Here is a 70,882-nt window from a genome sequence, read left to right as displayed (position 1 = left end):
CCTCTGGGCCATCCAGTCCCACCGCCCCTGAAGACAGAAGCTCGCCTGAGGCCCCTGAGTTTACTCTGGGCACCTTATTCATCCAAGCTACTCAATACTGCCCCCAGCCATATAGAAGTTGACAACTTCTAGCGACTTTTAGGACAGCCAATAGCTACTTTCCGCCTGTGAGTGCTTTGGGCCAATGGCAGCACCCGCTGCTCGTTGAGAAGAGTAAGAACGATACGTGCTTCAACGTTAGTCTCCAATAACACCAGAAAAGTCGCTAGATTTGTCACTAGTTGCATTTTTTGAAAATGTGTCGCTAGAGGGATCTGAATACTCGCTAAATATAGTGACAAAGTTGCTAAGTTGGCAACACTGCGGCCCAGTCCTCGCACAGCAGTCCCTCCCAGCTGCAGTCAGAGCAGGAGATGTTCATCCCTTTGCATCCAGACTGCAAATGAATCACACATGCGGGAAGCCGCCGCCGGCTGATCCTGCCCTGGCTTACATTCAGGGCAGGATGTAAATGTAAAATGTTCTTTGTCTAAAATAAATCACTGCATTTGGCTCACACAGCCGGTCACTTCCTCCTCACCTTGTCCACTGTGTGTGTGCCTCTCTGTGACATAAGCTAAACATCTAGCTGCCTAAGTAAGAGCGCATCATGTCTCAGTCTAAACTGTACACTCAAAAATACAGAAAGGAGTGGGAATCTAACCCTGAATTCAAAGGCTGGTTACAGCCGTTTATTGGAGATGATACACGGGCAAGTATGCCTGTATTGTTAGGCTGGCTGATTTCTACGCCAAAATTGACTCTGCATGAGGCCACCATGGCATTAGCTATTGCTGAACACTGTTCCATGCTGGCATGTGATCACATTGGAGAAGCATGTAGAGCTGCTACCCACTTCAAAGTGCACAGAAATGATTAATGGTGTTCTAGCACCATACTTTCTAAAAAACTTGGTCGCAGATGTGGGTGACCAGCGTTTCAGCCTCCTCTTCCATGAGTCCACGGATGTAAGTGTTTCTAAGTACCTGGGGGTTGTGATAAGGTACATCTCCCTCACTAAGGACTTGAGAGGGAGACTGCCAGACAACATCGAAGCATTGCAGTACATGTCAGTTTTCAATGTGGAGGATTTAAAGCACAATAAGATCCCTGGAGAAATAGAAAAAAATAGCCAAGCTCCTTGGCTACTCCCCTGCAGAGATAGACAAGATTGTCCAGCAATGGCGTGCCATCCATCTTAGTAAATGGAATGAGACAAAAAACACACTGGGCTTCTGGATTGAGATTTGAAAGTTCATGGATGCAGCTGATATCAACCCGTTTCAAGAATTTGCCGAGGCTGCTGTGTCTGTGTTGTCCTTGCCACACTCGAATGCTGAAGTCGAGAGAGTATTCATCCAGATGAGTGTGGTAAAAAGCAAACTTAGAAATGGGATGTCCTTGCAGACCCTTAACTCCATCCTGTACATTCAATATGGACTGAAGCTGTCTGGTGAGGCTTGCTATGAGCACCAGCTGCCTGATAATGTTTTGCAGATTTTTGGCACATCAGCTGCTTACTCATTTAAGTCAACTCCCTCAGTTGCTGAACCTGCCATAGAGAGCCTTGATCAAAATGACAATGACCCACTCTTTCTATGCGCCAGCACAGCCTGTGTGTGTGGAGGGGGATCAGGGGGGGGAAATCTATCCTGAATTAGGGCCAGACTAGTTACCATAATTTTCTCACATTGCCATTGACAGTTTTTTCTATTGTCTCTTTTTGGTCCATTTAGATTGTTAATGTAGATTGTATTCAAAAAAAAATGTATGGTTAAAAATGTTCATGTTTTACTGTGACTTAATGTTGGCTCCTAAGTGGACCATAAGGTTAAAAACCAAACCAAATGAAGAAAACTAATCAACAAAAAATAAAAATCTAAGTATCTCCGCCAGAGTGTCTCTTTTGGGTCACTTTTGCTGGTCCCAAGCCCGGAAGAAAGGAGGAGGGTTGGAATTGTGACATAAAAAAATCCAAGAATTGACAGAAGAAAGCTAATTTGTAGTTCTAAACATATTTAGGCTGTTTTTTACTCACTTTTTGTCTCTCCCACGGCGTTATTCCTCTCTCCTACAGCGTCCGTCACAATTACATGAACATGGCCAATTATGCAAATTTTGTGATGACGTCACTTAGCCAATGGCTGTCCTAAAAGTCGCTACTTTTCTTACTGAGGAGTTGGCAACACTGCTGGGCCGCCTGTGAGTGCTTAGGGACGGGGGTTGGGCCCACAGCAGCACCCGCTGCTCGTTGAGGAGAGTAAGAACGATACGTGCTTTCACGTCAGTCTCCAACAACACCAGAAAAAGTCACAAGATTTGTCGCTAGTCCCTTTTTGAAAATGCGTTGCTAGAGGGGTCTGAATACTCGCTAAATATAGCGGCAAAGTTGGCAACACTGCGGCACAGTCCTCGCGCAGCAGTCCCTCCCAGCTGCAGTCAGGGCAGGAGATAATCACCCCTCCGCGTCTAGACTGCAAATGAATCGCAAGCCGCCACTGGCTGATCCTGCCCTGGCTTACATTTGAATAAAAAAACATTTATCCTGAATTAGGGCCAGACTAGTTACCATAATTTTCTCACATTGCCATTGACAGTTTTTTTTTTGGGGGGGGGTGGATCAGCTTAATATTGCGGAAAGAATGTTGCTTCCAATGTAATTGTCTGCATCATTTCCAATCCCCCATATTTTTGGGGGTAAATATATATATCCATTCACGTATGCATACATATACACATATATACATACACATACCTACATAGACATACATACTTTTTTTAAAGAGTATACCTTTATTATTCCCCGCAAACCCTACCACCGATCCCCCAATTGGAGTAAACTGATAAACATTTCTGTTTTTACCTTCAATTTATACATCTTATACACATTTTACAGACACAGTCTACTTTATAATAGTTCTCTCTTGTTTGTTCTTAGTCCTTCCTCTATTTCTGTTGTCCATCCAGTTTGATTTCCACTTGTAACTGTGCTATTTCACAATAGCTCCGCACCTATACACATTTCACAGATCCCGTATGCCCTACATAGTTTATCTTGTTATTAGTCCCACCCTTCAGCTCCACTCAACCTTTCCCATCTATCTTCCAACATCATCCATTTCGGATTTTTATTTGCCATATATTTTTCAACTGTGCTGTGATGCTTCACAAAAGATTTGAATCTTCCTATTCTCATAGCTTCCACGGATTGTAAATTAAAAATAAACATTTTTGCTAAAATAATTATTATATTGATTGATTGACTATGGCTTTTCAAATCCCCCAGTATTGCTATCTGTAGCGTTAGTTCTACGCAAATGTTGCAATTCTTCAACCATTCCTGGACCTGTGACCAAAAACGAGCTACATGCGGACAATACCAAAATAAATGGTCTAATGACTCTGCCTCCTCACAGCAGAATCTGCAGAGCTGGGAAGATTGTATCCCCCATATATATAACATTCTATTAGTTGCAAGAATTTTGTACAATAATTTAAATTGAAAAATTCGAAGTTTTGAATCCGGCGTTGTTTTGCGTATCAATTCATAAACCATGTGCCATGGAATGGGTACATCGAAAATCTCTTCCCAACTATTTTGCAATTTATATGGCACAGCTGTCAGTTTTTTGGTCCTTAAATTAAATTGGTATATGTTTTTATTTATCACACTTTTCTTTAACCATTTATGTTCTTTAATATAAGGCCGACATACAAGTTCCTTACTTTTATCCCCTTCTACCTGCCTCTTCCATTTTTGTGGTAATGCTGCAATTAATTGGTTGTAATTTTGGGTAGAGCAGACATTTCCATATGTCTGTGTTAGCTGCATGTGTGACATTACTCCACCAGTCCTATTTATGATATCATTCACAAAAATTATACCTTTTTTAAACATTTCTTCGATAAATACAGTTTTTTTTATCAATTACTATATTTGAATTTAACCACAAGATTTGTTGTACTATTTGTTCCGTCCTTTCAGGTGGATTAAACTGAAATTGCAAGACTGCAAATGAATCGCAAGCCGCCACTGGCTGATCCTGCCCTGGCTTACATTTGAATAAAAAAACATTTATCCTGAATTAGGGCCAGACTAGTTACCATAATTTTCTCACATTGCCATTGACAGTTTTTTCTATTGTCTCTTTTTGGTCGATTTGGTTTGTTAATGTAGATTGTATGTAATAAATGTTATGGTTAAAAATGTTCATGTTTTACTGTGACTTAATATAGGCTCCTAAGTAGACCAATAAGGTTAAAAACCATACCAAATTAAGAAAACTAAACTAAACAACAAAAAATAAAAATCTAAGTAACTCCGCCAGAGTATCTCTTTTGGGTCAGTTTTGCTGGTCCCAAGCCCGCATAAAGGAGGGTTGGAATTGTGACAAAAAAAAAAAAAAAAAAAGAATCGACAGAAGAAAGTTTATTTGTAGTTCTAAACATATTTAGGGTGTTTTTTACTCACTTTTTGTCTCTCCCACGACATTATTCCTCTCTTTTACAGCGTCCATCACAATTACATGCACTTACGCAAATTAGGTGATGACGTCACTTAGCGAATTCTAGCGACTTTTAGGGCAGCCAATAGCTACTTTCCTTACTGAGGAGTTGGCAACACTGCTCTGAACTTTAGAGCTGTTACTGGTTGATGGTTTTTAGCTGCTGTTTGGTCGGTAAGACACGTGCGTTTTACTCTGAATTGAGAGCTGTTAGTAGACAGTATTTAGCGGCAGGCAGGTCGATGCAACACGTGTTTTACTCTAAACAGAGCACTGCTCTCTTGTAATTTGTGCATATTTGTGTTGATGCAACTTAAATTAACTTTTTCTTGTCATCAAGGATGCAGGCTGTACGCGTGAAGTACAGGGATTGTCAGACGCACATTTGTTATGAGGGGCAACTGACCTTCAAATCCTTTTTGGATTGTGGCGAGTGAAAAGTTTCAAATTTCACACAATATCCTATGGAACAACATACTTATACTGACACACTTTAAATAGACTTACTTTATATTTACTGTCAAACTGATTGGTGATTTCCTTGCTGATAATGAATACAAAAGCAAACTTGCAGCTCCCCAAATCACAGATCAGTCAAAGATTGGTGTATGTTTTAGGGAGTAGTCAAATTATGCTCAATTCATCATATTATTCACTATATCACATCACTATTATTTTGAAAGGCTGTTTTTCCATTGAAAGCCTATCCACCATACAAAGACTTAGGACCCAGTTCACGATCTCTATGGCTTCCTCTACATGTGTCCAGTCTTTAGGCATTGTTTCAGGCTTTTACTCTGAAAAATGAGGGAGATACACCACTTTCAATGAGTGGACAGTGGAAATTTCAGACATGAGCCAAGCGCTTGATCGGGAGCGCGCCTTTCTTGTTTCTCCTTTTCTATTGACGAAGCTTTTGTCCGGTTGAAATATTATTGATTATTTATGACAAAAACAACCTGAGGCATGATTTTAAACATCGTTTGATACATTTCTACGAACTTTTATTGTACTTTTTTTTTTTTTGCTTTTCGTCTGGATGTTGTGAGCGCTCATTGTGCCTTTGGATTACTGACCTAAACGCAGCAACAAAACTGTGGTTGTTGGACATAAAGAGGGACATTATCGAACAAAACAAAAATGTATTGTCTAACATGGAGACCTGGGAGTGCCACCAGATGAAGATCATCCAAGGTAAGTGATTCATTTAATCGCTATTTCTGACTTTTGTGAGCCCTCTCCTTGGCTGGAAAATGGCTGTATGGTTTTCTGTGACTAGGCGCTTACCTAACATAATCACATGGTATGCTTTCGCCGTAAAGCCTTTTTGAAATCGGATACTGTGGTTGGATTTACAAGAAGTTTACCTTTAAAATGGTGTATAATACTTGTATGTTTGAGGAATTTTAATTATGGGATTTCTGTTGTTTTGAATTTGGAGCCCTGCAATTTCACTCGCTGTTGTCGAGGTGGGACGCTACCGCCCCACTGGTGCCAGACAGGTTAACAATGTTCGTATATCACTAGCTACTGTAGGTGTACAAAATTCACAAAGTTTATTTGACCACTGACAATCCTGTAAAACCGTAGCTAACATCTATATCAACTCAAAGTTGGAATTCTTTACTATTTAATTGTCTTTTCTTTCGTTTTTTGATGGCATGCGTTTAAAGTGTATAGTTGAATGCATTGTATGATATGTGACAACCTGATGGTCATTGGGGGCAAACGTGTCTGTCTATGTAAACTGAATTTAACTGCATATGAAATAATAATCACCCTAACCCTACCCATAACCCCCCACTGCTGTCCTTCTCCTAGCAGACCTATCAAGCAAACGTAAGTTCCTTTATATGTATCTAATACGGTGATGCTGTCACTTGTCATTGCACTCATCAGTCATGATAAAAGTTTTTTTTCTTGCCTCCTAAGATGGAAAATCTCTGGCCTCATCTCCCTGTCATGCACGTGTTAAAGGCACTGTACAGGTACTGTACCTTTCTGCGCTGTGTTCTGGTGAGGTGTAGGTGGAAGACAAGTCTCTGGACACAATTCTGACGGTTGTCTCTCTCTTAGTGACTGCATGGGATGGATACAAATACAAAACAAAGGTTGATGCTGCTGTCTGGACTCCCATACACAAGTATATCAAATCAAATGTATTTATATAGCCCTTCTTACATCAGCTGATATATCAAAGTGCTGTACAGAAACCCAGCCTAAAACCCCAAACAGCAAGCAATGCAGGTGTCGAGGCACGTGTATTAGCCTCTCTTCATCACGCTCTGAGCTAACTCACGTCAACAACAAAAAATGCATTGTACAAAATGTACATGTTCATATTTTCAAAAGACTCACATTTCATTTTATAAATGTTGTACAGAAATAATTTGCTAGTAAATGCTAAATACTTCTTAAGAGTGCACTATTGTACCATTATACCGGAGGTACACTAATGAGGCAACAACGCCAATTTTGACATGCCCAAACAAGTAACAAAATGAACAACAGCTAAGTTAACTAATTAGCACATTAAACATGAAATATCAAATCGTCACATTTCACAACATACCTGCATGGAATGGATACAAAACCAAAGCAACGGTTGATGCTGCCGTCTGGTCTGCCATACACAAGTATATTTGCCTGATAAAAGACAAAAGAGCGCAGAATTCCTGTCAGAACACTCACGCTGTCTGCACCTGAGACCATCTCCCGCAAAGGTAACGGTGGCCGGGCAAGCCTTGCAAAGTTGCTATCAAAGTTGCACTCGAACATTATCCCCATTAACACTAATATATATTCCTAAAAACTGTAGCGCAACACTAAATCAATGACGATATAATTTTCGATTGTCTTTTGTGGACATTTGCGAACATGTGCATTCATAAGACCGGAGCGTACATAACACATACCTCTCCTCATCACGCTCTGAGCAAACCGAGGAGTAAAAGCATGGCTCCCGTTGATGACCTCACAGCATAAACACAATTTAGAAAAGAAATACAATACAATAGTTCACTCTTGAAAATAGTGTAACACAACTCAAAATAACCTTAAAACAATAAATTATAATAAATATGAGGGATTTTCGGTGAAATACATCAAGTATATGTTATACCTGTAATACATACGTAACATTTGCTTCGGCAGAGGTGTTGTTTTTTCTGGAGTTAAAATTATTTTCCTCTCAAGTAGTGAAATTAAAAAAAATTTGAGTAATTATTAGCATTTGCCGCTAGAGTGGGAGCAAAAATATAGATTAAATTATATTGGAGTAAAAGAGCATGACCATGCCCACTAATGTTGGTTAATTTTAGATTTTGCCGCCATTGTCCATTTGCAAGTGTCTCGTGAATGGACAGAGTGGACAGATCGAGAGCGTGGATCTGCCGAACATCAGAAGTCATTCACAGAACCACAGAATTTCTTAATTTCTATACTTAATTAGAATTCCAGGTAAATTCACTGTTATTGGTTAACTTTGTGTGCAAATTAAAACTGTTGAGCAACATTGCAGCTAGCTAACATTGTAGTGTAGGCATACTGTTACTGTACGATTTGCATAGTCAGATGCTAATGTGAGCATCTAGCTAGAGCTAATTAGCTAGCTGGCTACAGTAACATTAAGTTATACCACTTTTAGTGGTTTATGGACAGTATATAAACTAAGTAACTCTGCCAGAGTGTCTCTTTTGGGTCACTTTTGCTGGTCCCAAGCCCGGATAAAGGAGGGTTGGAATTGTGACATAAAAAAAAACAAGAATCGACAGAAGTTCATTTGTAGTTCTAAACATGTTTAGGGTGTTTTTTATTCACTTTTTGTCTCTCCCACGACATTATTCCTCTCTCCTACAGTGTCCATCACAATTACATGCACATGGCAAATTAGGTGATGCCGTCACTTAGCGACTTTTAGGACAGCCAATAGCTACTTTCCTTACTGAGGAGTTGGCAACATTTCTCTGAACTTGAGCTGTTACTGGTTGATGGTTTTTAGCTGCAGTTTGGTCGGTGCAACACCTGCGATTTACTCTGAACTTTAGAGCTAGACAATTTTTAGCTGCTGTTTGGTCGGTGCAACACCTGCGTTTTACTCTGAATTGAGAGCTGTTAGTAGACAGTATTTAGCGGCAGGCAGGTCGATGCAACACGTGTTTTACTCTCCAAAGCCCAACTCTGGTGGTATAAAAGCCCAGTTAAGTTCTGCACTGTTAGGGTCAGACCTGTTGAATGAGCAATTCTTCATTTATGGGCGCATCTGTAGTTTTAAGGATAAAAATGAATATGAAGATATTTTAACCTGCTCACTCAAACTGAATCATACTTTACTTTAGGAGCATTATTACAATGCAGAAGATGGGAGTGGATATCTAGCATGGAGACTGAAATTTGTTCAAAGGGAAGCATCAGAGGGACGACAGAAGACCATGCGCCAGTCACTGACGTGTAAGTGATTTTCATTGTGGTTAGTCTCATTCATGACACATGACCAGAGAATAATTGTATGTGAACATCTGTATAAGCAAGTTTTTTCTTAAACTCTTACTCTTTTAGTATTTCTTAGTATTAATTCTGTTTCTGAGTCAAATAAATCCTACTTTTCATCTGGTGACATAACTGCATGCATTTCCATCCTTACAGATTTTACCGAGCCTTGTTTTTTTTTTTATCTCTTATGACATAATATTGTATACAGCAGACAAACCCAGTAATCTGTAAAAGTTTCACCATGTTACAGGTGGTCCAAAAGCTGATAGAGACCCCTTCAGAGAGGACAACAGAAAGCCTGTGTTGTGAGGCCATTGCACTGATGAAGCATACAGCTGATGAAGCAATTGTAAAGGAGAAGATGAAGCAGACCTATCGTCAAAAGATGGTTCTTGACCCAGTGACGTCCTCTGAAATATTCACAGCGTTTCCAAGATTCCAGGGCATAGCAGGAATGGTATGTGGATCTTCGACTGCCTTGCCTTAACTGTCAGGACAATTGTTTTCTGTTCTACAACAGTCTGATTAGGACTGTGATATATTACATGACGATAGTGCTACACCATAATGTTTACTGTTCTGTCTTGACCGATTCCATCTTGTCTGCAGATTGAGCAAGATTTTTGTCTGATGTTTGGTGATGCAACCTCTGCAAAGTTCCTGGAGAAGTGGCCTACTCTCTACAAGCAGGAAGTCATTGACCAAAGCCATGGCCTCACACAGACAGGCGACCTGCAAGACCTGGTTCAAAATGGTATGCTGGAATAAAATGATTATACTAATGGAAGGGAGCATTGTTTTTGATAGCAAAATGGAATGATGTAACTTTCAGTGAAAATGTGTACTTTCAGGATGAGACAGTGACATGTCCTCCATTTTTGGTCCTTGTCCACTTTCTGCCACCGTCACCTCATGACCGCAAGAGACAACGAAAAATCTCAGCCAGACACGCCATTGACCACATTGTGAAGTTCATCAAGGTGCGGTTACTGTTCTGTCCCCATTACTAATCCTAATAACTTTTAAGATGATGGACAAATCATGTTAAGATCATGTGTAGCTGTAATTTACATTTTCATAAACTGTTTGTGAACCATGATTGATTTAAATAGCAAACTAATGAAGTTCTTGTGTCTGGAGAGCGTCATGGAAAACCTTCAACACTATCTGCTTGCTGTGGGGACCCAGAGGAGTGGGATTCACAAGTACTTCATTGTGATTGACAAACATGCAATACCTTGTAAGTCACCAGACTCTCTTGCCTGTTTTGATGAGCTTTCCAAAAGCTCCTTTTGTCTTTGGTACCTCGTACAACCAGGATCTGGTAAATGTGTACAACTTCTTGCAAACCACAATTTATGAAATTGATGTTGATACCACTAAGGTTAATCCTAGGGTTGCAGAGGTGAGGTCTCGGATGCTGTATTGAGTTACTAAAAGTTTTGAAGTTGCAAAGGGATTAAAACGCAGCGTAGGAAGTAACCTTTTTCATTTCACACAAACTTTTTCATATCATTCATCTAAAATGTTATGTTCGCTTGCAAAAGCCCCCAGGCAAATGCTAATTCCTTGACAAAACACCTGAAGTTGGTCCACGGACTTTGTCCAGGAAAGACACTTGGTCTTAAATGCGGTCAGGCTGGTTGTTCACATGTTTATGTTGAACCTTGTTCTGATCTGGGTGAAGGCCCCTCTACAGCTGAATATGGAGCAGTAAGTCATTTTGATGACTTGCCATCAACAAGTTCCCCTTCTGACTCAGTCCTTGTCAATAAGAGTCTTGTAGACAGCTGCACTGCAACCATAGCTGAACTGAAAGTGGCAGGTGTAGGTGAAACCACCATTAACTCTGGTCATTTCCATGGAAGAGATAGTTGATGATGTTCATATTCACGCTAAAGAATCTGTGAAGACATGTCTGTCTATACAGGAGCCTATTAAAAGTGACATTAAGTGTACAATTGATCAGTGTTTTGAAAAAAATTGAAAATCCTTCTGGTGTATTAAATTCTGAAAGTAAAAGATGGCAGTATTTTACAGAAATGTGGGGAAGGGTAGACCCAGTTGAATACGTTCTTGGTACTAGATTTGATACACGACGCAATCGGACTACTGGAGGCTATGATCAAATTGTTGTTACTGATACATTTGTTTATATCCCAATTTTGAGAACATGACAGTTTATTTACAAACACCCTGAATATAAAGGAGATGATGCAGACTGATTCCAGTTCAAGAGAACTTTTTGACTTATGTGATGGAGATCTGTTCAAGAGCCATGCTCCATTTTCAAAACAGAAGCAATTCAGATACAGCTTCTCTATGATTTTAAAACTGCAAATCCTCTTGGATCAAAACGTTGAATACATCAATTAGGAGCAATCTATTTCACCTTACGGAATTGTTCTCCAAAGTTCAGCTCATTTCTGCTTAATATTCATTTGGTTGCTTTGTCATGCCCAAGACGTTAAAACATGCGGCTTTTCTAAAATACTTGATCCAGTTGTGCAGGATATTAAATTACTTGAGAGGGATGGAATTATGGTCCCCTTGTATGATCAACCAGTGTATGGAACTATTGTCCAAGTGACAACCTTGGTCTTCACTGTTTATTTGGCTTTGTTGAATCATTCAGTACCAGATATTGTTGCTGCTTTTGTCTTGCTGAGAAAGAGGACTTTCAGACTGAATTTGAGAAAGATTCACCCGAGATAGTTATGCGAACTCGAGCACTTCATGCAGAACACCGCCCCAAAACAGGAGACAAATCCCAGTCTTCCCTCTGATGGGTGTTAAACGTTCTCGCATTCTAAACTCCTTGCAGTCTCTCTCTAAGTCTCTCTAAGTCTCTCTAGGTCTCTCTCTCTCTCCTCTGACATCAAGAGTGGAGTAGATGGAGATAAAGACATATTTTGATCTTTAAATCAATATCCTAGAAACAGTTGGTTGACCGTTACTATGGTATCACTGGGGTGGTAAAGACTCAATTTACCATCAGACTAGAGGGAAGAGGGGATACAACTCAGACTAGAGGGAAGAGGGGATACAACTCAGACTAGAGGGAAGAGGGGATACATCTCAGACTAGAGGGAAGCGGGGATACATCTCAAACTAGAGGGAAGAGGGGATACAACTCAGACTAGAGGGTAGAGGGGATACAACTCAGACTAGAGGGAAGAGGGGATACATCTCAGACTAGAGGGAAGAGGGGATACAACTCAGACTAGAGGGTAGAGGGGATACAACTCAGACTAGAGGGTAGAGGGGATACAACTCAGACTAGAGGGAAGAGGGGATACATCTCAAACTAGAGGGAAGAGGGGATACAACTCAGACTAGAGGGAAGAGGGGATACAACTCAGACTAGAGGGTAGAGGGGATACAACTCAGACTAGAGGGAAGAGGGGATACAACTCAGACTAGAGGAGACAGGTTGAAGGGAATAAAATAGTTATCTATCCTCTCACTCTCCATGTCTGTCGGTCTCTTTCTCGGTGTGTGTGTGTGTATGTGTACAGATGTACTCTGCTAGGGTCTTGGGTGGGCTGTAGCTGACCATGGTTCTGAAAGACAAACCAACGTGCACGGCTGTTACGCACGCCTCTATGAAAAGGGAACGCAACACCCTGCTACAACTCAACTCCCCGTGAACCGAAAGAGGTATGGACTGTAGGTGCAAGTAAGGATGACAAAGGCAGAGAGAGGTGTATCGTTTACAAGGAATTTATTCCTTCACACGGTAATTTTGGGGAGAAGGGTCTGGACGGAACCAAAGCAAAGAAAGTAAATATCAAAGCCCCCTCTCCTACCTACCCACTACTTACCTAACTAACACCACCTGGTGCGCTAACCAAAATACAGGGGATGGTCCGCCCAGGTCTTACCTAGTGTGCCTAGACAGTGAATATACTACAGGTATATGTATGCCCACGGGCCTCTTGCCTAAGCACTCCCTAGGTGCCTTCCCCTTCCCCCCTGGGAACAAATGAAACAGAATTATCTAAACAATTTCAATAATCAAAACACTGCGTTCTATTGACACAAAATACATAACCACTCAACCAATACAGGACACACTAATCATCTCCCTCTGAGAACAACCAACACAGTATATCAGCCTCCTCTCTCAGCCATCAGCCTCCTCTCTCAGCCATCAGCCTCCTCTCTCAGCCATCAGCCTCCTCTCTCAGCCATCAGCCTCCTCTCTCAGCCATCAGCCTCCTCTCTCAGCAAATGATCTCTCTCTCTCTGCATTCTTTTGAATAGAACACTGGCTTTTATATAGCTTCAGAAGGAGTCTAATCGGATACAGCTGTAACTTGACGAGGGGGCGGGGTCAGCTCCAATCATCAATGGGGCTGATCAATCAGCTGCTTGGGGAGAATTCAGGAAGCCATCTCCTGAAACACACACACTCAAATACACAGACTACAACACAGAAACTGGGGAACGTAACAACGGCGCACATAGGACCTATCACAAGCACGACTTGGATGGACAATGGATTTAACTTATAGGCCCAATGTTGTTGACTGATTGTGCTCTAGTTAATCCATTAGGAATTTCTGAACACCATCAATTTCTAAAATATTTGAGAACACATGCAATTGTCATAGCCTACATATTATAATTAGAATAATGCAGGCTAGTGTGGTGGAGAAATCAGAATTAAAATCAAATACGTTTTTATTGGTCACATACACGTGATTAGCAGATGTTTCGGGCGGCAGCGTAGCCTAGTGGTTGGACTAGTAACCGAAAGGTTGCAAGATCGAACCCCTGAGCTGCCAAGGTAAAAATCTGTCGTTCTGCCCCTGAACAAGGCAGTTAACCCACTGTTCCTAGGCCGTCATTGAAAATAAGAATTTATTCTAAACTGACTTGCCTAGTTAAATTAAAATAAAATAAAATATGGGCCTGTCACCTGGGGCCCAGAGAGGGGAAAGTCAGGCTTGTTCCTTGCAATGGACCACCCACACAGACAGTGTGGTGAAGAAGGCACAACAGAGCCTCTTCAACCTCAGGAGGCTAAATAAATGTGGCTTGACATCTAAAACCCTCAGAAACTTTTACAGATGCACAATTGAAAGCATCCTGTCGGGCTGTATCACCGCCTGGTACGGCAACTGCTCCGCCCGCAACCGCAAGGCTCTCCAAGATGGTGGTGCGGTCTGCCCAACGCATTACCGGGGACAAATTACCTGCCCTCCAGGACACCTACCGCACCCGATGTCACAGGAAGACCAAAAAGATCATCAAGGACATCAACCACTCGAGCCACTGCCTGTTCACAACGCTATCATCCAGAAGGCGAGGTCAGTACAGGTGCATCAAAGCTGGGACCGAGAGACTGAAAAACAGCTTCTACCTCCAGGCCATCAGACTGTTAAACACCCATCATTAGCACATTAGAGGTTGCTGCCTATAGGCATAGACTAGAAATCACTGGCCACTTTAAAGGAATGGAACACTAGTCACTTTAATAATGTTTACATATCTGGCATTACTCATCTCATATGTATACACTGTATTCTATACTATTCTACTGTATCTTAGTCCGTCCCACTCTGACATCTTTTGTCTATATGTATATAGTCTTAATTCATTCCTACTTAGATGTGTGTATATGTTGTGTAATTTGTTAGATATTACTGCACTATCAGAGCTAGAAGCACAAGCATTTCGCTACACCCGTAGTAACATTTTTATTTTTAACTAGGCAGGTCAGTTAAGAACAAATTCTTATTTTCAATGACAGCCTAGGAACAGTGGGTTAACTGCCTTGTTCAGGGGCAGAACGACAGATTTTGTACCTTGTCAGCTCGGGGATTCGATCTTGCAACCTTTCGGTTACTAGTCCAACGCTCAAACCACTAGGCTACCTGCCGCCCCATGTAGCCTAGTGGGAGGAAGTGCAGCTGCCAACACCAGACTCCGAATGGAGACATTAGCTAAATAACATAGATAATTAAGATGTCTTATCTGCAGAATATGCTTATATGATTGAACTGTTGAAACTCTTGTTATTAGAATGTCACCTTTCAGAGTCTGGTGTTGGCAGCTGCACTTCCTCCCTCATATGGGCCTCAAGCCATCTGGGGTCCAGAGAGAGGAGAAGTCAGGCTTGTCTATCACATGTCCCTGATGCTATGCAGAATATCAGAAATGGAATATGGCAAAGGAGGTCAGAAGGAAACATTGTTTCCATATGTGAATGTGTCTTTACCTTTTGCAACCCATGTAATGGGATGGCGTGAGTAATGGCAACCAATCACTTGTCTCCACAATGTCTGTGCGTCAGTCACCCCCTCCTAGCAAGGTGACACTAAGTAACAACAAATGTCATTTTAAGTTCTTAGTACTGAACAAAACAACAAGTTCCTTATATTTGGGGCCTAAAGTCTGACACAGGATGTGTGGGGTTAGTGTCTGGAACCATTGTACATCATCTCTGAGGTCACACCTATCCTGAGAGAGTATATAACCCAGAGGCTCACTCCACTCAGTGAGCACTCACTGCATTCATGTGTGTTTGGTGTGACATGCTACCTTACTAATAAGTTGTGAATAAAGGCATATCGTGATTGGTGATTGACCTTCTTTCTCCCCCATTATTGATTAGAATTTTCACAACTAGTCACTCTTTTTGTCAATACTATTATATTTTTCATAACACCGTTTTGGGTGAGTATCTTAGTAAAATATTTCATTTAGAGAGAAATGAGTGATGTAGCTCATAATTTCCCCAACAAATGGACCTCAGATTGTCGTGATTTGACAGCTACGATATTTTCTTTAATCTACTTTCTCCCTCATCGGTTCGCTCTGCGTTCTATTAGCCAGTCGGATTTTATTGCGGAAGCGATTACTTTTCTCTCGCAGCTAGCAGGCAGGCATTATTTGCTTAAAACAAATACTTTCGCAAATATTTATACAGTACAAAACATCGTCAACTCAATAACATCGACTTGAGAAGCGAAAACAATTGATTGACTTCATAACAAGAAGACTGCGAAAACTGTCTAAACGGGTGTGTGTGACGCGTCTCTTCCTACATTCAGATCCTATCGTGTTGACGATCAAGGATTGCTTTCACAGTCGCTAACTACGGGTTTTGACACTTTGCCTGCTAGTCAGGTAATGTTGCATTTCTTGTCTTATTATTCATATATATTGATTGTTGCAAATATTACATGTTAATGTTATGTCAATCACTAGCTGGTTAGTTTAAGTTACAATTTCGCCAGGTGGCTACATGCGATTTGGATGACAGCTGTTGTTGTGTAACGTTAGACACTAACGTTAGAAAACACTAGCTATGTGTGACAACAATGTATCTTCATCAACATGCGATATAGAACCCATATTTAACAACGTAGTGTGTGGCCTGTTGCAGTCATATTGTTTCATGACCCACCCATTTCATGTCAGCCAAACACAAGTCGTTTCTCAGTAGCATTAGACGATCAATGATTAAATCGTCCTTAAATCAGGTATGGTAGATTTACTTTGATCGTCCAGGTTCGTGATTGCCCCCTTCCTCTTTCCACTGATAGCTAGTTAGTGAGTGAGTGTTTGCACAGCGTAACATATTCAGGAAATGCTAGCTAGAGCAACAGACGGACATGAAAATAAAATCTTAACATCTTATCTTGTCTCTCTGTGTTTCTCTCTGTCTTTTTTATTTTATTTCACCTTTATTTAGCCAGGTAGGCTAGTTGAAAACAAGTTCTCATTTGCAACTGCGACCTGGCCAAGATAAAGAATAGCAATTCGACACATACAACAACACAGAGCTACACATGGAATAAACAAAACATAGTCAATAATACAGTAGAAAAAACAAAAATCTATATACAGTGAGTGCAAATGAAGTAAGATAAGGGAGTTAAGGCAATAAATAGGCCATAGTGGCGAAGTAATTACAATATAGCAATTAAACACTGGAATGGTAGATGTGCAGAAGATGAATGTGCAAGTAGAGATACTGGGGTGCAAAGGAGCAAGATAAATAATGTCTCTGTCTGTCTGTGTCTCTCTGTCTGTCTGTGTCTCTCACTCCCTTTATCTACCCCCTCTGTTTCTGTCCCCCTTTCTCCCACCCTCCCCTTCTCCCCTCTAGTCGGGATGAAGCCTGGAGTAGGGGCATGTCAGGACCCCTGTCAGGGTGGTCCGGGGGTGGGTGACAGGGGGGACGACACCCTGGTGTCTCTGCCCCCTAAAGACACCCCCGGCTCCCCCACAGGGTCACCCTCAGAGTTGGGAAGCCCTGGCCCCCGCCAGGTCGCGACCTTTGACCTGCTCAAGATGGTGGTGTCTTACAAGAGGATGGCGCTGTTTCTGGAGCCGCTCACTGATACGTTGGAGCTGGCCCGCTACCTACTGGGGTGAGAGGATACATTTACACACTGATCCAAGATCGGTTTTTAGTTTCTCCAATGGTGATAACGGATAGGACTTGGGAGAGTAGACTGATTCACGCTACCTACTGGGCTAGTGAAGGGAGTAGGATGAGGTTTCCTATGGGCCTAGACACTGACCTGTCAGATTTGAGTTTCTTCACCCTAATGGTTCCAGGGAGGGTATGCTGATCCTAGATCTGGGCTGTGAAGCTGGCACTCTACCTACTGGGCTAATGAAGCCCTGATCCTAGATCTGGACTGTGAAGCTGGCACTCTACCTACTGGGCTAATGAAGCTCTGATCCTAGATCTGGGCTGTGGAGTTGGCATGCTACTTACTGGGTTAATGAAGGGAGGGTAGACTGATCCTAGATCTGGTCTGTGGAGCTGGCACGCTACCTACTGGGCTAATGTAGGGAGGGTAGACTGATCCTAGATCTGGGCTGTGAAGCTGGCATGCTACCTACTGGGCTAATGTAGGGAGGGTAGACTGATCCTAGATCTGGGCTGTGAAGCTGGCACGCTACCTACTGGGCTAATGTAGGGAGGGTAGACTGATCCTAGATCTGGTCTGTGGAGCTGGCATGCTACCTACTGGGCTAATGAAGGGAGGGTAGACTGATCCTAGATCTGGGCTGTGAAGCTGGCATGCTACCTACTGGGCTAATGTAGGGAGGGTAGACTGATCCTAGATCTGGTCTGTGGAGCTGGCATGCTACCTACTTGGCTAATGAAGGGAGGGTATGCTGCTCCTAGATCTGGGCTGTGGAGCTGGTCTGCAGGTGAGGCTTTTGCTCCAGCCCTGCTCTAATGGGTGTAGTTGTAGATACATGCCATCTTATTTGGTTTACTGTATAGCCATGAGTCAGTGTGTGATTTGTACAGCCTGCTACCTACTGGGGTGAGTCAGTGTTTACCCTAGACACTGATCGGAGGTCAGTTTTTAGTTCCTCCACCCTAATGGTTGAGGATAGGACTTGAGGACGCTAAACTGATCCTAGGTCAGTATGACTGTGTGGTGTATTGCAGGTGGAGGATGCCTCTGTGCTCACTACTGGTCTGTGTACTGCTCAACATCCTCTTCCTCACTCTGAGTGAAGGTGAGCTAATGCTGGTTAACACACACACTGCTATATGAACTACTACCACATACAACTGAGTGTGTATAATAATGTGATATATATCACATGTGACAGTCAGTTTCTCTCCTGCCCTCCAGTGGGGTGGTTCTCTGTGTGTGTTCTGGGGGTGTCTGCCCCGGCTGCCCTGGGTTACCTGCAGGACAGGTGTGGGGGCGGGGCTTCGGAGGCGGAGCAACAGAAGAGGCGGTGCCACGCGGTGCATCGTAAGGACCTGCAGAACGTTCAGCTCACCAGACAGGACGCCATGCTGGAAGTCAAGGACCTGTGAGTGAGTGAGTGTGTGTGTGAGTTTGGCCCTCCACTTTATAAAACCAAGTTAATTTATTTACTATCCCTGTGTGTGTGCCTGTTTGCGTGCACGCATGTGCGTGTCCGGGTGTCTCCCTCTGTGTGTGTGTGTGTGTGTGTGTGTGTGTGTGTGTGTGTGTGTGTGTGTGTGTGTGTGTGTGTGTGTGTGTGTGTGTGTGTGTGTGTGTGTGTGTGTGTGTGTCCACAGGTTAAAGCAGCTAGATGACCTGTTGTCTCATGCCTGCCTGTCTGCTGAGTCTGTCTACAAGCTCCTGTACTGGGAGAGCCACTCTGAGTCCTCCAGGTCAGCAACACTGTGTGTGTGTCCTTGTTCTCCAGGACAGTAACTCAGCCACTCTACATTCACCATAGATATCATCACACATCTTATCTGTACTTACAAAGCGCCCGACAGACTGGTTAGGGTTGTTTGTGTGTGCCTGAGTGTCTCTCTCCTCTCTCTGTCTCTCTTCTCTGTCTCTCTATCTCTCTCTTCCGTCTCTCCTCTCTCTGTCTCTCTATCTCTCTCTTCCGTCTCTCTTCTCTGTCTCTCTATCTCTCTCTTCCGTCTCTCCTCTCTCTGTCTCTATCCCTCTCTTCCGTCTCTCCTCTCTCTGTCTCTCTATCTCTCTCTTCCGTCTCTCTTCTCTGTCTCTCTATCCCTCTCTTCCGTCTCTCTTCTCTGTCTCTCTATCCCTCTCTTCCGTCTCTCTTCTCTGTCTCTCAGGTTCTATGGTGGCCTGTTAGCTGTATTGATGCTGCTGTATTCTGTTCCTGTGTGCTGGGTGCTGGCCTGTCTCACTACTGCCCTCTTCCTGTGGAACCGAGACTTCTGCAGGGGTTAGTACACACACATACAGTACCAGTCAAAAGTTTGGACACACCTACTCATTCAATGGTTTTTCTTGATTTTTTTACTATTTTCTACGTTGTATTATAATAGTGAAGACATCAAAACTATGAAATAACACATATGGAATCATTATTCAAAGTAGCCACCCTTTGCCTTGATGACAGCTTTTTTGAAGAATCTCAAATATATTTAGATTTGTTTATCACTTTTTTTGGTTACTACATGATTCCATATGTGTTATTTCATAGTTTTGATGTCTTCACTATTATTCTACAATGTAGAAAATAGTAAAAATAAAGAAAAACCCTGGAATGAGTAGGTGTGTCCAAACTTTTGACTGGTACTGTACATGCAGACACACACTCAAGTGTTGGTTCTGTGTTCTAACAGCCTGGTTCCACTCCCTCTGTGTGTGTAGTTGTGTTAGACCTAAGGGAGGTGGTCCAGTCTGGCCAGAACCCATCCTCAGAAGGAGAGATGGACCACACAGAACCGGACTGCGGCAGCCTGGACCGGACTCCCACTGCTAGCAGCTTGGAGGTAAGGACAGAGAGAGAAGTGGTGGGGGGAGAGAAACGGGTAGGGAGAGAGAGAGAAGTGGTGGGGGAAGAGAAATGGGGGGAGGGAGGGAGGGAGAGAGAAACAGGGGTAGGGAGAGAGAGAGAGAGAGAGGAAGGGGTGGATGTATATGTATAGTGTGTATATTTGGATTAATGGTGTACATTAAAACATTACAGATCAGTGTTATGCAATAATCCTCTTATGTAACGTACATGTATATCATTATTGTGTGGTGTGTAGGACCTGTCCCCGGGCAGCGTAGAGGAGGCTGAGGAGGCAGAGCCTGATGATGAGTTCAAAGATGCCATCGAGGTAAAAACTAAATCATCCGTTATCTCGACTTTATTCCTTTGTCTTGTTATCTGACTGGTTTTTCATCCTGACCTCTCTCTTTGGCCAGGTCTTAGGCCATGTATTTTTGATTTGATATAACTTTATTGGCAATTGCACCACTCTCCCTCCGGCCCTGTTTGAACACTGCCTCCATTCCATCCACTAAGTCTTCACAGATCTAACATGGTAGGATGGGAGAAACCAAGGAGTCCACTAGGCCCACCTTCCTTTGACCTGTCCATGTCATTGTCAAATCAGAAGGAAAAAGATTGTGTTGGAACACAGCTTCTTATCCTTCTTCCTTCTGTCGCTGGCTGACAACTTCCTGTCCTTCTGATGATTCATTTCCTTTTCTGTTTCTACCTACCTCCCCTCTCAGTTGACTCAGGAGCCCCCTATCTCCCTGCAGGTGAGTGGCTCCCCCTGTCTGTCGGGCTGTGGTATTACAGCATTAGAAACAGGACACATTAACAATTGCGACAAATCATTTTTGTTTTTATGTATGATAAAGTTCTGTGACAGTTCAACTACTCAGCCTAGTTACTAAGTTGTGTGTGTGTGTGTTACAAGCATTTCGCTACACCTGCATTAACATCTGCTAAATATGTGTACGTGACCAATAAATTGTGATTTGAATTGAATATTTAGGACTATCTCAGACAGTTCAGTGTTACACGACGTCATGACCGTGGTCAAAGACCTGTAAGTGTGTGTGTGTGTGTGTATTGCAGTGGTGTGTGTTGCACAGGAGCTACACGAGGACGTGGAGAGAACCCTAGTTGTTATTAGCTGCTACACTGGAAGCGTAACGTTGACGTGAGCAGAGCTCAAACCACCTCATCATATTGTTCAGTGAGCTGCACGTTCACATCGACACAATAGAAATAGACCACCAGGTTTCATGGAGGTGAAGCGTCTCGTGCTCTGCAGACGTTATGCATCTAGTGTAGCTGGCCAGTTCAATATTACTATCTCAGACAGCACAGTGTGTTTCTGCCGTGTTCATGTTAGATAGATGCGGTGTGTTTGTGTTAAAAATGGTTGTGTTAGATAGATATGGGGGGGTTGTGTGTGTAATCTGCTCCTGTGTGTGTTCCTCTCCATCCTAACAAGGAGACTCCCTTGGCTTTAGTGGTAAGTCTAGTTCACCCCCTTCCCTTACCCTGTTTGTGGTGAGAGGGAGGGGGGGCGTATAGGGTACACACCTCGGTTGGGTCCTGTCTGCATGGGTAGTGGAATGTCTATACACCTTAGGGCTGTTGTTACCATCACTGGTTATGTTACCATTATGACATCAGGACTATAACTTCACATCTATACCACTAATGTCATTACATATACCACTAATATCATTACATATATATACACCACTGTCAATACACATATACCACCAATGTCAATACATATACCACTAATATCATTACATATAGGACTAATGTCATTATATGTAGCACTAATATCATTATATATACCACTATTGTCATTATATATATATAGCACTAATGTCATTATATATATATAGCACTAATGTCATTATATATATATATAGCACTAATGTCATGATATATAGCACTAATGTCATGATATATAGCACTAATGTCATGATATATAGCGCTAATGTCATGATATATAGCACTAATATCATGATATATAGCACTAATATCATAGCACAGATAACCAGGTTTTCCAGAATTCCTGGTTCAAGGATTCCTGGATTTCCTGCTTATTACCTCCTGATTCTGCAAATCTTCTAACCAGGATTTTTGGGAAAGTTACTTGAATTTTGCAAACCTTTTTAAAGCACTAATCATCATTCATACAATAGGCCTCATTCTCAATGTAGTCTGGGCGTCTCTGCATTATTCCAGCAAACCATTGGATAAGCATGCTCTGAGCTGGTCACTGCACCTAAGTACACACCCAAGGGTGGTGTTGTAATGTGTGTGTATTGTGTGATGTGTGTTTCTAGCATGGTTGTGCACTTCACTGTAAGGATGCAAATAGGACACATCCATCCCATGCTACGTTGGGCTCTGGTCAAAAGTAGTGCACTAAGACGGCTTACCCCGGCCAAACCCGCTCGACGCTGGGCCAATTGTGCAACGCCCTACGGGACTCCCAATCACCGGCCGGATGTGATAATCATCTCTCATTGTGTAGAGACCAGGGTCTGGCCCTGGGGTCATCTCTCATTGTGTAGAGACCAGGGTCTGGCCCTGGGGTCATCTCTCATTGTGTAGAGACCAGGGTCTGGCCCTGGGGTCATCTCTCATTGTGTAGAGACCAGGGTCTGGCCCTGGGGTCATCTCTCCCTGGTACCCTATAGATCAGAAACATTAACTCATGCTCTGGAATGTGGTCTCTTTAGGTTTTATCACCCAATCATAAATCTCCTGTCAGTGTTAAATCTCCCAGAGGCCCACTTTCAGTTCACACAGACACAATATTATAAGAACCCTCTATTCTGTTGCATAAAACAACCATTTGATGCAATTACAGTATTATAACAATCTTGCAATTTTGATTTCATAAAAGTAGTGCACTATACTATAGGGACTAGGGTCTAAAGTAGTGCACTATATTATAGGGACTAGGGTATAAAGTAGTGCACTATTTTATAGGGACATGGGTATAAAGTAGTGCACTATATTATATGGAAATAGGGTGTGATTGCGACTGTTATGAATACAGGTGAGGTCTTTTGGTGATTGGCTTCCAGCCCATCTACGGAGACAGGTGCAATGATGTCTGAGGGCGGAGCTTAAGGTGCCCCGCCCCTTCCCAATACGTTTCTTGCCTGAGGTGTACCAGCCCTCGTCTTTCAGGGCAATATATAGGCACAGATCTAGGATCAGCTTAGCCTCATCTAACACTAACCTTAACCATAAGGGTGTGAACTGTACAACTGATCTGGAGCATGTCTGGTAGCACGTTTCAAACTCATTCCACAGAGGTCCCAGGCTGCAGGTTTTCACTCCTTCCTTTGACTTGATTGATGAATTGAGCTCATTGGTTAGTTAGGAACTGGCCTCACCTGGTTGTGTAGGTCTTAATTGGACAGGAAAAACCCCAAAACAAACAGACTCTGGGCCCTCCATGGAAGGAGTTGGATTCCCCTGCCTTGGAGGATGTGTGGTTTTATGTTAGTGGGGTTTTGCTGCCTGTGTGCTCTCGACTCCCCCTGCTGTTGACGTTGAGAAACACATCCACCTAAACCATGAAAGAGAGGGGTTGGTGTTGGAGGAGCAGGGAGCAGGGGCTATGGTTGGTAGTTCCCACAAAGCTGCATCCTTTAACTGCTCTTTAGTAACTTAAACCTTCTCTCCCCTCCCCCCCCCCTACAGGAGGATGGTGACACAACGTCAGATTTGGACACCATCTCCATCACCTCAGACAAGAACTTAAACCTTCTCTCTCCTCCCCCCCCTACAGGAGGATGATGACACAACGTCAGATTTGGACACCATCTCCATCACCTCAGACAAGAACTTAAACCTTCTCTTCCCCCCCCCACCCCCCCCCCCCCCCTCCCTACAGGAGGATGATGACACAACTTCAGATTTGGACACCATCTCCATCACCTCAGACAACGGTCTGCTGAGTCGCAACGAGCCAATCCGCAGTAAGGTGTCCAAACTGACGGAGAAGCTACGCAAACGCTACCCCACCAACAACACAGGTCAGTCTACCCTTCATCCCTCATCATCTTCTTCCTCACCTCAGCCCTACTTAAGAGGTGGGTTTAGTATCTAGTCTTCAGATAGAAATTAAATATCCCCCCTCTCTCTCTCTCATCCCAAAGGTAACTGTTCCAGCTGCAGTGCTGTCTTCTCAGTGGTGAAGAGAAGGGTAAGAGCTTTACACCTGTTTTAAACCACCAATAAATACAATCATAAGTAATACTGTAGGTTGTTTAATAACTCTGTGTGGAACCTGGGGTGGGTCACAAATGGCATCCTATTCCCTATATAATCTACCACTTTAGAACAGAGTCCTATGGGCCCTGGTCACAAGTAGTGAACTATGTAGGGAAGAGGACAGGGTTGGGGTTAGAGTTTCACTTTACTTCCTGAATTCACCCACTTCATTTCAAATTGGCCCCAACCCTGGAATAGGGTTCAGTTTGGGACATAACAAAGATGATGATGTCATCGTGACCTCTGTGACCTCTGCTGTTTCAGCGGAGCTGTAGTAACTGTGGCAACAGCTTCTGCTCCAGATGCTGCTCCTACAAGGTCCTCAAGGCATGCATGGGTGTCACAGGTGAGAGAAACACACACACACACAACATGCTATTATGGTATTTCTATACTGAAATGATAAATAAGGTCTCCGAAGACATCAGTTGATTTTAAAAACAAATTTCTAGCTCTTCTATTTTACACCTTCTCTCATTCCCCATCACTCTCTGCATCCCCCTTTCTCATGTAATGTCTCTTTACCTCCCTCCCAGCTCCAGATGCCCAGAGAGAGACAGTGTTTGTTTGTGCTGTCTGCAACTCCACCCTCAGCAAGTGAGAAATGACTACCCCCTCCTACCCACTCATGGAGACCCAGGGATGGTACTGCCCCTCCTACCCAGGATTCGAAGCTCCTTGGCTGGGTAGAGCCCGCGGCAGATCAGCCTCTAGCCCCCCCTGGGGGTGGTTCAAAACCCCAGGTTGTCTGGTTCTCTGGCTCTAGCCCAGGTGACAAGGGTTATTAAGATGAACCAGTCCCAAATGGCAACCTATTCCCTATAAATTACACTGCTTTTGCCCAGAGCCCTATGGGATTCCCTATAGGCTCTGGTCTACAGTAGTGGACTATATAGGGTGTCATTTTGGACGCTCCCCCAGACTCCCATCAGCTTGTGTTGCATTGAGATTTATCCTGTACTGTCATGGAGGTCCTGAGAATGCTGAGGGGTGTGGGTGTGGGTGGGTGTGTGTGTGTGTGTGTGTGTGTGTGTGTGTGTGTGTGTGTGTGTGTGTGTGTGTGTGGCTGCGTATTTGGATTGTATAAGATATGCTATAGATTGACCCTGTTATAACTTATCCATTATGTAATGGTTTTATATGTTGGTCCTAATGTTAATTTAATGGATGTAAAGACAGGATGCTAAATGGCATACCCTAATCCCCATGGAGCATAACCTAACCCCATGGAGTGATTTCCAGAGGGAACCCAGAGCTGTGTTCAAATACTCATACTAGCTGTACTATTTGTGATGTAAATTGAGTATGTAGTATACTTATTGGTCATAGTATGCCAAAAGTTCCTGGATGTCGTACTAAATTCACCAAAATACGAAGTATACAAGCAGTGGACACTATTTCTGTGCTTTTAGGAACCATAATGCGATTCTTCAGAAAATGGGCGTGGCTTCACCAACATTTTCAGATTTGAGGAAAATGGCCGACGAGAGCAGATACAAATGAATTGCTTTAAGAAAATGTTGAGCAATGTAATAAAGTAATGACTTTTCAAATAAGTTAAACGTTATGTTGGCTGACAATTTATTAGCTACGCTGTCCTTACGAACCGCAGCAGTATGTACCGGTCTGTTAGCTAGCTACCTAACGTTAGTTGGCTACTAATACATTGAACTTGCCAGGCAGTATATTAACTATCTAGCTAACCACCCAATGTATATTGACTTGATTATTCACATCATTCTTAGCTAAGTGGTAGAGTCCTTGTGCGTTCTCAATGGACATTGTTAATTCTGGCTATCTACTCTGATTTCAGAGCATCTCTCATCTGTTGTGCCAGTGCACAGAATAGCTGAATAAAACGCGTTGAATATGGCCGGTGTCAGTAAGCGTTGGCAACAAAAAAAAAGCGTAATTAAATTGTTGCCTGCAGCACAGTTAGTCACCAACACTCTGCAAAAAATGAAAACAGCCTAACCAGCTCTGCTAGGGCGAGTAAAATGGTCAGAGTGAGGGTTTCTCATTTGTGAATGGAGGTAGCTAGCCAGTTCGCTTGGGTGCTTGACTGCCTAACCAGCTCTACTAGGGCAAGTAAAATGGTCAGAGTGAGGGTTTCTCATTTGTGAATGGAGGTAGCTAGCCAGTTAGCTTGGGAGCTTGACTGCCATTGTGAGGACAGAACGCTCGGATCAACCCTACTCCTTGGCCAGAGCGTCTAGTCTGGGCTCCGAGACCGAAACGCTCTGAATTTACGAACGGACAATCTGACAACTCTCTGGATTTACGAACGCCCAGAGCGCATTCTGAGCGCTCTCTTGCACTCCATGGGTGAATTTACGAACGCACCCCGTATTGAATTTACGGACACAGCCGAAATCTTAAAATGTCTAGCTAGTCATTTGTTATGCTAACAAGCTAGCAAGAGGTTGCATAGCAACAGCATCAATTTCGGGTAGACCGGCAAAGTGCTAGTACTCAACTGAGAGGATACCCTTCGTTTACAGTATTCTAAAATGAACTAATAGTATGTAGTATATACTCATTAAGTATGTAGTATACAGGATGTTGGTATGAGTATTTGAACACAGCACAGGTTTTAGATTGACACATAAGAATGTACATGTTACACTTTTACCATTGTGATCACCTATATTCAATCCACTGAAAGTTTTATTTATCCAATTTATTGATTGATTCATTTGATTGATTATCTTGACAGAATGGAGGATTTTGTTTCCTCTTCATTGCTTCAATAAACTAATGTGATTTTGAATGTTTGAAATTAACTTATGGCATATTTTTCCTGCCCTTTTTCAGCCTAGTTGTAGAGCTCTGTTTAAAAAAAAAAAAAAAACCATTTAAAAAGAGAGCGTTCCCTGCAGGTTTGGTGCATCTGTTGGCATTTCACTACCGTAGACATTGTATCTGTCCCATTATGGCGTCTGAGAGCTAAGCAGCGCCATAGAGGTCATCTCCATTTTGAAGTAGTCCATTCTTCATCTACTACTTCTATGAGTTGGTAAACAAACCGAAAGGGTGCACACTGCCACTTGCATTGTGTTGTTTGAACAGGTAATACGCCAAGGTTGGTGATTTACTGCCACCTGCAGTTATGGAGTGCTTGCTCAGGAGTATAATTCATCAGCTGATCCCTCGTGGTGACCTGGATGGACTCGTGATCCTTCCTTAACCCATAGGAAGTCACACCCAGTTGACTACTTCAGAATGGTCCTCAATGGCGCTGCCCATGCTAAAACAGGCTTTTGGGCACTAGAGTCCTCTATCTCCATGGGCACTACTCAAACCAAATCCACCACATGCCTCCAGGTTCCTCTCCTCACAACCCAAATCCACCACATGCCAGAAGGCTCCAGGTTTCTCTCACAACCCAAATCTACCACATGCCAGAAGGCTCCAGGTTCCTCTCCAATCCTCTCCTCACAACCCAGATCCACCACATGCCAGAAGGCTCCAGGTTCCAATCCTCTCCTCACAACCCAAATACACCACATGCCAGAAGGCTCCAGGTTCCTTTCCAATCCCCTCCTCACAACCCAGGGTGAATCTCAATAGTCTGAAGTAGCTTCCTTACTTTCCTTGTTTCCTTTCCTTACTTTGTTGTCTTCCTTACTTTAACCTGTCTTCCTCCATATTGTTCCCACCTTTCCTATCTCCTCAAATCAGTTTGTATTACCAGAAGGAAAGGAAACAAGGAAAGGAATGTACAGTCGTGGCCAAAAGTTGAGAATGACACAAATATTAATTTTCACAAAGTCTGCTGCCTCAGTTTGTATGATGGCAATTTGCATATACTCCAGAATGTTATGAAGAGTGATCAGATGAATTGCAATTAATTGCAAAGTCCCTCTTTGCCATGCAAATGAACTGAATCCCCCAAAAAAACATTTCCACTGCATTTCAGCCCTGCCACAAAAGGACCAGTTGACATCATGTCAGTGATTATCTCGTTAACACAGGTGTGAGTGTTGACAAGGCTGGAGATCACTCTGTCATGCTGATTGAGTTCGAATAACAGACTGGAAGCTTCAAAAGGAGGGTGGTGCTTGGAATCATTGTTCTTCCTCTGTCAACCATGGTTACCTGCAAGGAAACACGTGCCGTCATCCTTACTTTGCACAAAAAGGGCTTCACAGGCAAGGATATTGCTGCCAGTAAGATTGCACCTAAATCAATCATTTATCGGATCATCAAGAACTTCAAGGAGAGCGGTTCAATTGTTGTGAAGAAGGCTTCAGGGCGCCCAAGAAAGTCCAGCAAGCGCCAGGACCGTCTCCTAAAGTTGATTCAGCTGCGGGATCGGGGCACCACCAGTACAGAGCTTGCTCAGGAATGGCAGCAGGCAGATATGAGTGCATCTGCACGCACAGTGAGGTGAAGATTTTTGGAGGATGGCCTGGTGTCAAGAAGGGCAGCAAAGAAGCCACTTCTCTCCAGGAAAAACATCAGGGACAGACTGATATTCTCCAAAAGGTACAGGGATTGGACTGCTGAGGACTGGGGTAAAGTCATTTTCTCTGATGAATCCCCTTTCCGATTGTTTGGGGCATCCGGAAAAAAGCTTGTCCGGAGAAGACAAGGTGAGCGCTACCATCAGTCCTGTGTCATGCCAATAGTAAAGCATCCTGAGACCATTCATGTGTGGGGTTGCTTCTCAGCCAAGGGAGCCAAGGGAGTGGGCTCACAATTTTGCCTTAGAACACAGTCATGAATAAAGAATGGTACCAGCACATCCTCCGAGAGCAACTTCTCCCAACCATCCAGGAACAGTTTGGTGACGAACAATGCCTTTTCCAGCATGACGGAGCACCTTGCCATAAGGCAAAAGTGATAACTAAGTGGCTCGGGGAACAAAACATATATATTTTGGGTCCAGGGCCAGGAAACTCCCCAGACCTTATCCCATTGAGAACTTGTGGTCAATCCTCAAGAGGCGGGTGGACAAACAAAAACCCACAAATTCTGACAAACTCCAAGCATTGATTATGCAAGAATGGGCTACCATCAGTCAGGATGTGGCCCAGAAGTTAATTGACAGCATGCCAGGGCGGATTGCAGAGGTCTTGAAAAAGGGTCAACACTGCAAATATTGACTCTTTGCATCAACTTCATGTAATTGTCAATAAAAGCCTTTGACACTTATGAAATGCTTGTAATTATACTTCAGTATGCCATAGTAACATCTGACAAAAATATCTAGACACTAAAGCAGCAAACTTTGTGTAAATTAATATTTGTGTCATTTTCAAACCCCCCCCCCCCCCCCCCCTCTCTCACATCCTCCCCCTCCGTCTCTTCCTCCCGCCCTCCAACCCGTCCCCGTATCCCAGTAAAGCGCTTTGAGCTCCGGGACTCGTCCTAGTAGCCTTACGCCGTCAGATGGAAACATGGCGACAGAGGTGAGAATGAATAGAATAATCTATCCTCTTCGTTAGTCTATGCCTTTCCCTCTATGGGCATATGGTTATATTGTCTTTCATATGAGCAGGTAGCCTTGTGGAGAGGGTTGTAACCTATATTCTGAACCGTTTGAATGGCTTTGTCAGTAACAGCAAGGTTAGCCCTGTGATAGAAAGGATTGTGTAGCATACAATAATTTCAATCTCTGTTACCCAGCAGCGATAGAAATCAACACAACAGTTGTTTATTTACGTATAAAAAGTTAATTTCGAATATAACATTTGCTCAAACGGGTCAGGGAGGCAGGTTCATTTTGGCAAATAAATCGTCTGCTTTGATTAGAAATGGAAGCCGTGTCAATGTTAACACTTCTTCGGTCACCCTGACCGACATGGTATGTGAATATCATATAAACCCTATATCATTATATTGCCATATTAAAGGCGTAGGAAGGCTACGTGCCTGAATAGAGGTTCGTTAGAGGAATTCTCTTTGTAGCACAAACAGCGTTTCCAAGGCAGGCTGTGTAGCCTATGCTACAACTTGTGCACGAGAACAGGGATAAACAAGCAATCCTCGTGCCGTTAAGCTGTTTTGGTGAAAGCAGAGCTCTTATTTTTTTGTCTCTAGTGTTCCGCCGTTAATCCGGTATAGGCAGGCTGGCCCGTGCTAGTGCTGAAACCTACTAAAGAGATATCAGCACCGTGGACAGCAACCCATTGAGGTCAAGGAGAGAAAATCTCCGCGTTTACACGGATCTTTTCATTTCCGTTATTCGGTCCAACTGCCTTTCATTCAGTGACACATTGAGGAAACAAGCTTGACGAACCATAATAGCCTAAACTAGTTTCCCAAAGCAAGAAACTAAACTGGCCCACACACCTCCCCCACACCTAAGTCCACAACTATGGACATCAAGCTTCTTTATGGGGGGGAAACGACCATTTGGTGCCATCGTTGGCCTATTGAGCCTTCTAACCCTGTTCTTACAGAGATTGATTTGTTGTGAGCTGTTCTGTGATGTTGGGCCTTCTTCTCTTGGCTCGTTTCCATGATCCGGCTGCTGTAGCAGAGTGCATGGTCAGGAGAGAGAGAGAGGTAGACGAAGAGCTACCGAGAGAGGAGGGGAAGGGAGAGAGAGAGAAGAGAGAGGGGTAGGGAGAGAAGAAAGGAGAGAGAGAGAGAGAGAGGGGAAGGGAGAGAAGAGAGAGGGGAAAGGAGAGGAGAAAACGAGAGCTACAGAGAGAGAAGACCAGTTAGAGAGAGAGGAGAGATACTGTGTCTGGGCCGTGATCCAACGGACCGCCAGACAGACTTTGATTGAACACCTCTCCTCTATCATCGTATACCTCTAAAGACTACATCAGCCACTGTTTGTATACATTACCTCTTGAACAGAGAGCATGTGTGTGTGAGAGAGAGAGCGAATGAGCAGTTTAGTTTTATTCTCATGGTGAGTCATACACACTGCTTCCTCAGAACCAGAAAGTTAATCCATATTAGAATTCTATCCACAATCTCTCTCTCGCTCCCCCTCTCTTCCTCACACTCCTTTCTCTCTCTCCTCTCTCTCCCCCCAAATATGGGTGGGTGGGTGTGTGTGCGCACGCGCTCGCATGTGTGTTTGTGTCCTGTAGTTCCATAACCTCCAAGAGTTGAGGCACAGTGCATCTCTGGCCAACAAGGTGTTCCTGCAGAGAGACTACAGTGAAGGGACCACCTGCCGCTTCCAGACCAAGTTCCCTTCTGAGCTGGAGAGCAGGGTGGGTAGTCTAACACACACACACTAATGGCTGAAAAGACAGCTAACCGAGTGTCTCTCTGTCAGATTGAGCGGCCGTTGTTTGAGGACACAGTGAAGAGGTTGAATATCTACTATGCGGAGGCAGAGAAGATGGGAGGCCAGTCCTACCTGGAGGGATGTCTGGCCTGCGCTACAGCCTACCTCATCTTCCTCTGTATGGAGACACGCTATGAGAAGGTGAGATCGGGCTAAACCACCACAATATAAACACAGTAGAACCACCACACTAGAACACAACACAATAGAAACAACCACAGTAGAACCACATAGTAGAAACATTACGACCACAGTAGAACCACATAGTAGAACCACTACACTAGAACACCACACTAGAACACCACACTAGAACACCACAGTAGAACACAACAGTAGAACACCACACTAGAACACTACAGTAGAACACAACAGTAGAACACCACACTAGAACACTACAGTAGAACACCGAACACTACCGTAGAACACCACAGTATAACACCACAGTATAACACCACAGTATAACACCACACTAGAACACCACACTAGAACACCACACTAGAACACTACAGTAGAACACCGAACACTACCGTAGAACACAACAGTAGAACACCACAGTATAACACCACAGTATAACACTACAGTAGAACACCACACTAGAACACTACAGTAGAACACCACACTAGAACACTACAGTAGAACACCACACTAGAACACAACAGTAGAACACTACAGTAGAACACTACAGTAGAACACCACCGTAGAACACCACACTAGAACACTACAGTAGAACACCACACTAGAACACTACAGTAGAACACTACAGTAGAACACCACAGTAGAACACTACAGTAGAACACCGAACACTACCGTAGAACACCACAGTAGAACACCACACTAGAACACCACACTAGAACACTACAGTAGAACACCACACTAGAACACAACACTAGAACACAACACTAGAACACTACCGTAGAACACCACAGTAGAACACCACACAATAGAAACATATTACAACCACAGTAGAACCACATAGTAGAACCTGAGGCCCAAAACACCAGTCTCAACGACAACAGTGAAGAGGTGACACCAGACGTCTGGCCTTCTAGGCAGAGTTGTAAAGAAAAAGCCATATCTCAGATTGGCCAATAAAAAGAAAAGATTAAGATGGGCAAAAGAACACGGACACTGGACAGAGGAACTCTGCCTAGAAGGCCAGCATCCCGGAGTCGCCTCTTCACTGTTAACGTTGAGACTGGTGTTTTGCGGGTACTATTTAATGAAGCTGTTTCTCAAACTAGACACTCTAATGTACAGTCGTGGCCAAAAGTTTTGAGAATGACACAAATATACATTTTCACAAAGTCTGCTGCCTCAGTGTCTTTAGTTATTTTTGTCAGATGTTACTATGGAATACTGAAGTATAATTACAAGCATTTCATACATGTCAAAGGCATTTATTGACAATTACATGAAGTTGATGCAAAGAGTCAATATTTGCAGTGTTGACCCTTCTTTTTCAAGACCTCTGCAATCCGCCCTGGCAGGCTGTCAATTAACTTCTGGGCCACATCCTGACTGATGGCAGCCCATTCTTGCATAATCAATGCTTGGAGTTTATCAGAATTTGTACGTTTTTGTTTGTCCACCCGCCTCTTGAGGATTGACCACAAGTTCTCAATGGGATTAAGGTCTGGGGAGTTTCCTGGCCATGGACCCAAAATATATACGTTTTGTTCCCCGAGCCACTTAGTTATCACTTTTGCCTTATGGCAAGGTGCTCCATCATGCTGGCAACGGCATTGTTCGTCACCAAACTGTTCCTGGATGGTTGGGAGAAGTTGCTCTCAGAGGATGTGTTGGTACCATTCTTTATTCATCGCTGTGTTCTTAGGCAAAATTGTGAGTCAGCCCACTCCCTTGGCTGAGAAGCAACCCCACACATGAATGGTCTCAGGATGCTTTACTGTTGGCATGACACAGTAGCGCTCACCTTGTCTTCTCCGGACAAGCTTTTTTCCGGATGCCTCAAACAATCGGACAGGGGATTCATCAGAGAAAATGACTTTACCTCAGTCCTCAGCAGTCCAATCCCTGTACCCTTTGCAGAATATCAGTCTGTCCCTGATGTTTTTCCTGGAGAGAAGTGGCTTCTTTGCTGCCCTTCTTGACACCAGGCCATCCTCCAAAAGTCTTTGCCTCACTGTGCGTGCAGATGCACTCACACCTGCCTGCTGCAATTCCTGTGCAAGCTCTGTACTGGTGGTGCCCCGATCCCGCAGCTGAATCAACTTTAGGAGACGGTCCTGGCGTTTGCTGGACTTTCTTGGGCACCCTGAAGCCTTCTTCACAACAATTGAACCGCTCTCCTTGAAGTTCTTGATGATCCGATAAATGATTGATTTAGGTGCAATCTTACTGGCAGCAATATCCTTGCCTGTGAAGCCCTTTTTGTGCAAAGTAAGGATGACGGCACGTGTTTCCTTGCAGGTAACCATGGTTGACAGAGGAAGAACAATGATTCCAAGCACCACCCTCCTTTTGAAGCTTCCAGTCTGTTATTCGAACTCAATCAGCATGACAGAGTGATCTCCAGCCTTGTCCTCGTCAACACTCACACCTGTGTTAACGAGATAATCACTGACATGATGTCAACTGGTCCTTTTGTGGCAGGGCTGAAATGCAGTGGAAATGTTTTTTGGGGGGATTCATTTCATTTGCATGGCAAAGAGGGACTTTGCAATTAATTGCAATTCATCTGATCACTCTTCATAACATTCTGGAGTATATGCAAATTGCCATCATACAAACTGAGGCAGCAGACTTTGTGAAAATGAATATTTGTGCCATTCTCAAAACTTTTGGCCACGACTGTACTGTCCTCTTGCTCAGTTGTGCACCGGGGCCTCCCACTCTTTCTATTCTGGTTAGAGCCAGTTTGCGCTGTTCTGTGAAGGGAGTAGTACACAGTGTTGTACGAGATCTTCAGTTTCTTGGCAATTTCTCGCATGGAATACCCTTCATTTCTCAGAACAAGAATAGACTGACAAGTTTCAGAAGAAAGTCCTTTGTTTCTGCCCATTTTGAGCCTGTAATTGAACCCACAAATGCTGATGCTCCAGATACTCAACTAGTCTAAAGAATGCCCGTTTTATTGCTTCTTTAAATCAGAACCGTTTTCAGCTGTGCTAACATAATTGCAAAAGGGTTTTCTAATGATCAATTAGCCTTTTAAAATGATAAACTTGGATTAGCTAACACAACGTGCCATTGGAACACAGGAGTGATGGTTGCTGATAATGGGCCTCTGTACTCCTCTGTAGATAGATTCCATTAAAATCAGCCGTTTCCAGCTACAATAGTCATTTACAACATTAACAATGTCTATACTGTATTTCTGATCAATTTGATGTTATTTTAATGGACAAAAAAAAGAGCTTTTCTTTCAAAAACAAGGACATTTCTAAGTGACCCCAAACTTTTGAACAGTAGTGTATGTTCCTTACTTTCTGTCATACTGTCCCCTTCTTTTGTTATTTCTTTCTCTCCGCCTCTTTCTGTTCTCTCTCCCTCTCCCCCTTTCCTCCCCCCTCTTTCTCAATCTCCCCCAGGTGTTGAAGAAGATAGGCGGGTACATCCAGGAGCAGAATGAGAAGATCTACGCCCCCCGAGGTCTACTCATCACTGACCCCATCGAGAGGGGCATGAGGGTCGTATCCTTACAGCTACTACTGCTGCTCTGTGTGTTTGTGTGTGTGAGAGAGAGACAGATAAAGAAAAACAAAGACAGATGAAGAAAAAGGCAGAGATGAAGAAAAACAATATAGACAGAGAGAGAGTCAACAGTACACATGTATGGAGATTTAAAGAGGGAGAAAGAGATGGAGCGAGAGAGATGTAGAGTCAACAGTACACATGTATGGAGATTTAAAGAGAGGGAGAAAGAGATGGAGCGAGAGAGATGAAGAGTCAACAGTACACATGTATGGAGATTTAAAGAGAGGGAGAAAGAGGTGGAGCGAGAGAGATGAAGAGTCAACACATGTGGGCTCCCAAGAATAAGGATCTTGTACAGTGTGTGTGTATTGGATAGACCCAGACCCTCCTTATAGACCCAGACCCTCCTTATAGACCCAGCCCCTCCCTATAGACCCAGACCCTCCTTATAGACCCAGGCCCTCCTTATAGACCCAGCGCCTCCTTATAGACCCCTCCCTATAGACCCAGACCCTCCTTATAGACCCAGACCCTCCCTATAGACCCAGACCCTCCTTATAGACCCAGCCCCTCCTTATAGACCCAGCCCCTCCTTATAGACCCAGCCCCTCCCCATAGACCCAGCCCCTCCTTATAGACCCAGCCCCTCCCTATAGACCCAGCCCCTCCTTATAGACCCAGCCCCTCCTTATAGACCCAGCCCCTCGCTATAGACCCAGACCCTCCCTATAGACCCAGCCCCTCCTTATAGACCCAGCCCCTCCCCATATACCCAGCCCCTCCTTATAGACCCAGCCCCTCCCTATAAACCCAGCCCCTCCTTATAGACCCAGCCCCTCCCCATAGACCCAGCCCCTCCTTGTAGACCCAGCCCCTCCTTGTAGACCCAGCCCCTCCCTATAGACCCAGCCCCTCCCTATAGACCCAGCCCCTCCCTATAGACCCAGCCCCTCCCTATAGACCCAGCCCCTCCTTATAGACCCTCCCTATCGGAGTGTGTTCCTTCCTTTAACCCCATCTTGTCCAGATAGAGATCTCGATCTATGAGGACCGAGGCTCCAGTGGCTCCTGCTCAGGCTCCAGCTCTACGTCCGGCAGCAGTGCTCGGTGACCGGGTACTTGTCACCTCCTCACCCCCCCCCCCGGTCCCTGGAATGCTACACACAACCGCGGTGTTCGGTGACTGAGTCCACGGCACCTCTACCCCCCTGATCCCTGGAGCTCTACAACCCTGGTCCCTTAGAGAACCACCCCGACAGCAGTGCTTTTTGGACTGGGTATGCCTCACCTACCGCAACCACAACGGCCCTGACCGCAACAAACTTGAGCTAACCGACCGAACACTCGATCGCAACTGAACCACATGGCCCGGAGCAGATCAAGCCGAATCTATCAACGTTGGGAATACTGATGATTTATAATTGCATTTTGGTTACGTCCCAAATGGCAGCTTTTTCAGGCCCTGGTAAATAAAATAAAAAAAGACACTATTTGGGAATAGGGAGCCATTTGGGACTCCTATAGTGCACTAGTTTGGGGCTCTGGTTAAAAGTAGTGCACTGTATGGAGGATAGTAGTGTACAAGATAGGGAATAGGCTGTCAGTTGACATGGAACCATGATGGACTACTACACACCTACCTGCCTGCCTGTATTCATTCGTGCACATTGTAGTGAAACGTTTTAACCAGGGAAAACAGTTCTTATTGGACAAGTTTCAGGTAGTCCCTGAAACTGTTCCAGTTTGTTTTCTGCCGTTTGGTGTCTTGTGAATAGGCCCACGACCCAGACATGTACTGTAGGAGATCTAGGGTACGGCCCAAATGGCACCCTATTCCCTATATAGTGCACTAATGCTGACCTGGGCTCTAGTAGTGCACTATATAGGGAATAGGGAGCCATTTGGGATGTAGCACTACACAGCTCAGCGGAGATGTGAACCACATGGATGGGCTGAAAGTAGCAAACAGATGAATGTAGCTAGTTCCATCCAGAGACATATATGTTAGCCTCTATAAATGGCTCTGGTACCATCCACTGGTCAGTGTCATAATGCAGCTTGGTATCAAACACTCCACAACCCAGCTAACCTCTTGTCTTGAAGCACCAGCTCTCCTAGATCATGATTATGCAAATACACAGCTACCTGTATAGACTATGTAGCATCCTGTAACAGTGTTCTTCAGTCCTGGTGTTTTAGTGCTGGTCTGGAACAAAAGCCTGCACCAGGACTCTGTAAAATAAAGTAATGAACAATTCTTCCTGCACGTGCACAAACACTTCCTTCCTTTTTTTGCTACACAAACCCTCCTCCAAAGAACCATAAACTGCCAAAATGTAATTATTTCCTGATGTGAAGTGTCTGCCTTTTTATTTTAATCTGGGACATGTTTATGCAAAAGTAGAGAACTGGAACCTTCATAATGCTTGTTGTTGTTTGATACTCATGATCAGAAGAACTTTAATAAATAACTGCTGCTCTTCCATCGCTCCATTTTAACATGAATGTCATTCTTTTTCACTGTCAAGGAAAATACCCACTGGGCACCACTGGTTTTGAAATCCATGTCATCTCAGTGGAATAGACGTGAATTGACTTCTCTAGTCTCGTAAGTATCTTCTCTCTCCCCAGAACCTAATCAAGCATCTGATGCAATTATGTGAGATTTTAGATCTGGGTTTCCGAGATTACATTCAGTATCACACAGTTCTCAAACTGTTACAGACAACATGCCTAAACGTCCCATTCACTTTCTGATTCTCCAGACCATCACAGATAATGATTGCCAAACGTCTTATTATTTGGTCCAACTGAGCATGCCGACCCCCCCCCCCCCCCAAAAAGGAAGTGCATAGTTGTCCAGTGTCGAGGTGTCAAGGGTCACTCCTTCTAGCAGCATACATGTCAAAGTTCATCCGGTAGGACCTTGACACTCCTGGAGCATCATTGGAGTCCATGGGAGGGCTGTGGTCAAAAGTAGTGCACTATATAGGGATTGACCAGGACTGTGGTCAAAAGTAGTGCACTATATAGGGATTGACCAGGCTACCATTTGGGACTCAGTCAAGCAATCCCCATGGAGGCATGTGACTGAGAGGCCCTTAGCCTCATATCTCCATTCAGACCATGGAGAAGGCCAGTAGAAGTACGAGGGAGAGGCCAGAGAGGAGGGGCCCTGGCCCGGGGGATGAGGAAGAGCGGACCCCCTGGAAGAACGGAGCTACAGCTGCAGAGAGATGGAGAAAGAGGAGGGGAGGAGAAAGAAAGCAGGTCAGACTACGTACTTCGGGTACGTCTGAGGGTAGTAATGAGTGGGTAGTGTTTGTAGGTAAAAGGAGAGGGAACGAGGGAGAGAAGTAGGAGAGCACCAGGCATATCATCAGTCCCCTCCATCCCTCCTGCCATCTCTACTCACCCACACATGCCTTCCCGTCCTTAGTGGGCTTGTGGCCCCTGGCACATGTCTTCCTGGGGCCACAGTTATAGTGGCCGTAGGTGTTGATGCAGACTGGACGGCTCTTAGGGCACACTGGGGGCCCACTCTGTTGCTTACACTCATTGTTGTCTGGGGGGAGGGTTAAGGAGGGGGGTGTTAAGGATTTCATCCCCAACAAACATTTGGTTGATAAAATATTTTCATCAACTAAATATTTTCTTGAAAGAGAGTCTGATTCACTAGTTGTTGTCTGGCACGGGGCAGGGGAGGGCCAGGGTGGTTGGTGAGGGAGAAGGGGGGGGGGGGGGGGGGGGGGGGGGGGGGGGGGTAGTGAGACAAGGGGAGGGTGAATAGAGGGGTTGGGGGGCAGTGTGAGGGAGAAGGGTCAGATGGAGGGATGGAAAAGGTATGGGAATAATTGATTACGGATAAGATCTTGTGCTTTGAAAAGATTGTTGTATTCCATCAATGTTGTTTTATTGATTTATTAGGGATGGTTAATTATTCTAAAACAAATAAAATAGCAAAAGGGAACAGTTTGACAAAGAAAAGTAGAACAATAAAAAGGTAACACTCACAGAGAAGATGACACTTATGAAAGATGGAAGCAAAACAGAGATAATCTACTGGTTCAAATGACTAACAATATGGAGTGTCATTGGTCTTCGACAGTATACATTATCTTGATGACAAGGCATATTTTTTTATGTTGCTTCAAGGTATCTCATTCACTGCCCTCATATACCTGCAGAGATAGAGAGGGCCAGAGAGGAGAGAGAATGAGAGAGAGAGAGGAACTTAATTTATTAATCTGTATGTTTTACTATATTGTAAATGTTGTTATATTCCATCTATTCTCTGCCAGACAAGACAGATCTACATACCTGCACAGCGGCCATTCTTGACAAAGAATCCTTCCCCACACTGAAAAAGACCAGAATGTCAGTTCAAAGACATTTCCAGCTCCACCATTTTGAATGCTAACAGAATGACTGAATCATCAACTACACTTGTATTTCATCTGATGCTCTTGGGAGAAAGTCTAACATGCTGACTACACCGGGCATCCGCGTGTTGATTTTGTCCACCCACACCAGACGCGATCAGAACACGCAGGTTGAAATATCAAAACGAACTCTGAACCAACTATATTCATTTGGAGACAGGTTGAAAAGCATTAAACATTTATGACAATTTAGCTAGCTTGTTGTTGCTAGCTAATTTGCTCTATTTAGCTAGCTTGCCGTTGCTAGCTAATTTGCCCTATTTAGCTAGCTTGCTGTTGCTAGCTAATTTGTCCTGGGATATAAACATTGAGTTGTTATTTTACCTGAAATGCACAAGGTCCTCTAAGCCGACAATTAATATACAGATAAAAGGCTAAATCGAGTTTGTTTCTAGTAATCTCTCCTCCTTCAGGCTTCTTCTTTGGACTTTATATGGCGGTTGGCAAACAACTTTAAGATGCATTACCACCAACTGGACTGTGGAACTCAGTTCATCTTTCAATCACCAACGTGGGTATATGCCAATGAGGAGATGGGAGAAGCAGGACTTGCAGCGCATCAAGCGTCACAAATAGAATCAAGGTCTATTTTAGCGCCTGGCTACGCAGACACTCATTGACGCGCGTGAGCAGTGTGGATGCAGTGATTGAATAACATGTAGGTGTCCATTTATTTTGGAACGTGAGCGGTGCGGTCAGCATGTAACGGCTAGAAATCTCCACACAATGTAATTAAACAGAAACACTACTGTGGTCATAGGGTAAGAATGTAGTAGCTGGTGATGGATTGGCTGAAACTTTTACCCAAGGGTCATAGTTCATATGTCATGGTGTAAGTCCGCGGTGCGTACCTGGGTATCAGGGGTCAGCACAGACTCCTCCCCCTCTTTAGGGTAGCCAATCTCCATCACAGAGTTCATGTCACCAGGCTGAAGTGGGCGGGCCACGGAACGGCCATCCGGCCAATAGACCTCCACCACGGTGACCTCGTCCTTGCCTGTGAGCCAATGTGAAGAAAGGAAGATAAATACACAAGCTATCCAGAACTACTAGCTAATATGTCTACAAGATGTCTACTGCACAGGAGGTTGGTGGCACCTTAAATTGGGGAGAACGGGCGTGTGGTAATGACTGGAGCGGAATGGTATCAAATACATCAAATTATTTCAAGGTGTTACATGCCATTCCATGTGCTCCGTTCCAGACATTCTTATGAGCCGTCCTCCCCTCAGCAGCCTCCACTGCGCCCTATACACTTGTGGAGATCTGAGAGGATTTGATTGGTAGAAGCAATATGGCGAAACTTCCACATCCTAGCCAGAGGGGAAATTGGAGCAATTATCATATTGACTGCACCTATTAAATCCTCTTAGATCTCTACAAGTGCATAGGGTCTAGGGGTCCATTTGGGATTAGGCCGTAAATGGGAAGTAAACAGGAAGTTACCCAGTCCAAAGTGGGCGACAGGCTCCATCTCACAGAGGTACCCCGAGCCGCCGTCGATGATGCGCATGAGAGCCCCGCTCTGATTGGTGTAGGCCGTGACCCGGGCCCCGCGGGCGAAGGAGCCGAAACGCGTGCGAGGGATTACACGCAGCCAGTGATTGGACGAGCCCTGTCAGGGTCAAAGGTCAGAGGGTAAAGCTGATGGGTCAGGAATATGTCGGGTGATATCATGGGCCCTGTTCATCCTCTCCTCCTTACTGACATATAAATATGATAAGAAACAAGGAGATAACACATTGATTTGTAATCATCGTCTTGCATTAAAATATCTAAATGAAATCTCATGCGCTTGTAGTAATTCTCCACCAGGGGGCAGTAATGAAGTCGTGACCATAGAGAGAAAAAGGGGTCTGGATGGATAGAACCCGTTGTAGCAGGATCAGTACTCCAGCACTGCTGTTCAATCACCAATATTAGCATAGAGGTTGTTGTTTTCTTAACCCAAAATAAGAAAATTGACTACTTTAAAATGGAGAAAGCCCATGCTGTCACAGGAGCCATTATGGCTATACAGTATGGCTAGACAGTACACTGTCCTTCTCTCAGCACATATCAAAACTGCAGGCTAAAGTTAAATCTAGACTTGGTTTCCTCTATCGTAGTCGCTCCTCTTTCGCCCCAGCTGCCAAACTAACCCTGATTCAGATGATCATCCTACCCATGCTAGATTATAGGTCAGCAGGTAAGGGTGCTCTCGAGCGGCTAGATGTTCTTTACCATTCGGCCATCAGATTTGCCACCAACGCTCCTTATAGGACACATCACTGCACTCTATACTCGTCATCTCTGTATACCCGTCGCACGACCCACTGGTTGATGCTTATTTATAAAACCCTCTTATTTTTTTAAATCCCAGCCCCCGTCCCCGCAGGAGGTCTTTTGCCTTTTGGTAGGCCGTCATTGTAAATAAGAATTTGTTCTTAACCGACTTGCCCTAGTTAAATAAAGGTTAAATTAAAAATAAATAAAAACATTATGGCAAAGATGCAAAGATATGCCGTCTATCTACCTCTATGTTAGTGACTGACCTGAGTGACCTTGAAGACAGAGATGGGCTGAGAGGCACTCTCCCCATGAGCCACCAGCAGGTCCAACTGACCGTCCCCGTCAAAGTCTGTTACCGTGGCACCTGTCAATCACAGAGTGAACACATCAAACGGCCAATCAAAAACAGGGCCTGTTTAGCCCTAGTAAACCAGGGGAACCACCTGAACCAGGTGTGTTGTAATTTATGTTTTTAACTAATACTTAGCAAAAACAGAATACATTAGTTTAAGAAGACTTTATTAATCTTGTATAAAAGGGGAGTCAAACTCCATTTCTTGAGTGCCGAGTGTCTGCAGATTTTCGCTCCTAGTTTTCTTGATTAAAGGAAGGTCATTGACGAGTTAGGATCTCCTCTCACCTGGTTGTCAAGGTCTTAATTAGACACGGAAACAACAAAACCAGCTGATACACGGTCCTCCGGGAATTGAGTTTGACTCCCCTGTTGTATAGGGACCAAAAGAATGAGTCTGCATGGTGTGGTTACCTGTACCCCGGCCCTGTGGCTCTGCTGCCTCCCCCACGTTTAGCTCCTCTATCTGGGGGTCAGCACCAGCCCTCCTGGCCACCCTGGAGGAGCAGGCAGACAACACACATCAGAAACTCTTTCTATCTCTCTCTCACACACACACACACACACACACACACACACACACACACACACACACACACACACACACACACACACACACACACACACACACACACACACACACACACACACACACACACACAGTTCAAGTCAAAGTTGGTGTCAGGGGTCAGAGGTACCTAAAAAGCCTGTTGGGGGCGTGTCCTCTGTAGGCGATGTTGTTGAAGAAGATGTCCAGCTCCTGGTCATTGTCAAAGTCAGCAGCAATGACCGTCCGCACGGGAGAGGGAGAGGAGAACGACCCACTGGCTATGTCCTGAGGAGGGAGCGAACAGAGAGGTTTAATGTCTTTGTTTCCATCCCTCCCCAGTCGCCCTCCCATTCCATCCACTTCCCTTCGATCTGTTTCACTAACCTCCCTCTTCCATCCTGCTTCAACCCCCACTCCAACCTCCCTCTCTCCCTCCATCCCCTCTCTCACCCTGAATCTCTGGTTGTTGTCCTGTAGGTACAGTCTGTGCTGGCCATTCCAGTTTCCGTAGACGATGTCAGTCTTCCCGTCAGCGTTAAAGTCTGCCAGCGCCACGCCTCGGCCGTGCTGGTAGCCATCCTCCACACCTACAGGAGGAACCACATCACTGTCATCACAACTACTATGCAGAGATCATGGCTATGGTCCAATTATCTCTCCTTCCTCCCACACACCCACCCTAGACACACCCCACCCTAGACACACCCCACCCTAGACACACCCCACCCTAGACACACCTGCCTGTTGAGCAATGTCAGTGAAGGTTCCATCTCCATTGTTCCGGAACAGGAAGTTAGGTCCGTTCTCGTTGTCACAGAACACGTCAGAGCTGCTCTGGCTCACGATTGGTCCAACCACTACACCACGCCCACCTGGTGGGAGGAGACAGATACATAATATAGTAGGTATTAGTTTGAGATGGGTAAGCGCACACACACATTTCTTCCATTCACTCTTGTCCAGTACCTGTGTACTTGTTGACACCGGCCTGTGCTGCAACGTCAGACAGGGCGATGATGCCCTTGGCCAGGTCACTGGCTGCCTCGTCCATCTCTATCAGGGCATGGGGACCAACATTTCCACTGGCATAGTTAGCTACATACACAGCATAACGCCCTGTACCCTACAGGAGAGAGAAAGGGGGGGTTAGATTGGGCGGGGGGGTACAGACATATAGACGACAGACAGACACGCACACAGATGGACAGAGAAAATAGTGAGAGGATGGATTGATGGATAATCAGATGGATAGACTGATGGTTTACATACTTTTCTGTCCACACACGCCACGGAGCGTCCTGCCATCCGATTGGCTACTCCTCGGCGCACGTTGATGTCATCACCCAGCAGGTCCTCGAAGCGTCCGTTACGGAACTTAAAGAGCTTGTCAGAGTATGTGGCCCGACCTTCCAAAAGAAGATTGCTACTGACTACCAGAGTAACCGTTGTTGTTGTTGTTGTTTAAGCATTGTTGTTAGTGTTGATGTTTGTTTACCTGCTGTTATTATTGTTATTTACCAGAGTAAGCGTTGTTTGTATTGAGGAAGTAGATCTCCTCCCGCCCGTCCCCGTCGACGTCGCAGGCAGTCACCCCGATGGCGTTCCCCAGGGGGTCTCTCAGGGCGTAGAATGGAGAGCTGCGGTCATCCACCGCTATGTTCACCAGCCTCTGCTGACCACGGTCATACTTCAGGACCAGGTTAGGACCGTTGTACCTGAGAATGGAAGTGGAGAACATTAGTAGGTGTAGTGGAGAACATTAGTAGGTGAAGTGGAGAACATCAGTAGTGGAGAACATTAGTAGGTGTAGTGGAGAACATTAGTAGGTGTAGTGGAGAACATTAGTAGGCGCAGTGGAGAACACTAGTAGGCGCAGTGGAGAACACTAGTAGGTGTAGTGGAGAACATTAGTAGGCGCAGTGGAGAACATTAGTAGGCGTAGTGGAGAACATTAGTAGGCGCAGTGGAGAACACTAGTGGGCGCAGTGGAGAACATTAGTAGGTGCAGTGGAGAACATTGGTAGGTGTAATGGAGAACATTAGTAGGCGCAGTGGAGAACACTAGTAGGCGCAGCGGAGAACACTAGTAGGCGCAGTGGAGAACACTAGTGGGTGCAGTGGAGAACATTATTAGGCGCAGTGGAGAACATTAGTAGGCGCAGTGGAGAACACTAGTAGGCGCAGTGGAGAACACTAGTAGGCGCAGTGGAGAACACTAGTAGGCGCAGTGGAGAACACTAGTAGGTGTAGTGGAGAACATTAGTAGGCGCAGTGGAGAACACTAGTAGGCGCAGTGGAGAACACTAGTAGGTGTAGTGGAGAACATTAGTAGGCGCAGTGGAGAACATTAGTAGGCGCAGTGGAGAACACTAGTAGGCGCAGTGGAGAACATTAGTAGGCGCAGTGGAGAACACTAGTAGGCGCAGTGGAGAACACTAGTAGGCGCAGTGGAGAACACTAGTAGGCGCAGTGGAGAACATTAGTAGGCGCAGTGGAGAACATTAGTAGGCGCAGTGGAGAACATTAGTAGGCGCAGTGGAGAACATTAGTAGGCGCAGTGGAGAACATTAGTAGGCGCAGTGGAGAACATTAGTAGGCGCAGTGGAGAACATTAGTAGGCGCTGTGGAGAACATTAGTAGGCACAGTGGAGAACATTAGTAGGCGCAGTGGAGAACATTAGTAGGTGCAGTGGAGAACATTAGTAGGTGTAGTAGAGAACATTAGTAGGTGTAGTCCTAAATGGCACCCTATTCCCTGGATAGTGCACTACGTTGACCAGAGCCCCAACTTCATGACCAGGTTAGGGCCGTTGTACCCAAGAACGGGTGTAGGTTGAGAATATTGGGTAATTTATGCATAGCCTGTAAAGTCCTATGGTCCAGTAAACTGTACTCAATGATGGCATTTGAATGCCCTCTCCAACTCTGTGGATCTCTCTTTATCTAACCTCCCCCCCCCCCCCCCCCCCCCCCCTCTCACCCCGCCACCACCACCTCCAGGTCTCCGTCTCCATCCACATCAGTAACAGCCATCCCATAGTTCAGCTGGGTGGGGTTGTGCTGGTTGTCAGGAGGTAGGACTGTCTCAGTCACCGACCGAAACATGGGTTCGGAACTCTGGGCCAAACCACGCCCACACAGCACCAGGAGGGGGAGGAGCATGGGAAGACCCGCCCACCAACACAGCAACATCACAACAATCTGAATAGAGATGGAATTGATCCAAATTCCCCAACTCTGCAACAGACACCAAACGAGCTTTTAGTTAAATATTCAAAAAGTTACAGGGTGTTTATATGTAACCTTAGACCACTATGTTAATACATGGTTTTAAACACCATATTTTGAGGTCAACATTAGAATCATAGGGCATGCATAGCATAGTATAGGCTACTGCAGAATATAGGTTGGTGAGAGCAGGTATAGCAGGCAGCACACTGAACAATAACAACGAGTCTACAGTGCATAATTTATATCATTACATCATAGACTCAACAGCCTCAAACTGCTAAATTCGTATTTACCCCTGTCCAAAAGAGCCTAATATGACACAATTTTTTTTGTGTGTACCAGTGTACAAAAGGGAAGACTTACCATAAATATGCAATGAACTATCATAGAGAAAAAACATACGTGCAGTGAATATCTCTTGCATAAGATTACGTCATGAGTTTTGCATGCACCTGCAACATTTTTAATTCTACTACTATTATTATGTCGTTAGTTATGCAATACTGTAATCACAGCTGTAATCCTGAGATTAACACTTATTTCAGAACATGGACCTACTGTATAAGGGTGTGCTGCTGTTTATTCGTTTGGGAGAAGAAGAGATAATTACATCCAAACTCTGCACATAAATCTTACCTTATATCAGTTTTCAGCAGGACTCCAGTTGTGGAAGGACTCGGATGAGAAAAGGATACTGTATTCTAATCCTTGTGTAAATTGCCTTATACAATTTCGATGTTGTGGCTTTACGCAAGCACTTGTGTAAGTGGTTATCCAATCAGGGTGGAACGAATACTTTTAATATTCAGCGGTTCGACCAATGACTTTTCTTTTTTCAACAGAACTACAACTACCAGCATTGATTTTAGTATTACGTCATATACATGCGACAGTATGTTTTTTCCCCTTCTTAAACTAAACATCCGGCGGTTTGTTGTTCGGTTGATATCTAGCCAAGTGATAAACTACAGATTAAGGTATTTTACTAATGCTTATACGTTTAAGATTTTAAGAAAATAATTGTATAGAATGTCTTGCTCTACAGTGCATTATGTGTTAGGTGTATTCGGGTTATTACTAGTTAAACTGGATGCATACTGCTGCATAACGCAGCCAAGTCTAAATTATCACTCAAACACCCCGTTACTGATAACGAATTAGCAGAGAATGTAGTTAACCAGTTTGGACTTGTTTTTAATTTAGTACAGTATAGTTGTGTAAGATTTGTACATACAGTTTGAATGGTTCTAAGTACCATGGCGCATGCGTGCTAGCTATTAAATGACGGAGGCTGCTTATGCGACTTAACTAAAGAGAATTGGAGAGAGGGGCCTAGCTACTCAATGAACCTTTCATAGGTATAATGGGTGCCATTTGGGATGAATCCTTAATGATTTGTTCCTCCTCCTTTCTCTTCCATGTAGGACAGTTGTATGGTGATGGAGGGGGAACAACCTCAAGAGGACTGCGCCCAACCCCAGCCCTCCGCGTCCTGCTCCAAGAAGCCAGACAAGCCCCTCAACCAGCCCAAGAAGAAGCAGGACGGCCCCAAAGATAAGGCCCAAACCCAGGGAGACGGCAAACCAAAGCCCAGGCCTCGCTACACGGACAAGGCCCGAAAGAATGCCAAGAACAAGAAGGACAAAGGAGGGAAGATGGGAGGAGAGGGGAATGGAGTCCTAAACGGTGAGGCCAAACTGGAGGAGACGGTAGAAGAAGGAGGAGGCGACGCGGGGCCACAGAATGACGGACAGGCTGCTACAGCCAACCAGGGAGGAGATGGAGATGTGGGTTCGCGACTGGAGACGGGGAGCAAGAGTTCTCCGTCTGAGAGAGAAGGGAGATCCCGGGAGGGGATAGAGTCAGGCCCTCAGGAAGAGGAGGAGGAGGAGAGCTGGGATGCTCTCTTTGATGACGAAGGAGAGTGTTTGGACCCCCATGTGCTAGAGGAGGTGAGGCTGCCTGTCTGTATGTCTATTTGAGGAGGTGAGTCTGTCTACCTGTGTCTGTCCCTGTCTGTCAGGAGGTGAGTCTCTCTCTCTGTCTGCATCCCTGGAATACTGCTATAACACTCAGTGTATGTCTGCTACACGTTTGCTACTTATTAGTGGTACTATCGCTGCAATGCTGTTATTTACACATCTACTGTCCTGTCTATAGTTGGAAATCGTTAGGAGACTAGTAAGCAAAATTACTCTCTCACCCTCTCACTTTCTCACTCTTTCTCTCACCCTCACCCTCTCTTTCGCTCACCCTATCTCTCACTCACCCTCTCTTTCTCTCGCTCACCCTCTCTTTCTCTCGCTCACCCTCTCTTTCTCTCGCTCACCCTCTCTTTCTCTCGCTCACCCTCTCTCTCGCTCACCCTCTGTCTCGCTCACCCTCTGTCTCGCTCACCCTCACTCTCTCTCTCTCTCTCTCACTCACCTCTCTGCCCCCCTCTCTCTCAGCTGGCCATAAAGCAGGGCAGGAAGAAGCGGCCGGTGCAGGAGGCCAGGTTTGACTACTACAGCTTGGATCAGGAGAGAGAGGGGGACGATGACACTGAGCTCAGGGAGGATGAGCTGTCTAACATCATAGAAATCTACGACTTCCCCACAGAGTTTAAGACTGAAGACCTGGTCAAATCCTTCCAGGCCTACCAGTACGTACCAGCCTTTACTGTCTTTTTACGAGTCCTGAGGTTCAGTCAAATCTCATTCCACCCTAGTCCCTATCAATACACAGTGATGATCCGTCTCGTCGAGGGGCAGCCGACGCTCCGTCTCGTCGAGGGGCAGCCGAAGCTCCGTCTCGTCGAGGGGCAGCCGAAGCTCCGTCTCGTCGAGGGGCAGCCGAAGCTCCGTCTCGTCGAGGGGCAGCCGAAGCTCCGTCTCGTCGAGGGGCAGCCGAAGCTCCGTCTCGTCGAGGGGCAGCCGAAGCTCCGTCTCGTCGAGGGGCAGCCGAAGCTCCGTCTCGTCGAGGGGCAGCCGAAGCTCCGTCTCGTCGAGGGGCAGCCGAAGCTCCGTCTCGTCGAGGGGCAGCCGAAGCTCCGTCTCGTCGAGGGGCAGCCGACGCTCCGTCTCGTCGAGGGGCAGCCGACGTTCCGTCTCGTCGAGGGGCAGCCGACGTTCCGTCTCGTCGAGGGGCAGCCGACGTTCCGTCTCGTCGAGGGGCAGCCGACGTTCCGTCTCGTCGAGGGGCAGCCGAAGCTCCGTCTCGTCGAGGGGCAGCCGAAGCTCCGTCTCGTCGAGGGGCAGCCGAAGCTCCGTCTCGTCGAGGGGCAGCCGACGCTCCGTCTCGTCGAGGGGCAGCCGATGCTCCGCCTACAGTATGTGGTGGTGATGAGATGCTGAAGGTGTTTTTGTGTGTGTGTAGGCAGAGAGGCTTCGACATCCAGTTTGTGGACGATACACACGCCCTGGCTCTCTTCAACAGCCCCATAGCAGGTGAGTCACACAGCTTTTATAAAGGAAAGGAAAAGCCATAGACTCTGGTAGCTCTCTCCGACACAATCATTTATTCACACACCTCATCACAGGTGAGCTACACCTGACCACAGGGGAGGGATACAGCTGAACATGTTTCATACCTTATCAAAAACACTGCGTGTCTCTCTTCTGTCTAACTTTACTGAAGATGTTTGGATGGTCAAATGAAGTAGTGGTCAACGTGTTTTAATAGTGGAGCTGACTTGGCTGTCCTCTCAGTCAACACTCAAGTCAACATCTGAGGTAAACATTTAGCAACTCAACTCTCTCTCTCTTTCTGTGTGTGTGTGTGTGTGTGTGTGTGTGTGTGTGTGTGTGTGTGTGTGTGTGTGTGTGTGTGTGTGTGTGTGTGTGTGTGTGTGTGTGTGTGTGTGTGTGTGTGTGTGTGTGTGTGTGTGTGTCAGCTCGGGAGGCTCTGAAGACCAAGCACCCGCTGTTGAAGGTCAGGTCTCTGGCTAAAGCCTCCGTCACCACCAGGGCCAAGGCTCGCAGCTGCTCAGGTACTGACTATCCTCTCTTTCATTCATCTGTCCATCCTTTCCTTTATCCTCCATCATCTGACTCTGAGTATTTCTGGAATTCCTTCATCTTGGACCTTGTCTGTCTGTCTGTCTGTCTCTCTCTCTCTCTCTCTCATATCTCCTGTATTCTTTCTCATTTCTCCTGTATTCTCTCTCATTTCTCCTGTATTCTCTCTCGCTCATATCTCCTGTATTCTCTCTCGCTCATATCTCCTGTATTCTCTCTCTCTCATATCTCCTGTATTCTCTCTCTCTCTCATATCTCCTGTATTCTCTCTCTCTCACATCTCCTGTATTCTCTCTCCTTCACCCCATTTCATTCTCTTCCTTGATTTCTTGTCACCTGTTGTGTATTCTTTGTCCTTCTTCCTTGCTTTCTTTTACTTTCTTTGCCCCCCCCCTTTCTCTTTCATTCCCTCAACACTCTCCCCCTCTCCTCCAGACTACCTGCTCCCTACTAAGGAGCGTCCCCAGACCAGTGCAGTGTTGGCCCGCAGGCTGGTGATGGGGGCGCTGGGTGTCAAGAGTCCCCAGAGCAAAGAGCACCGTGAAGCAGAGAGAAAAAAACTGCAAGATGCCAAAGGTACGTGATTTAAAGGGGCAATCTGGAATTCAAGAAATAATAACAACAGAGGTGACCCCGCCACTTGTTTTGGTAAACGGCTGAGGGATGGGGCTTGAGAAATGTAACCACTCTCCAATTCATAGACAGCTATTTATGCAAGGACTGTCCATCCATGACATCAGACTGATCGTTTTAACCATCCGTGACATCGGACTGATCGTTTTAACCATCCGTGACATCGGACTGATCGTTTTAACCATCCGTGACATCGGACTGATCGTTTTAACCATCCGTGAAATCGGACTGATCGTTTTAACCATCCGTGAAATCGGACTGATCGTTTTAACCATCCGTGACATCGGACTGATCGTTTTAACCATCCGTGACATCGGACTGATCGTTTTAACCATCCGTGACATCGGACTGATCGTTTTAACCATCCGTGACATCGGACTGATCGTTTTAACCATCCGTGACATCGGACTGATTGTTTTAACCATCCGTGACATCGGACTGATCGTTTTAACCATCCGTGACATCGGACTGATCGTTTTAACCATCCGTGACATCGGACTGATCGTTTTAACCATCCGTGACATCGGACTGATCGTTTTAACCATCCGTGACATCGGACTGATCGTTTTTAACCATCCGTGACATCGGACTGATCGTTTTTAACCATCCGTGACATCGGACTGATCGTTTTTAACCATCCGTGACATCGGACTGATCGTTTTTAACCATCCGTGACATCGGACTGATCGTTTTTAACCATCCGTGACATCGGACTGATCGTTTTAACCATATTTTGAAGCATTACGGTGCATTCAGAAAGTATTCAGATCCCTTGACTTTTTCAACATTTTGTTACGTTACAGCCTTTTTCTAAAATGTGTATATATAAAAACAAAAAATTAGCAATTTATTCAATTTGCAAAAATGTAAAAAGAAATTGCATTGTAATTATGGGGTGTTTATAGATCTATTTATTTAAACTCTTTTAGAATAAGGGGTTTTGATGGGGTACGACCAATGATGGGGGTAACCCTGGGTGACTGACAGGGGGTGCTGTTTGGAAGCCACTGCAAAGCCGTCTTGGTACTCCTGTATTGTAAAAATATATATATATTGGAAGCTATGGAAATGCATTTATTAATGTCTACATTAGTTTCTGACAAGCAGAATCTATTACAGAAACCTTAATGCATACTTTTAAATTAGATTATTCAAACAGGAACATAAAAATAATAGAATAAAAATGTTTTTTAGATTAGTGTACTAATCTTTCTGTCCCTAATATAGCAACAAAATATTTAAATACATGTAATTTTGTCCTTGAAACATTTAATTAAAATATTGTAAAATTCCATTCATTCCTATGGAGGACTGATCCCTCTGGGAAGTGCCAACATGGCCGACCGGTGGCATCAAAGCAAGTAATTAGCCAATACATAGCGTCAGCAATTCAGGGTTTATATACATCATTAGTAAGACGGTTGAGGTAAGCTGTCGTAGAGTGTTGCTACCACTAGGGGGTGGTGTTCTATCAGTGATGTCTTTTCAGGACCATGAACCCGAAGAAGAGTCTCAGCCTCAGAGAGACTGAGGACAATGCCCTCATCTAGTGTTCTATAAACACACACACACACACACACACTGCACGTCGTCCTGGAAATAGCTGCCAGTCATGTTGTTTTAAGTGTAGCCTTGCTTCCAAAGACCAGCTATTGGGGGGAAAGTAGTGTCCTGACGAGATACAAATATAGAACAGATTGTCAGGAAGAACTGACAACTATAGATGTTTGCTGGTGGTGACCTCTTCTTTCACTGAGAGAGAGAGGAGACACGTGTGTGTGTGTGTGTGTGTGTGTGTGAGAGAGTCCTGAGAGGTTTGGTTTCTGGTTAGACAGCTGACACACACACTCTCCCGTCTCTCTGGCTAAAAGTTTCCTTGAGTTCTCCTCACGCCCTGTGTTGCCGGGCAGAACCTCTACTCTATAATTTCTCTGGTGTTATTTCCCCTCCCAGAGGATTTATAAGTGGACACATTCAGCCAGGAGGACCAGTCTCTCTGGTGTTATTTCCCCTCCCAGAGGATTTATAAGTGGACACATTCAGCCAGGAGGACCAGTCTCTCTGGTGTTATTTCCCCTCCCAGAGGATTTATAAGTGGACACATTCAGCCAGGAGGACCAGTCTCTCTGGTGTTATTTCCCCTCCCAGAGGATTTATAAGTGGACACATTCAGCCAGGAGGACCAGTCTCTCTGGTGTTATTTCCCCTCCCAGAGGATTTATAAGTGGACACATTCAGCCAGGAGGACCAGTCTCTCTGGTGTTATTTCCCCTCCTAGAGGATTTATAAGTGGACACATTCAGCCAGGAGGACCAGTCTCTCTGGTGTTATTTCCCCTCCTAGAGGATTTATAAGTGGACACATTCAGCCAGGAGGACCAGTCTCTCTGGTGTTATTTCCCCTCCTAGAGGATTTATAAGTGGACACATTCAGCCAGGAGAACCAGTCTCTCTGGTGTTATTTCCCCTCCTAGAGGATTTATAAGTGGACACATTCAGCCAGGAGGACCAGTCTCTCTGGTGTTATTTCCCCTCCCAGAGGATTTATAAGTGGACACATTCAGCCAGGAGGACCAGTCTCTCTGGTGTTATTTCCCCTCCCAGAGGATTTATAAGTGGACACATTCAGCCAGGAGGACCAGTCTCTCTGGTGCTATTTCCCCTCCCAGAGGATTTATAAGTGGACACATTCAGCCAGCAGGACCAGTCTCTCTGGTGTTATTTCCCCTCCCAGAGGATTTATAAGTGGACACATTCAGCCAGGAGGACCAGTCTCTCTGGTGCTATTTCCCCTCCCAGAGGATTTATAAGTGGACACATTCAGCCAGGAGGACCAGTCTCTCTGGTGTTATTTCCCCTCCCAGAGGATTTATAAGTGGACACATTCAGCCAGGAGGACCAGTCTCTCTGGTGTTATTTCCCCTCCCAGAGGATTTATAAGTGGACACATTCAGCCAGGAGGACCAGTCTCTCTGGTGTTATTTCCCCTCCCAGAGGATTTATAAGTGGACACATTCAGCCAGGAGGACCAGTCTCTCTGGTGTTATTTCCCCTCCCAGAGGATTTATAAGTGGACACATTCAGCCAGGAGGACCAGTCTCTCTGGTGTTATTTCCCCTCCCAGAGGATTTATAAGTGGACACATTCAGCCAGGAGGACCAGTCTCTCTGGTGTTATTTCCCCTCCCAGAGGATTTATAAGTGGACACATTCAGCCAGGAGGACCAGTCTCTCTGGTGTTATTTCCCCTCCCAGAGGATTTATAAGTGGACACATTCAGCCAGGAGGACCAGTCTCTCTGGTGTTACTTCCCCTCCCAGAGGATTTATAAGTGGACACATTCAGCCAGGAGGACCAGTCTCTCTGGTGTTATTTCCCCTCCCAGAGGATTTATAAGTGGATACATTCAGCCAGGAATCCATGTCTCAATTGTCTCAAGGCTTAAAAATCCTTCTGTAACCTGTCTCCTCCCCTTCATCTACACTGAAGTGGATTTAACAAGTGGCACCAATAAGGGAGTAGACATTCACCTGGTCGGGAGGGAGACAGACGGATGGCTGCTTATGGAACTGACTTTGTTTTGTGGCCTGGATAACTGTAGTGCTCTACTGTTCTCAGGTGAACAGGTCGATATGTGATCATAGACATTATGTGTCTGTGTGAAGCTCTGTTTACATTGTTCTAGACAACTAGCGCTCTCTCCCCCTGGTGCCCAGGGAGCACAACACATTGAAAATATCTCTTTTCAACCCCTAAAATACGTATTTTCAACCAAAAAAGACATATTTTCAACCAAAAAATACATATTTTCAACATTTTCAACCAGAAAATACATATTTTCAACATTTTCAACCAGAAAATACATATTTTCAACCCCAAAAAGATATTATAAGGTGGGATGTGCTTTTTATACAGTAACATCCTGTAATCATATACAGTCTTCTATGATTCATACAGTAGACGTCATCATATAAGTTGTATATTCTATGTGTACTTCAGTGTGGTGATTAGATTCATTAGGATCCCCGTTAGCCGACACCAATGGAGACAACTAGTCTGACTGGGGTCGGACACATCATGAAAAATACATTACAGACAAAACACGACTTTACAGTTGACATTTAAAGACATGAACATGTCCTGTGTGTCTGTCAGTTACACACCTGTGTTACCATGGAGACGTGGAGCTGTTCTCTCTGCTGACTTATACATGGAACATTTCATCTTGTAACTAGCGCCAAATGTACATGACATACCAGTACCAGCAAAGGAATACAACTCCACGAGAGAGAAACATGACATACCAGAACCAGCAAAGGAATACAACTCCACGAGAGAGAAACATGACATACCAGAACCAGCAGAGGAATACAACTCCACGAGAAACATGACATACCAGAACCAGCAAAGGAATACAACTCCACGAGAGAGAAACATGACATACCAGAACCAGCAAAGGAATACAACTCCACGAGAGAGAAACATGACATACCAGAACCAGCAAAGGAATACAACTCCACGAGAGAGAAACATGACATACCAGAACCAGCAAAGGAATACAACTCCACGAGAGAGAAACATGACATACCAGAACCAGCAGAGGAATACAACTCCACGAGAGAAACATGACATACCAGAACCAGCAAAGGAATACAACTCCACGAGAGAGAAACATGACATACCAGAACCAGCAAAGGAGTACAACTCCACGAGAAACATGACATACCAGAACCAGCAGAGGAATACAACTCCACGAGAGAAACATGACATACCAGAACCAGCAAAGGAATACAACTCCACGAGAGAGAAACATGACATACCAGAACCAGCAGAGGAATACAACTCCACGAGAGAAACATGACATACCAGAACCAGCAGAGGAATACAACTCCACGAGAAACATGACATACCAGAACCAGCAAAGGAATACAACTCCACGAGAGAGAATCATGACATACCAGAACCAGCAAAGGAATACAACTCCACGAGAAACATGACATACCAGAACCAGCAAAGGAATACAACTCCACGAGAGAAACATGACATACCAGAACCAGCAAAGGAATACAACTCCACGAGAGAAACATGACATACCAGAACCAGCAGAGGAATACAACTCCACGAGAAACATGACATACCAGAACCAGCAAAGGAATACAACTCCACGAGAGAGAATCATGACATACCAGAACCAGCAGAGGAATACAACTCCACGAGAAACATGACATACCAGAACCAGCAAAGGAATACAACTCCACGAGAGAAACATGACATACCAGAACCAGCAGAGGAATACAACTACACGAGAAACATGACATACCAGAACCAGCAGAGGAATACAACTCCACGAGAAACATGACATACCAGAACCAGCAAAGGAATACAACTCCACGAGAGAGAATCATGACATACCAGAACCAGCAGAGGAATACAACTCCACGAGAAACATGACATACCAGAACCAGCAAAGGAATACAACTCCACGAGAGAAACATGACATACCAGAACCAGCAAAGGAATACAACTCCACGAGAGAAACATGACATACCAGAACCAGCAAAGGAATACAACTCCACGAGAGAGAATCATGACATACCAGAACCAGCAAAGGAATACAACTCCACGAGAGAAACATGACATACCAGAACCAGCAAAGGAATACAACTCCACGAGAGAAACATGACATACCAGAACCAGCAAAGGAATACAACTCCACGAGAGACATGACATACCAGAACCAGCAAAGGAATACAACTCCACGAGAAACATGACATACCAGAACCAGCAAAGGAATACAACTCCACGAGAGAAACATGACATACCAGAACCAGCAAAGGAATACAACTCCACGAGAGACATGACATACCAGAACCAGCAAAGGAATACAACTCCACGAGAAACATGACATACCAGAACCTGCAAAGGAATTCAACTCCACGAGAGAGAAACATGACATACCAGAACCAGCAAAGGAATACAACTCCACGAGAGAGAAACATGACATACCAGAACCAGCAAAGGAATACAACTCCACGAGAGAGAAACATGACATACCAGAACCAGCAAAGGAATACAACTCCACGAGAGAGAAACATGACATACCAGAACCAGCAAAGGAATACAACTCCACGAGAGAGAGACATGACATACCAGTACCAGCAAAGGAATACAAGTCCACGAGAGAAACATGACATACCAGAACCAGCAAAGGAATACAAGTCCACGAGAGAAACATGACATACCAGAACCAGCAAAGGAATACAAGTCCACGAGAGAAACATGACATACCAGAACCAGCAAAGGAATACAACTCCACGAGAGAGAAACATGACATACCAGAACCAGCAAAGGAATACAACTCCACGAGAGAGAAACATGACATACCAGAACCAGCAAAGGAATACAACTCCACGAGAAACATGACATACCAGAACCAGCAAAGGAATACAACTCCACGAGAGAAACATGACATACCAGAACCAGCAAAGGAATACAACTCCACGAGAGAGAAACATGACATACCAGAACCAGCAGAGGAATACAACTCCACGAGAAACATGACATACCAGAACCAGCAAAGGAATACAACTCCACGAGAGAGAAACATGACATACCAGAACCAGCAAAGGAATACAACTCCACGAGAGAGAAACATGACATACCAGAACCAGCAAAGGAATACAACTCCACGAGAAACATGACATACCAGAACCAGCAAAGGAATACAACTCCACGAGAAACATGACATACCAGAACCAGCAAAGGAATACAACTCCACGAGAAACATGACATACCAGAACCAGCAAAGGAATACAACTCCACGAGAGAGAAACATGACATACCAGAACCAGCAAAGGAATACAACTCCACGAGAAACATGACATACCAGAACCAGCAAAGGAATACAACTCCACGAGAAACATGACATACCAGAACCAGCAAAGGAATACAACTCCACGAGAGAGAAACATGACATACCAGAACCAGCAAAGGAATACAACTCCACGAGAGAGAAACATGACATACCAGAACCAGCAAAGGAATACAACTCCACAAGAGAGAAACATGACATACCAGAACCAGCAAAGGAGTACAACTCCACGAGAAACATGACATACCAGAACCAGCAAAGGAATACAACTCCACGAGAGAGAAACATGACATACCAGAACCAGCAAAGGAATACAACTCCACGAGAGAGAAACATGACATACCAGAACCAGCAAAGGAATACAACTCCACGAGAGAGAAACATGACATACCAGAACCAGCAAAGGAATACAACTCCACGAGAAACATGACATACCAGAACCAGCAAAGGAATACAACTCCACGAGAGAAACATGACATACCAGAACCAGCAGAGGAATACAACTCCACGAGAGAGACATGACATACCAGAACCAGCAAAGGAATACAACTCCACGAGAAACATGACATACCAGAACCAGCAGAGGAATACAACTCCACGAGAGAGAAACATGACATACCAGAACCAGCAAAGGAATACAACTCCACGAGAGAGAAACATGACATACCAGAACCAGCAAAGGAATACAACTCCACGAGAGAGAAACATGACATACCAGAACCAGCAAAGGAATACAACTCCACGAGAGAGAAACTTACTTTTTCCAACGCTTGCGAATTTAGATATTTTTTTACCGCGACTAGCCAGTCTGGCTGTTAAGTTTCTTGTTTAAGAGGTTGACAAAAACATCAGCAATACGTTTCTTCACGTCCGTGCGACAGATGTGTTTTGGATAATGATACGGGAAGAGGCAGTGCTGAGCCTTTTGGGACTTCTCTAAGTGTCTTTCACAAAACCGTGAAGAAACGATGGCTAATATATTACATGTTGCTCCTTTAAAGTGGAACTAGTCTTTGTCTTTATGATAGTATTGATCTGCTCTCCTATCAACCTGTCTGTCCTGTCTTTCAGAGCAGAAGCGTCTGGCAGCTAAACAGAGAGACGACGCCTGGGAAGGGAAAGCCTGACGGAGAGGAACCACTTCCTGGCTTCTGCCTTCCATCCCATCCTCCCTTCACTGTAGGGACTAGACACACCTCTGCCCTCCATCCCATCCTCCCTTCACCGTAGGGACTAGACACACCTCTGTTCCCTCTGTTCCCTCTGCCCTCCATCCCATCCTCCCTTCACCGTAGGGACTAGACACACCTCTGTTCCCTCTGTCCTCTGCCCTCCATCCCATCCTCCCTTCACTGTAGGGACTAGACACACCTCTGTTCCCTCTGCCCTCCATCCCATCCTCCCTTCACTGTAGGGACTAGACACACCTCTGTTCCCTCTGTTCTCCATCCCATCCTCCCTTCACCATAGGGACTAGACACACCTCTGTTCCCTCTGCCCTCCATCCCATCCTCCCTTCACCATAGGGACTAGACACACCTCTGTTCCCTCTGCCCTCCATCCCATCCTCCCTTCACCGTAGGGACTAGACACACCTCTGTTCCCTCTGCCCTCCATCCCATCCTCCCTTCACCGTAGGGACTAGACACACCTCTGTTCCCTCTACCCTCCATCCCATCCTCCCTTCACCGTAGGGACTAGACACACCTCTGTTCCCTCTGCCCTCCATCCCATCCTCCCTTCACTGTAGAGACTAGACACACCTCTGTTCCCTCTGCCCTCCATCCCATCCTCCCTTCACCGTAGGGACTAGACACACCTCTGTTCCCTCTGCCCTCCATCCCATCCTCCCTTCACCGTAGGGACTAGACACACCTCTGTTCCCTCTGCCCTCCATCCCATCCTCCCTTCACCGTAGGGACTAGACACACCTCTGTTCCCTCTGCCCTCCATCCCATCCTCCCTTCACCGTAGGGACTAGACACACCTCTGTTCCCTCTGCCCTCCATCCCATCCTCCCTTCACCGTAGGGACTAGACACACCTCTGTTCCCTCTGCCCTCCATCCCATCCTCCCTTCACCGTAGGGACTAGACACACCTCTGTTCCCTCTGCCCTCCATCCCATCCTCCCTTCATCGTAGGGACTAGACACACCTCTGTTCCCTCTGCCCTCCATCCCATCCTCCCTTCACTGTAGGGACTAGACACACCTCTGTTCCCTCTGCCCTCCATCCCATCCTCCCTTCACCGTAGGGACTAGACACACCTCTGTTCCCTCTGTTCCTTCTGTCCTCCATCCCATCCTCCCTTCACTGTAGGGACTAGACACACCTCTGTCCCCCCCCCCCCCCCCCCCCCCCTACACAGGGCAGCTGTACTGAAGCCACACTGGACTGAACAGAAGGGGTCATATGGCGGTTAGGGGTCATATGGGGTCTACCTGAACGCTTGTTTTGGATTTCCTTTGCGAAACGTTTTGCTACGGTGTGCACTAATGAATACAACCCGGGTCCATACAACGTAAAGGGGGAGAATCTAGTATGTGTTCAGAGAGGCTCCCATCATACAACGTAAAGGGGGGAGAATCTAGTATGTGTTCAGAGAGGCTCCCATCATACAACGTAAAGGGGGGAGAATCTAGTATGTGTTCAGAGAGGCTCCCATCATACAACGTAAAGGGGGAGAATCTAGTATGTGTTCAGAGAGGCTCCCATCATACAACGTAAAGGGGGGAGAATCTAGTATGTGTTCAGAGAGGCTCCCATCATACAACGTAAAGGGGGGAGAATCTAGTATGTGTTCAGAGAGGCTCCCATCATACAACGTAAAGGGGGGAGAATCTAGTATGTGTTCAGAGAGGCTCCCATGCAGAGTAGCCAGGGTTATTATGGATGAGCGTATTGAACAGGGATGCGCTGCGTGGTTTTGCACCCGCCCAGCACTAAAACACCTGCTGTGCTGAATCAACTAATTCATGAAGAATAGTTTCATGTGTTTTTTTAGTGGTGGGCTGGAACAAAACCCTGCACACATACAGCACACTGTTGGCCCTGTGTAAGACGTGATGTTGTCCATAACCACCAGCGGATGCTAGACAGTGACAGTTAAACAGTAAGGTGATGTACCCTCCAGGGTTGGGGTCAGTCCCATTTTAGATTCCAGTCAGTTCAGAAACTGAATCGCTTTCCAATTCCACATGATCCTCATTGAAAAGCATTGAGGAGAGGTGGAATTGGAATTTCGCTGTACTTCCTGAATTGACAGGAATTCAAATGAAACTGACCCCAACCCTGATACCCTCCTATTCTGTTTTTATTTACTTTTTATATTGTTTTATTACCAGCTGATGGGGAGGAGCTAATTATGACCTAATTTATGTTACATGTATTAATCTTATAAAAAAATAATCTCAGTCAGGAAGTGTATCTTGAATCATCCTCCCCCAGTTTCTGCTCGTGTTAAAGCACACTGTTTGCGGGGCAGTGTGTCAAGCGTCTGAGTAGGAGAGCTGATCTAGGACCAGGACCCAACCTGTCCATATAATCTTATTCATTGTGTTCTAAAAGGCAAAACTGATCCTAGATCAACACTTCTACCCTGAGACGAATGAGACATCGGGGCCCAGCTATCTAACGGCTTAATAATGACGAGAGAGGACCGATACACCAAATAACATTATGATGACGTCTCCGTTGCACCCTAACGTTTGTAAAAATGTTTTTGTAAAAACAATGTATTTTCTTTTCCTATTGTATTGTTCAGTGAACAGGGTTTGTCACTGTTTTTCTCTTATTGGTGGTTTAATAAATCATTTTTAAACTCTTTGTCCTGCCTCTCTCTCTCTCTCCGCCCTGCCTCTCTCCGCCCTGCCTCTCTCTCTCTCTCCGCCCTGCCTCTCCGCCCTGCCTCTCCGCACTGCCTCTCTCTCCGCCCTGCCTCTCTCTCCGCCCTGCCTCTCTCCGCCCTGCCTCTCTCTGCCCTGCCTCTCTCTCCGCCCTGCCTCTCTCCGCCCTGCCTCTCTCCGCCCTGCCTCTCTCTCCGCCCTGCCTCTCTCCGCCCTGCCTCTCTCCGCCCTGCCTCTCTCCGCCCTGCCTCTCTCCGCCCTGCCTCTCTCGCTCTCCGCCCTGCCTCTCTCTCTCTCTCAGCCCTGCCTCTCTCTCTCTCTCAGCCCTGCCTCTCTCTCTCCGCCCTGCCCCTCTCTCTCTCTCCGCCCTGCCCCTCTCTCTCTCTCCGCCCTGCCCCTCTCTCTCTCTCCGCCCTGCCTCTCTCTCTCCGCCCTGCTTCTCTCTCTCTCTCCGCCCTGCCTCTCTCTCTCTCTCTCCGCCCTGCCTCTCTCTCTCCGCCCTGCCTCTCTCTCTCTCTGCACCCTGCCTCTCTCTCTCCGTCCTGCCTCTCTCTGCTTGTTGCCTCTCAATTTCAATTCAAGGGGCTTTATTGGCATGGGAAACATGTTAACATTGGCAAAGCAAGTGAAGTAGATAATAAACAAAAGTGAAATTAACAATAATAAATTAACAGTAAACATTACACTCACATAAGTTCCAAAACAATAAAGACATTTCAAATAGTTAAAGTACAAAAGGGAAAATGAATCAACATAAATATGGGTTGTATTTGCAATGGTGTTTGTTCTTCATTGGTTGCCCTTTTCTTGTGGCAACAGGTCACAAATCTTGCTACTGTGGTATTTCACCCAGTAGATATGGGAGTTTATCAAAATTGGGTTTGTTTTTGAATTCTTTGTGGATCTGTGTAATCTGAAGGAAATATGTGTCTCTAATATGGTCATACATTTGGCCATATTACTCGCTCCTTGCTGCCTCTCGCTCTCTCTCTCTCTCTCCTTGCTGCCTCTCGCTCTCTCTCTCTCGCTCCTTGCTGCCTCTCTCTCTCGCTCCTAGCTGCCTCTCTCCTTGCTGCCTCTCTCTTGCTCCTTGCTGCCTCTCTCGCTCTCTCTCTCGCTCCTAGCTGCCTCTCTCTCTCTCCTTGCTGCCTCTCTCTTGCTCCTTGCTGCCTCTCTCGCTCCTTGCTGCCTCTCTCTCTCTCCTTGCTGCCTCTCTCTCTCTCCTTGCTGCCTCTCTCTCTCTCTCTCTCTCTCTCTCCTTGCTGCCTCTCTCTCTCTCTCTCGCTCCTAGCTGCCTCTCTCTCTCCTTGCTGCCTCTCTCTTGCTCCTTTCTGCCTCTCTCGCTCTCTCTCTCGCTCCTAGCTGCCTCTCTCTCTCTCCTTGCTGCCTCTCTCTTGCTCCTTGCTGCCTCTCTCTTGCTCCTTGCTGCCTCTCTCGCTCCTTGCTGCCTCTCTCTCTCTCCTTGCTGCCTCTCTCTCTCTCCTTGCTGCCTCTCTCTCTCTCTCTCTCCTTGCTGTCTCTCTCTCCTTGCTGTCTCTCTCTCCTTGCTGCCTCTCTCTCTCTTGCTCCTTGCTGCCTCTCTCTCTCTTGCTCCTTGCTGCCTCTCTCTCTCTTGCTCCTTGCTGCCTCTCTCTCTCTCCTTGCTGCCCCTCTCTCTCTCCTTGCTGCCTGTCTGTTTGTGCATATTTTGTTTGAGTTGGGAGCAATTCCATTCCAACTCCTGTCAACTCCTGTCATTGGTTGAACATTGCCCTTTAAAAGGTGCATAGATGAAAAAGCGCGATGGGATTGAATCCCGGCCCGTACGGACCCTCGACAGTGATGCCGAGTCCGTCTGTAAGCCAGAAACACTATGGAAACGGAACAAGAGAATAAACATAGAACTGAAGGAAACAGCCACTATGACACCCACCCACCCAGCCCTGCCCTGCCATAGCGTGATGTGAGATCTGTGGTCAGACCATGATAATATCAGAGCTTTAGGCTTTATGAGGAGGTAACGTGCCACGGGGCTGCCAGCTTGGCAATCACACTCTAACGGGCCCTCCAGCCGGGCTGCTTCGGGCTTGTCCCAATCCACACTTTCATCTTCAGTCTTGAGAACCACAGACACACACACATACGTGGTGGAGGTCTTTATAGGGAGAGATGCCAGCTGTCATGCCAACCCAATGCCCACGTGTCATGGTGTGGAGGTTGGTAGGTTGGAACACACAGTAGTTACCAAGCAACCGTTTAACCACAGTGTCAACCATGTGTTTAAGACTGGAGGGAGGAAGAGGACGACTGAGTCCCAAATGTCACCCTATTCCCTATGGTGTGCGCTACCTTTGACTAGTGCCCATATAGTGTAGTGCGCGGAGTCATGGCGTTTCTGGTGAGAGATCCCTAATACTGCTAAGATGAGGATTTATGTATGTAAATTGTAATGTATTTTATCTGTAATGTCTTTTTTCGTTATGTGTCGGACCCCAGTAAGACTAGCTGTCGCCATGGTGATCCTAATCAATCACCTCGAAGAGAAAAGGAGAGGGAATAGGAGGAGGAGGAGGTGATGGGGGACGGGAAGAGGAAGACTGGGAGGAGAGGGAGGAGGAGGAGGTGATGGGGGACAGGAAGAGGAAGACTGGGAGGAGAGGGAATAGGGGGAGGTGATGGGGGATGGGAGAGGAAGACTGGGAGGAGAGGGAATAGGAGGAGGAGGAGGAGGAGGAGGTGATGGGGGACGGGAAGAGGAAGACTGGGAGGAGAGGGAATAGGAGGAGGTGATGGGGGATGGGAGAGGAAGACTGGGAGGAGAGGGAATAGGAGGAGGAGGAGGAGGAGGTGATGGGGGACGGGAAGAGGAAGACTGGGAGGAGAGGGAATAGGAGGAGGTGATGGGGGACGGGAGAGGAAGACTGGGAGGAGAGGGAATAGGAGGAGGAGGAGGTGATGGGGGACGGGAAGAGGAAGACTGGGAGGAGAGGGAATAGGAGGAGGAGGAGGTGATGGGGGACGGGAAGAGGAAGACTGGGAGGAGAGGGAATAGGAGGAGGAGGAGGTTATGGGGGACGGGAGAGGAAGACTGGGAGGAGAGGGAATAGGAGGAGTGAAAGAGAAAGCAATAGGAAGGAGAGGAGGTTGAATCGGACTCACGTTGCTCTGCCAGTCAATATCCTTTGTGATGCTTCTCCAATTAATGTAATGACCAGGGTCATATTCATTAGTGCATAACGTTTTGCAACGGAAATCAACGATGTAGATTCCTCATTGGACAAGTTCAGTTTGCGCCTCACTATTTCGGTCTGTTTTCTTCCGTTTTGGCGCTGAATGAATATGAATCAGATCTGGGGCTTGTTGAATACACGGGAGGCCTGATGTGTATTCTTAGCCTCTGGCGGTTGTTTATTTGAATATGGCCTAAATAAGCCTTTTCTGACTACAGCATTTCAGCTATAGTTAGACACTGACTAAAACTTAAACACACTCATCTCAGCATGCCGCAGCTAAAATAAGCAGCATATTGAGTGCGTGCCCTAATTGGTTGAGTAAAAGCGGACATGTCCCAGTGTGTCTGAGGTTGGAAACGGCAGTAAAGCCTCTATGTTCCCTAGGTCTGGATGGAGGTCAGGGCTCTATATCCACATGGCTCTTTTTGAATGAATGAAAGGTTTCTCATGGTTTATTATGAGGAGTTTAAATGTACATTTATATAGCTAATGATAGTATTATTCATCAAATGTTATACACTCAAATGACCAGGTACCAAAAGAGCCATTTCGTTTGGAAATCTGATGTTTATTGTTCTCCACCATTGCCAAGTATCAGGTGCACTACTTATTAGGTACAACCACTGTGCCTTCCAAATGGCACCCTATTCCCAAAACATAGTTCACTACTTTTAACCAGAGCCCTATGTGCAACGGTCCCAATATATCTACCTGTATGATGAGGTTCACTGGTGTTAAAACAGACTGATGACAGCAACTATAGGATTTATCGTAATAAAACATAAACAATACAAAACTAGCGTTGCAAAAACAAATAAAAAAATCTGGTAACTTTTCCAAAATTCCCGGTTGTAGGAATCCTATATTTCCCAGATTTCCTGCTGATTCCAGGAATCTTCCAACCGGGGTTGCTGGAAAACCTGGGACTCGTGGGAAAGTTACCAGAATTTTGCAACCTTATGAAAAACACAACTACAAAAGGGACAAAACGTTTGAAGTCAAAAGTACATAATATTAAAGTATAAATTACAAACCTACAGGACAATATTCTAGAGAGGTCATTTTAAACAACATTTGCAAAACATTACAATATAGATTTTTTTTTAAAGGCTAAACGTTAGCACCATGAAAAATACTTGTCAATGTAATTTCCATATAACAAAAAACACACCGTTTTTTTTTTTACAGCGAATACTGCATTTGTATTGCATAAATACTGCATTTGTGAAGTAGATATATGAAAGCACATGAAGGATAGTTTTTAAAGGAAGTAGGTGATCTGATTTGATGATGGATGGACAACAGGCAAGAGGACGAGAGAATCTACCAAGGCCCGGTTTCCCCAAAACATTTCAAGGATCCTACGGTTCTAAGATAAACTTAGCCTCAAGATGCTTTTGGGAAACCGGGCCCTGATCAATCACTAAGGCTATGGCCAGACAGAAAGTTTGCGTGAGAAAACTATGGCTTGAGCCAATGGTTTTTCAATGGAGGGCATCCCGTTGATGGAAAATGGACAACTGAGATGATTGTCTTTAGAAAGAAAACGTACAAGATGACGGCCTTGAAACTCCTCCAAAAATAGTTGACTTGAGTTGAACTTTTGACAGACAAAAACGGACAACAATAAATGCGAATCCAATTTCATACGTTTCCATGCGTCTGTTATACTATCTTATAAGATCATGACTGAGATTGAGAAGACAATAGACAACTTAAAGGTAGACTCAGCCATATAACATACACATACACAGATATAAACAGAATTCAAAATGTCTGCAAGCAGGAAGACACCCTTGTTGTTTACAAGGCCCTACTTCATAAACTTCCGTCTTATCTAACACCTGAGTTATTTAACCCGTTCACAGGCTTGGTTAACTCTTGAGGTTCCTCGAGTCTCCAGCAAGCTAGGTAAATCTGCTTTTCGTTTTTAATGCACCGTATTGCTGGAACAAAATTCAAAATACATTTCATCTTGATGTTCTGGTGCCGTTCGGGCAATTTAAAGTATTGATTGGGGTTTTATTTGTGGATGAATGTAACCGTTTTTCTGGGTGATTTGTGATGTTTTATTTGTGCTTCCCATGACTGTGTTCTTGTATTGTAATGTGTGTATACATATTTTGTGTTTAATGTGTATATTTATGTTGTATCATACAGGTCGCATTTGGTAAAGAGCCTTAGGTCCTAATTTTTTGTATGAAAATGTATAACAATGCCATCTTACCTTTAAACAAGGTAGCTTTGCCCCATTGTCACTAAATAGGTACAACCATCTTATACAATATACACAGTTTGTGATTTGATGAACATACATGTAATACTCATTCATGTACCTTAGTGTAACCTTCCTATGTATCACAGGAGGCTGGTGAGGGGAGGACGGCTCATAATAGTGGCTGGAATGGAGTGAATGGAATGTTATTAAACACATGGAAACCACGTGTTTGATGTGTTCGATTCCATTCCATTTAATTCCGTTGCAGCCATTACTATCAGCCCATCCTCCCCAATTAAGATGCCACCAGCCTCCTGTGCTACATAACCATAGTATGTCTGAATCTTAGGGAACTACCTTGTTGTTTTTCCGTCATTTCAAATCTGTAAATAACTCCGCGTTGCCATGGTGACACCTGACACGTGACAGCTTGATACGTTCCGATTCCAACTGAGAAACGTGTCACAACTACCCATAAGTCCTGTATACGTCTCTGTCTATACTCTCTCTCTCAGAGATATGGTTAGCGATGGTGAAGGTGCGATGATTGCTTGACGTTCAGGTGATTCTTTCTTTGACCTTTTCAGAAACAATTCCCCCCTTCCCTCCCCTCTTCCTTCCTCCCCCCTCCCTCCCACAGTCCATTCCAACCCCGGCTTCCTGGTTCTCCTCCGGCTCCTCTCCCCTGATTGGGTGAGTTGAGATGAGCTGTGGTTCCGAAGCTCTGCCCTGAGAACTCCCATTGGTTGATTGGTTGTTCTGAAGTCTCTCATTCGTTGTTCTGTTGGATGGAGATCCCCCATTAGTTATTCTGTTGTTCCGTTGGTTAGAGGAAGTTGTTGGTGATCTGACGCTGGTGCTCAAACAGATCCTCCACCTCTGGACTGTATGCATCACCTGAGAGAGAGGGAGGGAGGGAGAGGGAGGGAGGGAAGAGAGAGAGAGGGAGAGGGAGGGAGGGAAGGAAGAGAGAGAGCGACAAATATTAGAATAACATTTTTGTGTGGATATGAAGTAGAAATTGATTGAAGTAACGGAGTGAAGGAGGGATGGAACTCCTGTGGTTGGTCAGTGTGGGTAAACCCCCTCACCTGCGTGGCAGCCGAACATGAAGACGCGGCCTCCATCGTACTTGCAGCGGCAACGCATCACGTTGTTCTGGAAGTCTGACTCAGCCATGTCCAACGAGGGGTTCACTTCCACCTGCAGGGAGGGACAGAGGACAAAGGAAGGGAGGGAGGTGTGTGTCAGGTGTTTGTGTGTGTGTCAGGTGGGTGTGTGTGTGTCAGGTGTGTGTGTGTGTGTGTGTGTCAGGTGGGTGTGTGTGTGTCAGGTGTGTGTGTGTGTCAGGTGTGTGTGTCAGGTGTGTGTGTGTGTGTGCCAGGTGTGTGTGTGTGTGTGTCTGCTGTGTTTGTGTGTCAGGTGTGTGTGTGTGTGTCAGGTGTGTGTGTGTGTGTGTGTGTGCCAGTGTGCCAGGTGTGTGTGTGTGTGTGTGTGTGTCAGGTGTGTGTGTGTGTGTGGCATAACGTGGGCGGTTACCGCTTGAGTTATAAGAGGAGGATGAAGTTGCCCTAGACACTCAGTTCAGCTTGACTTTTCTCCCTAATGGTTTGGGTTTAGTGTTGGTAAACTGATCCTAGATCTGTGCCTAAGGGAACTTCTATACGGAGTGGGTCTGTGGGACAGGGAGTAGGATGATGTTGTTCCTACACTGATCTAAGGTCAATTTTGTGGTTGTCCTCCTAATGATAAGGTTGGGATTGGGGAAGAGTAAGCTGATCCTAGATCGGTGCCTAAAAGGGCAACGTCGATACCCGGTGTGTGGTTAGGAGACGATGACAACTATGTTTGGTTGAGCTAAAACTATCAGCCTATCATTAAGATGTAGTCATGGTAGGTTGGTTGGCATTGTTTTTCCATTCACTCTGTTTCCCATACATAAAAACATGCATGTGACTTTTCCAGCCTCATGAAAGACAAAACCGACAGCATCATTCCATAAAGCTGCACTCTTTCATTTTCTACACTCCATCTTTCCATAAAAAATTAACAAATGACAATAAATCATAAAAGTATTCATAATTATGAAACATGTTCATTTAGTTTTCTGGCTAATTTGTTACAAGCTCTTTATGTATTTTCTCTTGGCAAGTATAAAAGGCCTGTAAGCACATATTTTATATGGCCTGTTTAAAACAGAATCATATTGACTTGGCCACAATACAAGCTCTTTTACAAGCGTTCATGCAAAAATGTTAGACAGGTTATGAAGGTTCCTGCTAATATCATTGTGTTCTTCGCTGTTCCTAAGTGTGTGTGTGTGTGTGTGCGTGCCTGGGTGTGTGTCAGAGGCCAGCAGTGTTGGGTGACTGATTCCTAAATGACAGTGCAGTCAGAGACCGTGACAGTGGGGTGGATGTCAGAGACCGTGACAGTGGGGTGGATGTCAGTCAGAGACCATGACAGTGGGGTGGATGTCAGTCAGAGACCGTGACAGTGGGGTGGATGTCAATCAGAGACCGTGACAGTGGGGTGGATGTCAGTCAGAGACCGTGACAGTGGGGTGGATGTCAGAGACCGTGACAGTGGGGTGGATGTCAGTCAGAGACCGTGACAGTGGGGTGGATGTCAATCAGAGACCGTGACAGTGGGGTGGTTGTCAGTCAGAGACCGTGACAGTGGGGTGGATGTCAATCAGAGACCGTGACAGTGGGGTGGATGTCAATCAGAGACCGTGACAGTGGGGTGGATGTCAGTCAGAGACCGTGACAGTGGGGTGGATGTCAATCAGAGACCGTGACAGTGGGGTGGATGTCAATCAGAGACCGTGACAGTGGGGTGGTTGTCAGTCAGAGACCGTGACAGTGGGGTGGATGTCAGTCAGAGACCGTGACAGTGGGGTGGATGTCAATCAGAGACCGTGACAGTGGGGTGGTTGTCAGTCAGAGACCGTGACAGTGGGGTGGATGTCAATCAGAGACCGTGACAGTGGAGTGGATGTCAGAGACCGTGACAGTGGGGTGGATGTCAGTCAGAGACCGTGACAGTGGGGTGGATGTCAATCAGAGACCGTGACAGTGGGGTGGATGTCAGTCAGAGACCGTGACAGTGGGGTGGATGTCAGAGACCGTGACAGTGGGGTGGATGTCAATCAGAGACCGTGACAGTGGGGTGGATGTCAGTCAGAGACCGTGACAGTGGGGTGGATGTCAGTCAGAGACCGTGACAGTGGGGTGGATGTCAGAGACCGTGACAGTGGGGTGGATGTCAGTCAGAGACCGTGACAGTGGGGTGGATGTCAATCAGAGACCGTGACAGTGGGGTGGTTGTCAGTCAGAGACCGTGACAGTGGGGTGGATGTCAATCAGAGACCGTGACAGTGGGGTGGATGTCAGAGACCATGACAGTGGGGTGGATGTCAATCAGAGACCGTGACAGTGGGGTGGATGTCAATCAGAGACCGTGACAGTGGGGTGGATGTCAGAGACCGTGACAGTGGGGTGGATGTCAGTCAGAGACCGTGACAGTGGGGTGGATGTCAATCAGAGACCGTGACAGTGGGGTGGATGTCAGAGACCGTGACAGTCGGGTGGTTGTCAGTCAGAGACCGTGACAGTGGGGTGGATGTCAATCAGAGACCGTGACAGTGGGGTGGATGTCAGTCAGAGACCGTGACAGTGGGGTGGATGTCAATCAGAGACCGTGACAGTGGGGTGGATGTCAATCAGAGACCGTGACAGTGGGGTGGTTGTCAGTCAGAGACCGTGACAGTGGGGTGGATGTCAGTCAGAGACCGTGACAGTGGGGTGGATGTCAATC

The 70,882-nt window shown here is 45.5% G+C and overlaps 4 protein-coding genes across 6 annotated transcripts; 3 read left to right on the top strand and 1 right to left on the bottom strand.

Annotated features, from left to right (window-relative positions):
• The first annotated feature begins 15,881 nt into the window (after positions 1-15,881).
• LOC120032586 (protrudin-like) lies at positions 15,882-27,309 on the top strand. The gene is made up of 12 exons (XM_038978727.1): positions 15,882-16,172; positions 17,158-17,422; positions 18,466-18,536; positions 18,656-18,842; positions 19,075-19,170; positions 19,594-19,706; positions 20,138-20,259; positions 20,521-20,592; positions 24,151-24,292; positions 24,416-24,462; positions 24,795-24,876; positions 25,067-27,309. The coding sequence occupies exons 2-12, from the start codon at positions 17,163-17,165 to the stop codon at positions 25,129-25,131; spliced, it is 1,257 nt and encodes a 418-aa protein (XP_038834655.1). The 5' UTR covers positions 15,882-16,172; positions 17,158-17,162; the 3' UTR covers positions 25,132-27,309.
• A 2,623-nt stretch (positions 27,310-29,932) lies between these two features.
• LOC120032436 (golgin subfamily A member 7B-like) lies at positions 29,933-36,553 on the top strand. The gene is made up of 5 exons (XM_038978539.1): positions 29,933-29,944; positions 31,583-31,708; positions 31,774-31,926; positions 35,337-35,438; positions 36,470-36,553. Exons 1-5 carry the CDS (start codon positions 29,933-29,935, stop codon positions 36,551-36,553), a joined length of 477 nt encoding a protein of 158 aa, XP_038834467.1.
• A 1,237-nt stretch (positions 36,554-37,790) lies between these two features.
• LOC120032842 (cartilage acidic protein 1-like) lies at positions 37,791-47,043 on the bottom strand. 2 transcript variants are annotated; one of them, XM_038979052.1, is made up of 15 exons: positions 46,925-47,043; positions 46,038-46,294; positions 44,576-44,772; positions 44,327-44,463; positions 44,024-44,180; positions 43,795-43,929; positions 43,508-43,644; positions 43,206-43,342; positions 42,922-43,004; positions 42,419-42,519; positions 41,331-41,499; positions 40,736-40,881; positions 39,763-39,802; positions 38,858-39,007; positions 37,791-38,668 (listed from the first exon to the last, which is right to left on the bottom strand). In XM_038979052.1, the coding sequence occupies exons 2-15, from the start codon at positions 46,247-46,249 to the stop codon at positions 38,562-38,564; spliced, it is 1,908 nt and encodes a 635-aa protein (XP_038834980.1). In that variant the 5' UTR covers positions 46,250-46,294; positions 46,925-47,043; the 3' UTR covers positions 37,791-38,561. The 2 variants fall into 2 exon arrangements, with proteins under 2 accessions (XP_038834980.1, XP_038834981.1); XM_038979053.1 differs by lacking the exons at positions 37,791-38,668; positions 38,858-39,007 and adding an exon at positions 39,326-39,623.
• Positions 47,044-47,177: 134 nt separating this feature from the next.
• On the top strand, positions 47,178-59,091 carry LOC120032618 (coiled-coil domain-containing protein R3HCC1L-like). 2 transcript variants are annotated; one of them, XM_038978788.1, is made up of 7 exons: positions 47,178-47,265; positions 47,713-48,240; positions 48,739-48,932; positions 49,646-49,716; positions 50,163-50,258; positions 50,722-50,862; positions 58,865-59,091. In XM_038978788.1, the coding sequence occupies exons 2-7, from the start codon at positions 47,722-47,724 to the stop codon at positions 58,879-58,881; spliced, it is 1,038 nt and encodes a 345-aa protein (XP_038834716.1). In that variant the 5' UTR covers positions 47,178-47,265; positions 47,713-47,721; the 3' UTR covers positions 58,882-59,091. The 2 variants fall into 2 exon arrangements, with proteins under 2 accessions (XP_038834716.1, XP_038834715.1); XM_038978787.1 differs by having other exon boundaries at positions 58,860-59,091.
• The last annotated feature ends 11,791 nt before the right edge of the window (positions 59,092-70,882 follow it).

This window comes from Salvelinus namaycush, chromosome 39 (genome assembly GCF_016432855.1).
Source record: "Salvelinus namaycush isolate Seneca chromosome 39, SaNama_1.0, whole genome shotgun sequence".
Taxonomy (NCBI): domain Eukaryota; kingdom Metazoa; phylum Chordata; class Actinopteri; order Salmoniformes; family Salmonidae; genus Salvelinus; species Salvelinus namaycush.
Note: the sequence above shows the minus strand (reverse complement) of the source record. Positions and strands in the feature narration are given on the sequence as shown.

Excerpts from the sequence above, each read along its gene's own strand:
- LOC120032586 (XM_038978727.1), top strand. The coding sequence starts at position 17,163 with ATGAAGCCTGGAGTAGGGGCATGTCAGGACCCCTGTCAGGGTGGTCCG. Across the intron at positions 18,537-18,655 it reads CTTCCTCACTCTGAGTGAAG|TGGGGTGGTTCTCTGTGTGT; the intron begins GTGAGCTAATGC and ends CCTGCCCTCCAG. Across the intron at positions 20,260-20,520 it reads CCACTGCTAGCAGCTTGGAG|GACCTGTCCCCGGGCAGCGT; the intron begins GTAAGGACAGAG and ends TGTGGTGTGTAG.
- LOC120032436 (XM_038978539.1), top strand. Across the intron at positions 31,709-31,773 it reads CTTCTGAGCTGGAGAGCAGG|ATTGAGCGGCCGTTGTTTGA; the intron begins GTGGGTAGTCTA and ends TCTCTCTGTCAG. Across the intron at positions 31,927-35,336 it reads TGGAGACACGCTATGAGAAG|GTGTTGAAGAAGATAGGCGG; the intron begins GTGAGATCGGGC and ends AATCTCCCCCAG.
- LOC120032842 (XM_038979052.1), bottom strand. The coding sequence starts at position 46,249 with ATGTTGCTGTGTTGGTGGGCGGGTCTTCCCATGCTCCTCCCCCTCCTG. Across the intron at positions 43,645-43,794 it reads TGACATTGCTCAACAGGCAG|GTGTGGAGGATGGCTACCAG; the intron begins GTGTGTCTAGGG and ends TTCCTCCTGTAG. Across the intron at positions 38,669-38,857 it reads GGACGGGAAGGCATGTGTGG|CTGTAGCTCCGTTCTTCCAG; the intron begins GTGAGTAGAGAT and ends ATCTCTCTGCAG.
- LOC120032618 (XM_038978787.1), top strand. The coding sequence starts at position 47,722 with ATGGTGATGGAGGGGGAACAACCTCAAGAGGACTGCGCCCAACCCCAG. Across the intron at positions 48,241-48,738 it reads ACCCCCATGTGCTAGAGGAG|CTGGCCATAAAGCAGGGCAG; the intron begins GTGAGGCTGCCT and ends CCTCTCTCTCAG. Across the intron at positions 50,259-50,721 it reads CAAGGCTCGCAGCTGCTCAG|ACTACCTGCTCCCTACTAAG; the intron begins GTACTGACTATC and ends CCTCTCCTCCAG.